This window comes from Eriocheir sinensis, chromosome 35 (genome assembly GCF_024679095.1).
Source record: "Eriocheir sinensis breed Jianghai 21 chromosome 35, ASM2467909v1, whole genome shotgun sequence".
Lineage (NCBI taxonomy): Eukaryota > Metazoa > Arthropoda > Malacostraca > Decapoda > Varunidae > Eriocheir > Eriocheir sinensis.
In genome coordinates, this window is record NC_066543.1 from 16,802,401 (window position 1) to 16,874,489 (window position 72,089).

Sequence of the window (72,089 nt, forward strand, 5' to 3'; positions counted from 1 at the left end):
TAATTAACTGAAAAATAATAAAACACATTGCTTGTACAGTATTTCTAAACATATAAATACATGTAACAAGTATACATTATCTAGGGTCTCAATCCCCACTCATCCATCAGCCTCCAGTATGCAGCTCAGCGCCACAATGGCAAAACATGATCAGCGTTCGGGGTGATAGCTTAGCACCAATACATAAAGCTGTCATGCTCGGGTAGCGCGGCGGGAATGGCAAGCCGGCCGGAAGTCGTGAAGCACCTGCCTGCCTGCCTCCTGCTGCTCGCGGGTCGACCTCAAAGTGGCGCAAAATGTGTTTCCTGAAGCAGCAGCTCATCGGCGGGATCTTGTGTCGCTATAAATTGTGTCCAGGGAAAGGCGAGCCACCGACGTGATAAAACGCTAATTTAACCCCCACTGCTCTCCGCCCGCAGCTAATTACTTACTTGAGCTTCCAAACGTGTGGCTATTTACGTGGGAACACCAAGGATGCTTCCTCCCCTCTGCCTCCCCTCCCTCCTCACCATTAGTGGGCTTCTTATGGCCATGGGAACTGTGTGTGTGTGTGTGTGTGTGTGTGTGTGTGTGTGTGTGTGTGTGTGTGTGTGTGTGTGTGTGTGTGTGCGTGCGTACATGCAGGAGAAATATGAAATATGACTGGAAGTTCAGATAAGTCATGAAAACAGGCCATGTGTGTGTAATAACAAGGGAAGCACGTACACACACACACACACACACACACACACACACACACACACACACACACACACACACACACACAGGCCCTCCAATACAAGTGAACATGAAAAAAAAAAGGCGCCCTACTGCTCCCTATACCTTGTTCCTCCCGGTCCCATCCTTCAGTCACCACTCAGGCATGGAGTCCTTTATGTATACCATCGTTCAGTACTCAGGTATCCTTCCCAACCGAGTCCTTTATGCCTCTCATCCTTTAATCCTCATCCATTTGTTCTCTCTACAGTCTCCCGAGTATCCATCCTTCAGGTATCATTTCTACCGAGTCCTTTGAATCCTTTCCATGACAACAGGACTCCAGTACCCCGCCCCCACGGACACCCGCTGGCGCTCTTTGTCCTCAGTGGTGGTGGCGGTAACGGCGGCGGCGGCGAGTCACCTCAAAAAAGATATTTAAATTATACGCAGCGTTAACGTCAAGGGAGTCCGCGCGGCCGCCCCCTCCCTCGGCGCCGCGATGGCAAAAAAAAGAAGTAAAAAGTCTTGTTCCGGTAAAAGCTGACGAAGAAATCCGCGCCGTTGTATTAAAGAGAATCAGACCGAATTACTTGTTTAACTTAATTGAATTCAGTGCCGCCGTAACCAACTGTGACGCTTCAAGGCAAGATGAAAGGAATGACAGTGTGAGAAAAGGTGAGGGATTGAAGGAGCAAGGGAACGTTTGAAGGCAAGAATAAGGAAGGAAGAGTGGGAGCAGTGGCGTGTGAGGCGAGGGAGAGAGGAAAGAAGGAAGGGAAAGAGGTTGGAAAGGGAGGGAGGAAGAGAAGAAGGTAGGTGTGGGGAGAGGATGGAGGGATGGAGGCAGGGAGAGAGGGAGGAAAAGGGGAGAAGGTAGCTAAGGAGAGAGACACGAAGGGAAGGGAGAGGGGCAGAAAGAAAAGGAAGGGAAGAAGGTAGACAGGGAGAGGGCAATGAAAGGAGGGCTGGAAGTAGGGAGAAAGGAAGGAAAAGGGAGGAAGGTAGGTGTAAGGTAAGGAGGAAGTGATGATAAAGGAAAGGAGGGAGGGAAGGGAGGGAGAAAGGGAGTAAGAGGGAAGGGACGTGTGAGGAAATAGACGAATGGAGGAAAAGAAGAGAAGATAGGCAGGGAGGATGAGGGAAAACGAAGGGAGAGATGAAGGCTGGGAGTAAGGGGGGAAAATGGAAGAAGGTCGGTGTGAGTAAAGGAGAAAGGGCTGTTGGAAAAGAAGGGGAAAAGGTAGACGGGGAGGGTGAAGGTGAAAGGAAGGGAGCGAGGGAGTTACGGAGGCTAGGCAGGACAGGGTGAGACAGCGACGCAAGGCAAGGCCACACTCCACTTTTCATGAGACACGGGTGGCTGCTACAGTTTTGAGCGACCCATGAATTAGTGAGCGGCAAAAACAAGCACTGGAGGCGGCGCAGGCGGTGCCCCCCGAGGCGCTGAACCGTTCCTAAAGGAGAGGGCGAGGGTGGGCGCCGAGGAGGCCGAGGTGATGTACAAGAGGTTTTTAAAGGCTGTCCCTATTGATCGGCGGGCGCCCTGGAAGCTGAGGCCACGTCTTCGCCGCCTCTCATTACGTATAATCCACGAGGCGAGGGACGCGAGGGAGAGAAAGAAGGAGAGGCAGGTGGGGCGACGGCGTGAGGAACGGAGAGGGAGGGGCGAGTCTGCAGAAGGAAGACAAGCGGGAAGACAGGGAGAGGGAAGGAGGAAGGAGGGTAGGGCGAGGGACGGCAAGGGAGAGGGAAGGAGGAAGGCAGATAGGGCGAGGGACGGAAAGAGAGAGAGAGATGGAGACGCAGGTGGGGCGACGCAGGGCAGAGCAGGGAAGGGGGGGAGGGGGGAGGGCAAGACTGCAGAAGGGAGACAAGCGAGAAAACGGGGAGAGGGAAGGGGGAGGGAAGACAGGTAAGGCGAGGGAGAGAGAAGGAGAGAAAATGGAGACGCAGGTGGGGCGACGCTGTGCACGGTAGGAATGGAGGGATGAGGCTGCAGAAGAGGGAAGACAAGCAGGAAGACGGAGAGAAGGAAAGAAGGAAGGTAGGGCGAGGATGAGCAGCAAGGTGGGAAGACGGCGAGAGCTAAGAAAAGAAGACGGGTGGGAGTAGCTGAGGCGGGGCGGGCAGTGTAGGCAGGTCGGGCAAGATAGGCGGGGCGGGCAGGGTAGGCAGGTCGGGCAGGATAGGCAGGTCGGGCAGGGTAGGCGGGGCGGGCAGGGTAGGCAGGTCGGAAAACGTTTTAGCCAGCAATAATACGCCTCCTTGGTGCTGGATCGTCTCCTTTGGCACCTGACGAAGAAAACAGATCACCGGTTTTTAATCTTTTATTTTTAGGTGACATAGAGGAAGACAGATAACAACTGAAAACAGAACCAACGACGAACCACAACGATTTAGATAACTACGATAAAAAAAACAAATCAGACCGCCATACCAAGGACAGTAACAATAAGACCTGCTGCTTATTTGCTTTCCGTCAATGTAAAAGAGAGAGAGAGAGAGAGAGAGAGAGAGAGAGAGAGAGAGTGTATGTGTGTGTGTGTGTGTGTGTGTATGTGTGTGTTTCAGCAATGCAAAAGTCAGTAATCTAGTCTTTGACGTATCCTAATGCACTGTCTGAACTTCCTCTGAGGCCCCGTGCCACTCCCCAGGGTCACGTTATCGCCCCATTTACGCTGCCGCCGCCGCCGCCGCTGGCACTGGGTACGGCCTGGCACTGTACCGCAGTGACCCTTATGAACTCAGAAAAGAATATCCATCAGTAGGAACGTCTCTAAAACCCGCCACAATAGCCTTAAACGGAACTACTTGACTGACCCGCTTAGGTTTACTTATATTTTTTTTTCTTTCTTAACGATCTGGTGCAATCTTTCCTTTTTTTCTTTTTCTTTTTCTTTCTCGGCAGTATTTAGGGACTCCTATTCAGGTTTATTGCCATGGGAAGTTTGGCCACCTACCCCTACAGCCCCATAATGTACAAAAATAAATCTGTTTCCTGAAGTTCTTTGACACAAACGTAATTCCTTGTGGCATCAACCACAGTCCTCATTTTCCTGTTGCCTCCGACTCTGATTTCGCCCCTCCCCTGAGCCATGTCCTTCTCTTCCCTTCGCCGCCCCTTCACCCCGTCTTTACTTTTCTCTCCTTCCCTTTTCCACCTCCGCTTTGTGCTTACCCTTCCCTCCGCGTCCTCTCCGGACCCTACTAATTCCTCCCCAGATTGAGTTCCTTTTTATTTCCCTTTTATAAATGATTTTGCACGAACGCAGCAGGTAATTAATTCGTGAAAATTGCCAAATCAGTGGAGGGACTTTTATATACACGTCGTGTGTGTAAATTAGGGACCGGGTAAAAAAAAATATTGACGCCCGGAGATAGTTAATTGTAAGTACGATATAGTTACTCTGTGTGTGTGTGTGTGTGTGTGTGTGTGTGTGTGTGTGTGTGTGTGTGTGTGTGTGTGTGTGTGTGTGTGTGTGTGTGACGTGGTCCGTGGTGTCGCGCTGAGGGGGGCTGAGGATGGCTGAGGGCAGGCTGGCGGTAGGGACTGGGGACTAATAGGAGCAGCGGTGGGATCTGTCGGGAACACCCACGCTCGGAGACTGTCATGTTCCGGCGCGGCGACAAGGCGGCGCGTCGTGGCGTCTTTACGTTTATTGACTGGGCGCGGGAAGCTCACCTTTACGGCGCATTGTTGTGGGCTACTGAGGCGCCCCAGAAGGGAAAACGGCATACTTGCGGCTCACGGAAATTAAGTTGTTGAAAACGGTACTTGTGGATGATAAATATTTACCGTTATTAACTTTCAAACAAATGGCAAAGTAGGTACTACAAATATTTAGGGTAAAGTGTGTGTGTGTGTGTGTGTGTGTGTGTGTCACCCACGCAAGCATAGTCATAGATTCAACACTTCATGGCACTCACAAGATTGGAATGAGTGGAAGGCAAGTGGATAAATTGATTGATATAGATAATGCAATAGTCACACGCCACCCCCCTTGCTCCCCCTTTCATCCCCACCATCTCGACCCTTTTACCGTGCCCCCCCCCCCACCCTCAGTGTCGCAAAGGGCACCCCCCCACCCCAGGCCCCAGAACGGCCCCTCCTGCGGTGAGCCACTTTCCCTTCACCCTCGCCCGTGCTTCGTAGGCTCCGCAGTCGTTAGGGCCAGAAAATGACGAGTTTTTGTCAATGGTCAGCATTTAGGAGCCACTGCCCGAGTTGTGAAACCTTGATGAGCTTCTGTTCCCCCTTCAGGAGGTGGGCGCGGCTCCGGCTTGTACGTGCGGCCTCTACAGGTGAAAGGGAGTGGATTGGAGGCTCCCCACCCCCGCGACGGTAATGCTGCTACAGGCAGCTACAGGTACTGCGGCGGCGGCAGGCGAAAGTTTATGGCGGAGGCGAATGAGCAGCGGCTACGGAAGGCAAAGACGTGGCAGACTAATCTATTTCCACAGCATTAACTTCATTAACTTGAACTGCATTATACACTGCTGTAGGTAAGACAGCAGCGGCGAGACACGGGGCGAAGGAGAGTATTTAAAGGTAGTGGACAGTTAAACCATATTCCATTAACATGCAGAACCAACTTCGGGCGCTCTGAAAACTATCAAACTATGTCGATGCAGTCGGTGCTAACACGCCTGGTTAAACTTTAATACTCGATCATGTTGGCAAGAAGACTAACACAATGCCACCTACAATCTTTACACATCACGGGTACGTAACCGGGGATTAGCATTGATTTCTTGGAATCTTCTTTGAGTGAGATTTCATCAATCGACTTACAGTATTTCGTGGGTGGAGGGCACTGGACAACATGTATTTTATTGACTTGTATCGCAGTTATAATATTTGGTGATAAAAATGGTGTCTTTGTAGAGGACCTATGCCATTTTTGGCGTATATACTTTTTTTCTTTTTTTTTTAACATTTTCGCCTGTGGCGCCGGGAGGCTTTATTGATTGGGCCTGATGGCCATCACCAGCCTGTTGTGGCGCAGGCAAGTGTTTACAGTAGCTCCATTTTGCATTGGCTCATGCTGCCCCCCGAAACTCATCTTTGATCCTAGAATCTAGAGTCCGGGTTGATAGTTGGTCTTCAAGACAGCCGCTCGGCGGTGGCTGAAAAATCCCAGCTTGTGGCACCGGGCGGGGCGCGAACCCGCGTCGTCCTGAACGCGGCGCCGTCACGCTATCCACTCAGCCTCCGCCTCCCCCTGAAATATATTATTAATTCATGGCTTTCTAAAGTGGTTTTAATGCCTCGAGCTAAAGTGAGCCAAAAAGCGTCTGTCTCGAAACTGCCGCGGAAACACCTACCGCAATATTTTGTTTTGTTTTTAATTGTTATTGTTTTGCCTTGTTTACGTGTTTGTTGGTGATATGCTCCAAATGGAGAAGGAGAGTGCATGCGTCAACAACTTTTCGTGGCAATTTATTCACGGTAAAGGAGCCCAGTGCGTGCCAGTGATAACGGGAAGCACAAACAATCCTAACTTCTTCAGTCTCCTGAGCGAGTGTGCTGCGGCGACTAGGCTAAGCTCATGCACCTTGTGGTCGGCTGGCGCGCCGCTGGTAGAGGCTGGCGGGTGTGGGGTGTGCGGGTGTGTGGTGGTTACGCGGGGTGACAGTGTCAGGGGAGTTCGAGGATTGTCACTAACCCAGGAAATTGTCTTCTAACCTCAAAGTTCACCTCCATTTTCAGCTGGTAACCTCTTCAGCTACCGTACATTGGTCACACGCGAATATTTTTTTTTTTTACAATTTTCCCTTATGACATAGAATATCTTTCATTTCGATATGGTAATTAATATGCGTGTTTTTCATGGAGCCTTTGATAAGACAGATAACAGCACTAAATCAAATATCACACAGTCCATAAGTGAGTGGCAGGCAAATTTTGCAAGACGATGACAATCGCGAGAAAGTTTCCTTTAAATAATGCAAAGGACTCTCCATGTGCTGTAGAGAAAGAAACTCCGGAACAAAGGAGGAAGTTTATTTTTTTCGTCAAGCCGTTCAAACAATCAAGTGTCACCACCGCTAAGTCTTTATTCATCCCTCCCGCCCCGCCGCCGCCGCGCAGAGCGAGGCCACGCGGCCGCTCTTACCTGCGCCTTCCCTTTGGTGCACAGAAACAAAGAAAACAAAACAAAAAAAAAAAAAATCCTTTCCGCACGAAGCATGCGGCACATCAGGGAGTGTGCCGCCCCCTCCTCCCGCCTGCAACCCCCCGCGGCGGGCATGACGCACGCCCCGCACCGCCCAGGGGGGCCGCGTCGCCCACACCCACGGCCGTCCAGCGCGGCGTAAAAACCTCGGTGTGGAAAATGAAGCGGTTGAAAGCCAAATTAATTATTCATGCACGTAAAGAAGTGTGAGGCGCGCGAAGTGTAGAAAACGAGGAGAGGCTCGCGTCCAGGAGGCGCGGACCCCCGCCAGGCCCGCGCCTGATAAAAGACGCCGGGGGACGTAGGCTGCAGGATGTGTGTGTGAATATGTATGTGTGTGTATGCATGCATGTACGTATATATGTGTACGAGTGTGTATGTATGTATGTATATATGTATGTATGTATGTATGGATGGATGGATGGACGGATGTGTATATGTGTGTATGTGTGTGTTGCTGTAATTAACTTTGAACAACAGAAGAAAATGTCTCTCTCTCTCTCTCTCTCTCTCTCTCTCTCTCTCTCTCTCTCTCTCTCTCTCTCTCTCTCTCTCTCTCTCTCTCTCACGTATCAAGCACCTGCGCGACGGTCAGGTGCCGCCATTCACGTAATCACTTTATAACACCTGGAAGGTCGCCGCCACCAACCCGCCGCCGCCGCCAGGAGGAGGAGGAGAAAGAGGAAAAGAAGCATCCACACACAGCAGTGGTTTTATGACCACACAAACATCGTTTTGAGAGAGAGAGAGAGAGAGAGAGAGAGAGAGAGAGAGAGAGAGAGAGAGAGAGAGAGAGAGAGAGAGAGAGAGAGAGAGAGAGAGAGAGAGAGTGTTTGCGATTTGAGTATGATTTGCTATTGCTGTATTTTGTGGCTAATAAACCAATCTATTTATCAATCTATCACTTTATCTAAAGCTCTGGTAAACACTGTCACAAGGGACTCTATGGCTGTCTTTTTCTCTTTTATTTCATGCTCAGTGGTCCACTTCTTCTTCTTCTTCTTTCCTTTAAATCCCACTGTTTTTTCCCTTTCTTCCTCTCACATATTCTCCCAACTACCTTCCCTTCGTGAACGTCTCCCACCCTATAACTCACTCCACACACACACACACACACACACAAACACACATATATTCACATAAAAATGCAGACAAGTACACATATAGATAGACAAAAAGGATAAGTGCAAACAACCAAACATGAAGGACGGTGTGACAAACAGACAAACACAGACGAAACAGATCCAGTAGGCATCCAGGATACTAGCCAGACAAAGGCGAGACAGGCGTCAGGGTAGTCAATCATTCCATGACCTTCTTATTTACCGTCGTCTCTATAGCTTACCACTTGCATGAATTTAAGCTTACACAACAGACAGGCAAACACGAGGCAGTCATCTGCGTAAGGAAGCCAGGATACGGGTAAATACAGGCAGGAGAGGTAGCAGATTTGTAAATGATTCCGTGGTGAATTATCTTCCCTTTGGTGTTAAGTGTAAGAACGACAACACTGAGCAGACATATGAACAAAGAGACAGCAGCGCATGTGATACAGCCCCGAAGGTAGACAGAGGAGGAACAGCAGAGTGTTTTAAAAATGGTTAGTCGGCCTGGAAAGTAGTCTATATAGTAAACCATTATGGTAAACAAAATCAAACGAGCAAAAGAGAGAGAACCATCCACGTGAGACGGCTAGGAAACCAGAGGGATAAAAGGCAGGTAGTTGGTTTGTCAGTAATTACATTATGAGGCCAATTACATCTCCATTTAGTGTTAAGTGGCAGAATAAACAAAACTTGGCAGAGCAGACAGGCAGAAACAGAGACGCCCGTCCAGCCCAGCCAGTCCGGGAGCCAGACAGAGGAGGTGGCAGCGGTAGCAGGTTTGGGATGATTCAGGAGCCGGGTGGACCGCCTCTTCTAATTACGTCAGGGTGTGCGGCGCGAAGGGTTACATCACACGAGAACCATTACGGCGCCAAGGCCATCAGACAGACGCACGTAACCATTTCCTCAACAACAACGCGGCTCTCCACGGCTCTCCCCTTCCCTCCGCCTCTCCCTCTCGCCGCACTACGCTCCATACATCACCGCCATTACGTCCGGTGTACAATTTTTCATCGTCAACTTCGGGGTTAAGGAACGCTCAGCCTCCTGACGGCCCGGCCTGCAACAGATGCTATAATTTTGCAACCGCAGTCAGCGCAGGTGCCGCCCCCTCCACTCCCTGGCAATCATTTACTACTTTTGTGGCGCTGATACGCGACAAATGTCAATACACTCTTGGCGCGGGAGACGGATGGAGGAAAACTCGGGGAGACAGATGGGCAGACTTACCACGAGAGATATTTCCTACAATCATAGGGAAGGTGTCAATTTTCTGGACCGGAGGCAGCGACGGGTGGAGCGTGTACAGGCCCCGAAGGACTGCATTATTGACGGACACAAGGATGTAATGCCTGAAACACGACTTTTCCCGAGCGTCCGCCGCGAACACCACCAAACGTCAGGGTCGCGGGTCCCGGGGGGCGCCGCGCTCCCGCTATGATTGCATAAAACACGAGCCGTCTGAAGCCCGGTACTGTTATTACGTGTGGCGCCAGGCTGCCCCAACTCTGTGTGCCTCCTCCTCCCCCTCTCCTTCACTAACATGGCCCTGACGCGGACTAAAAACAAAGAATTAGATAGAAGTTAACAGGGTCCCCTTTGTCTCTCAGTCTTTATCTTTGCTTCGCCCCTGTGTGCCTCCCTCCCCCTCCCCACCCGTCACTCCCTCGCCTGGCCCTGAAGTGAGCTAAAAACAAATAAGTAGACAAAAGTTAACATGCTTTCCCTCGCCTCTGCCTTTATTTTTCCTTCGTCCCTGTGTCCTTTGCTCCCGACCCTCATCTACCTGGCCCTGATGGAGACTGGAACCAAAGAACGCATAACAAAGGTAGCGCGTTAACACTCGGTTCGCTACATTTTTTAACAGGCAGCGTTGTACTGCGCCAACGTGGTTTGTGATTAACAGAAAACACCGCTCCCCAGCACACAATTTTCCTAGAGGCGGCGTTAATGGATCAAACTTGCCGCGCTGAAACAAGAAAACGGAGTGTGAGGGAGAGTCATTTGTTTCGAGAAGTGTTGGGAGTGTGTTCTTAACAAATGATGGAAAGGACTCTATCTATTTATCTTCATTGATCTAGCTTTATCAATCTGTCTCCATCTCCGTGTCTGGTAATAACGCGGTACATGAAAACTTTTATTTGAGAACATTAAATCAATGTTATGTTGTAAGAGAAGTGGACTGGTTACCCTTCATACCTTTACGAGAAAAATATGATCAAACTCAAGCGTTATAAGTAGTAGTAGTAGTAGTAGTAGTAGTTAGAAGTAATAGTAATGCAATGATGGTAAGTGTAACAAAGGTAAATGAAAATAATTGGCATATAACTCATAATAATAACAATAATAACAATAATAATAATAATAATAATAATAATAATAATAATAATAATAATAATAATAATAATAATAATAATAATAATAATAATAATAATAATAGCAGTAACAATAATAATAATGATAACAATAATAACAAAATACTAATACTAATAATCAGTCATTTAATTAACAAAAACACGAGCCCCTAACCAAAGGAAACCACCGCGGGGAGAGTAACGAGGCGGCCTGGGAATCAATCAACGTCTGCCTAACGAGTCCTGCGTTATCCGCAAACACCACAAACAGGGCGTGACCGGACAACGGGGCGGCAGGATGTTGTGGTTCAAGAGGCTGCGAAAAACATGCTGCCCAAAAGTCTTCGTGAGCCCCCTTTTTTATATATACTTTTATAGACAGGAGGGGAGGGAGGGAGGTAGATATAGACTGATATAGACAGATAGATAGCTAAATAGGTAGACAGATAGATAGGTATAGATAGGTAGACAGGTAGGTGGATAGGTAGGTAGGCAAGTAGGTAGATAGGTAGGTAGTCAGGTTAATAGATAGGTAAATACGTTGGTAGGTAGGTAGGGAGATAGATAGATATTGGTAGGTAGGTAGGTAGATAGGTAAGTAGTTAGTAGTAGTTAGTAGTAGTAGTAGTAGCAGTAGTAGAAGTAACCATAAGTAATATTAGTAATAATAGTAGAAGTAACAGCAGTAGTAATCGTAGTAACATATAATACAACACAGAAACTCCCGGCCGACAGTTAACATTACAAAAGAAATAAAAAGTAACACACCCCGAAATAAGTAAATGTATTAATTGACGAAACCGTTAGTGAAAGTAGCGTAAACGGCCATCAATCTTCTAGTAACAAGTTAGCCATCCACGACCCTCCCACAAAGAGTGCGTAACAAGAATACGAAGGCGGGGCAGACAGGATGTTGTGGTCCGCGGCGGGGCAAGAAGCGTGGTGATGCCCAGGACTACTGAGTGACTGACACCTCCGCCTTGGGCCCGAATACTTACAGGCGCTTGTGGCTCTTGCAACATATTATTATTATTATTATTATCATTATTATAATTATTAATATTGCGATCCATGAGACGGAGGCGGTGGCTGGGTGGTCAGCGTACCTCCAGGAGGACGCGGGTCGCCTCCCGCAGTCGCCACAAGCTGGGATTTTTCATTCCCCGCCGAGTGGCTAAATTAAGACTACCCTCATGCTGTCCATACTTAAGACAACCAATCAACCCGAACTCAAGATTCTCTCTCTAAAGAGAGGCTCAGAGATGAGCCCCGGGGGGCAGCATGAGCCAAGCAAGATGACGCCCCTATAAACACTTCCCTGTGCCATAACGGGCTGGGGCCGACCATCAAGCCCCACCAAGAAAGCCTGCCGGTGCCATAGGCCGAAACGTAAAGAAATGAAAGGGCATCAAGGGAAAATAATAATAAATTGATAATGACCTACCGTTCGATGAAGAGACATGAATATGAAAAATAAGACAGTAACAGTAAAGTAAGAATACTGAATAAAGGGACAGAAACAGTGCCTAATGAGTCAACAGGTGAGCGTTAACTTGTACTTAAATATATCAATGTCAAAAATAAATAAATAAATAAATAAATAAATCGCATTTGGGAATACATATTTCCGAAGGGCAAAAAAAATCAGTCGGATTCTCATGAGTGCTTTTCACGTTCATAGTCCAGAGCCCTTATCAAACTACGCTCATAAATCTGCCCATGAAAATACCTACAACAACCTATACGAAGGCCTTATTAAATCTGAGTGTGTAAACCTCAAACAAAATGTTTGAGTGGCTGCCGGCTCTTTTAAGGTTTATCATTCCGCTTCCTCCTGCTCATCGCCTTACCTTTCCACGCCTCTCACACAGTGGTCTTAGTTATTCCCTTCTCGTCCTCCCGATTGACATTCCTACATGCATTCATTGGGTACATTCTTCTGTCCTTCCTTTCTTTTCTTTTCTTTCCTTTCTACTTTTATTACTTACTTTAATTATTCTTTCCTTTTATTCACAGAAAGCTCTAAACACAAAAGTAAACGTCATATTTTCAAGTAAAGAAGCATGATAAATTTTCTTTTGTAAAGCGAAACGATTTTTTCTCTCTCTCTCTCTCTCTCTCTCTCTCTCTCTCTCTCTCTCTCTCTCTCTCTCTCTCTCTCTCTCTCTCTCTCTCTTGATGATCAAATAATCTCTAATATAATAATAAACGGCTGAACACAATCCTACTTTTTCTTAGTGTTACGCATCGCTGGGGACGACGGAGACGGCGCTCGTTATCGCTCCAAGATTATCATTACGCCTTCGTGGCCGCGCTTCCCTTAACATGTGTTCGAACGTTCGGTGTTGTGACGAAAATAGATTATCGCGCGGCTATTAGCGTTCGGGTCTGCCTCCGATCGTTTATCATTCGTGCGATCGGTTGGCTAATGAATGGCCAGCAGTGTCGAGCCTGCCAGACAGCATCACTTTGCCTGTCCATTCCTACGTAACCTGTGTAATGAATCTACAGAAGAGCATGTTTGCAAAATATTTATCGGTCTAGCCTGTTCAATGACTATCATTGACGAATTCGCCGCATCAAACATAAACAAAATGTTTTAAAAAATAATTATACCTTGTCTACCCCAAAACGAATCAACAATAGAAAATGTTTGATGCTCTTCATCTAGAAAACAAATGATACCTTAGAGTTCACCTTCAATCGAATATAAGGAACGACACACTACGACCTGCTGTATTACTACTGATACGGAAATAAAACGAGCACCTTCACGTTGATCCATTGTCTCATAAATGTCTTTTCCTAGGAATGTTTTTTATATTACGAATTTTCTGTCCAGTTACTGATCAAATAATGACAATATAATATTATTCTTTTTTTCATATTGACACTTGAAACTGTTAAAAGTGAAGCCTCCAGGCATCAAGAGTAAGGCTTCATCACTGAGACTCCCTCAACGACAGTGGCGTCGGGTGTTCGTGACCAAATGAGAAAGTCAATGCGTTTAGAGGGTGAGACAGAGAGGCTCCAGCTGCGCCTTTTTTTCTCTCTTTTATTCTGTGTGTGTGTGTTCAGGGGCGCCGCATGTTATACTTTTGCTACACTGCATAATTTAACCATCAATCATTTTCATTTGTGACATAGCTATCTATCTATGTTGTCCTGTTGAGTAATTACCTGTGAGTGTATGTGTATGTATGTATGTATGTATGTGTGTGTGTGTGTGTGTGTGTGTGTGTGTGTGTGTGTGTATTTACCTAGTTTACCTAGTTGTAGTTTTACAGGGCCTGGGCTTACGCTCGTGTGGTCCCGTCTCTCTCTCTCTCTCTCTCTCTCTCTCTCTCTCTCTCTCTCTCTCTCTCTCTCTCTCTCTCTCTCTCTCTCTCTCTCTGTGTGTGTGTGTGTGTGTGTGTGTGTGTGTGTGTGTGTGTGTGTGTGTGTGTGTGTTGTGCAGGGACGTGGGTGAGCGAGTGGGTGGGAGGTGGGTGGGCGTGTGGGTGCTGATTGCAGGGTCTGGCCTGTCTCATCTGTGCGTCAACCCCACTTCCGGCGCGTCCCGGGTGCAGGTGGACTCACGTGAGGGTGGAGGCGAGGTGGATGGGGTGCGGGGTGAAGGAGGCGAGGGTGGATGGGGTGCATGGATGAGTGGAGGGTATGGGGGAGGAAGAAGTCTCGATGGGGACAACATAAGTGAAGAGGTTGCGGGAAAAAAAAACGAAAAGCGTCTTAAAAGGAAATACGAGCAAAGAACTGAAGGAGCGAAAGAAGTGAGAAATAAGATATAAGATTAATATGTGGGTCAATAAGTGTGAGTCAAAAAAAAAGAAGAAAAAAAAGACGCTTGGGAAGAGGAAGAAACAAGTCTATGAAAACGACGCATTATGAAAAGGAAAAGGAAGGAAAAGAATTCAAACGTCTTTAGACATTGCAATAATTATATGGGAGTGATTGCGAGAGAAGAGACGTGTTAGAGGGAGCTCGTTGGGTTTATAGAAGGGCAATGTTATGAAACAGAAGGGGAAGTTAAAAGGATTACTGGGAAAGAAAGGGGATTTAAATGTCCTTAAAACACTAGTAGAGGAGCTAAGAAATGTGAAAGGGGAGACATGTTAGAGGGAGCCCCTGAGGTATATAAGGGAAGAAATAGTAAGGTTGTGAAAGAGAAGGGGAGCTAAAAGTTATTGGGGAGGAAGGGAGTTATCGGAAGGGGAGGTAATAGGGATGGGGACTCGGGGAGGGGGCACTGGAAGAGAACGTGAGGGGAATTCTACTGACTCAGGGGGTTGGAGGTGAGAGTAGGGGATGGAAGGGGATGGGGAGGGGAAATGGGGTGGTTGATGAGTGTGGCAATGGCACGTCCAGGGCAAAGGTGCGATTTTTAATAAGATTGTTATCGCGTTTCTTAGTGTGATTATTTTTATTATTATTATATTACTTGTGGTTGATGCGGACGTGACGATCGCGCCTTAAGAAAAAAATAGATTGTAGGGTGTAGACATTTGCGTGTGTGTGTTTTTTTTTTTTTTTGGGGGGGGGAGGTTGCTGATGGACTTGGGAAAGTATGTAGTAGTAGTAGTGAGGTAGTAGTGGTAGTAGTAGTAGTAGTAGTAGTAGTAGTAGTAGTAGTAGTGCAGAAGTAGTGGTAGTAATATTATTACTAGTAGTAGTAGCAGTAGTAGGAGTAGAAGAGGTAGGAGTAGAAGTAGTAGTAGTAGTAGCAGTAGTAGTAGTAGTAGTAGTAGTAGTAGTAGTAGTAGTAGTAGCAGCAGTAGGAGTAGAAGTAGCAGTAGTAGTAGCAGCAGTAGTAGTAGCAGCAGTAGCAGTAGTAGTAGTAGTAGTAGTAGTAGTAGTAGTAGTAGTAGTAGTAGTAGTAGTAGTAGTAGTAGTAGTAGTAGTAGTAGTAGTAGTAGTAGTAGTAGTAGTAGTAGTAGTAGTAGTAGTAGTAGTAGTAGGTATTGGTTGTAGTGATGGGGGTTGTGGTGGTGGTGGTAACGCCAGTAGCTGCAGGAGCTATCGCACTGACACTGGCGGCACAAGTAGAGACATGACAACAGTGTGGGAGCGGCAAACACTTAAGCAGAAGCAACAGCAAGCAGAAAGGACAAGGCGATGTAGCGGCGGTGGCAGCAGCAGTAGCAGAAAGAGGAGGAGGAGGGAGAGGAGGAAGAGAGGTGATAATGACGGAGATTGAAGATAACAGCAAACCGTACAGGAGCCACAATTAAGATGGCGGTGGTGGAGGAGGAAGAGGTAGTACAGGTGGTGGTGGTGGTGGTGGTTTTGGTGTTGGTGGTGGAGGTGAGAGGTAGTACTGGTTGTGGTGGTGGGGGGGGAGGGGAGGTAATAATGGCGGTGGTGGTGGTGGAAGAGGTAGTACTGGTGGTGGGGGGGTAGGATGGGTAATACAGGTGGTGGTGGTGATGAGAGGGGTAGTACTGGTGATGGTGGTGGTGGTGGTAGGACAGGTAGTACAGGTGGTGGTGGTGGTGGTGGTGGTGATGAAAGGGGTAGTACTGGTGATGGTGGTGGTGGTGGTAGGACAGGTAGTACAGGTGGTGGTGGTGGTGGTGGTGATGAGAGCGGTAGTTACATGAGGTTGTGGTGGGAGATGTAATACAGGTGGTGGTGGTGGTGGTGGTGGTGGTCATGACTCGCATTCTCCCACGGCCTTTCCACCTTCATTAAGCACTTTTTCTCTGTTTCCAAATTATCACCTTTGAAGTCCCGGCCTGGCAGACTAATAGGGCGGATTAGCCTCGCTCGGCGACCGGGGGCAGGATAACCACTTGCTCTGGCGTTCAAGTCTCCCTTTTACCTTGCCTTGATTTTTTTTTCTTTTCTTTTCTCCCCTTAACGCAGCAATAATAGTCTCATAAACACGGAAAATACAAACTCCATGGCAAGGCTCGTCAGCGGGGAGACAGACACTAATGATACGATTAAAGAGAAAGGCGCCCGATTCTCCACCTATTAGGATTCGCTTAGACTTCTTTATTTGCTGTTTCCTTATTCCGCCCTTGGTGTATCAATGAAATATACACTCCCTACCATCCTCGTCAGCGGGGACACAGACACTAATGGTAAGAACAACGAGCAAGGCGCCGATTGTCCACCTCATAAGATTCGTTGAGTTTTCTTTATTTGTTGTTGTTACCTTTTCCCACCCTTGATGTACCACTAAAAGTCTCAAGAAGGGAGGGGATACTAAGGGTCGTCTTATAAGACATTTCATCGTTCAAGAACACATATTTGATAAGGCTTTCGTAGGAGTTTTGGCCATTTCCAGGAGTAGTTTTATGGCCCGGTGGTAGTTTGACCCTTCTTCTGTACAATGAACCTAATGATACACTCATTAAAACCCGAATGACTCCCTCTTTGACCTTTAGAAATAGCTGATGTGAGAACTGAACGTGTCTTCTAATACCGACTTAACTCTCTGGCAAGGGGCGTCTAGAAGATTATACACTGAGCGAGTGACAAAAAAAAGGTGGACGAAGGCGGGCGACTCTGTACTTTATATTATTTCTTGTATTATCCTTCGTTTTCCAATACTGCTGCAACATTAACCACAACAACAGAAATAACACGAACTCTCTGTAGCAAGGAGCGTCTACAATACATATATACATCGAGCGGGAAGGCTATATAAGACAATAATAAAACAGAAGGGAGAAAGGGGGACGGATCTGCAATTTTATATATTTTTGTTTCTCTTCTTCCTTTTCCAATCTTGATGCAACACTAACAGCCGAAATCAACACAAACAACACTAACTCACAGCAAAGGACTCCACGAGGTGATCAACGTTGTGCATCTTGTCTTTTCTATTCACACGGACGGACGGACGGACGGACGGACGGACGAACAATCAGATCCTAATTATGATAAAAATGAGAATGTGAGAAAATGAGTAGTTCTAAGTAGCGGGTAATGAGGACCGCGAGGGAGGGGGGAGGCTTAGAAAAAAAAGGCACCGCGAGGAGGGGGAGTAAAGGGGCCGTACGGGGAGGGTGATGGAGGCCGCTAGGGGGGGGTAATGAGAGGCCGCGAGAGGGGGAAGAACCGAGGCGGGGATAACATCTTCCTAAGTGAATCGAGGCAGACCCACAGGTAACCTACAACGCCGGTGATGAACTGGAAAGGTGGTGGTGGTGGTGGTGGTTGGAAAGTTTCGTTTAGTCGGCGCAACATCTGTGGTCATATGCCGGAGAGAGACAGAAGGGGAAGGAATTATAGGAGAAGTGAACAGATCCCAGGAGACGGGACACAACCCCCGATTAATACCTGGTACCCATACACTGCTGGGTGGACAGGGACGTAGGATATCGGAAAAGCCGCCCAAATTTTTCCACTCCGCCCGGGAATCGAACCCGGGCTCTCTCGGTTGTAAGCCGAGTGTGCTAACCACTGCGCCACGAAGCCCCCTGGGTGGTGGTGGTGGTGGTGGCAAACCTACAACGCCGGTGAGGAACTGGAAAGGTGGTGGTGGTAGGTCATACAAATCAGAATACTTAAATTTCTCTCTCTCTCTCTCTCTCTCTCTCTCTCTCTCTCTCTCTCTCTCTCTCTCTCTCTCTCTCTCTCTCTCTCTCTCTCTCTCTCTCTCTCTCTCTCTCCATTGATTTCCATGTCCTCGTCTTTATTCTTTTCTACTAGTTGTCATCATTGTGTTGCTCCTCCTCCTCTGTCCCTCACCCCCCTCCCTTCTTCCCTCCCTCCGAACCCATTACCAGCACCCGATAAAACTGACTGGAATCTTTTATCGCCATTTATCCCCCGAACTCAGCATCAGCATCCTTTACATGGGCGATGAGCGGTCGCCGTCCCCTTCCCCTCCACTCTTCTTCCACTCACCCCAGTCACCCTCCTCCCCATCACTAGCAAGCTCCCCTACCTACCAGTGAGGTTACTTTCCATTCTTCCTCACAACTTATAAGCATCCATGATCACTTTCTAAAACAAAAACAAAAAAACAGAAGCTTACTCTTTTCTTCCTCCATCACTAAGCTCTTTCACCCTCCTCTCATTCTTTTTCTCCTTTCTTTCCCTATCACTAAGTTTTCATTGTCCCCTTCCTACTAAATATAAGCTTACTATGTATTGTTTTCTCCCTCAACACTAGCTCTTAAACACTCCCCTCCCCCTAAAACGAAGCTTATCATGCGTTTTTCCTTTCACATCAATAAATAGTTTTCTACTCCAAAACCATTCATCTATCCACGCCCCCTCCGCATACTTCATCTTGAACCCTACGTGAGTCTCCCTCCACTGCTTTTCCTCCTCTACTTTTCCTTCTTTTTCTCACTATTTCCTTCTCTCTTTCACCTCTCTTTACCGCCTCCATTACATCTTCTGAGGAGGTTGCTATGCTCGCCGCCTCCATCATTCCTAACTACTACAGTATATTGATGTTTCCATTGCAGTTTTTTTCCTCTAATCCACTACTGGCTGTCGCTCTATAATTACTCTTCCAGTATTACCTCCTCTCCCTCTCAATCTCTCTCCCCGTCACACCCATCATAATCATCATACCTGCAACTCCATCGACACACCTCCACCACCACCATAACCACACCTTTTCCTGATCAGCACCGCCGTACTACCACACCACCGCCACCCTAACTTAACTAACGCCATCACAGCAAAAAACACCTTCAGCTTCGTGGCGCGGACCACACCACACCACCACAACCACCACCACCTCCTCCTCCTCCTCCTCCTCAGTGGGACCGCGACAAAGAGGTAACATTTATCCCATACATAAATAGCGCAAGATTATCAGGAAGCAAAACCTCCGCCGGGCAACAATCGGCGGCAGAAGGAGAAGGAGGAGGAGGAGGAGAAGGAGGAGGAGAGCTATAAACAACACATATGCCGTCGCCCCCCTCTCCCCCCAACACCAACACCACGTGCATGGCCCTCCTCCTCCTCCTCCTCCTCCTCCTCCCCCGTAATGCCTCGCTGGCCACACTGGATTGGAGGGTAATTTTGGCAGCCTCCATCTATCATTTGGTGCCGTTTCGATGCCACACAAACACACCAACGCCGGCAGCTCCCTTTTTTTACCCTCCTCTTCCAATTCTCTCTCTCTCTCTCTCTCTCTCTCTCTCTCTCTCTCTCTCTCTCTCTCTCTCTCTCTCTCTCTCTCTCTCGTCAGTCGTCGAACACATTAGACGTTTTACGACGTTTTATTACTACTTTTTCCTTTAACTTTTTTTTTTTTAGATTCGGACGTGGCGAGTCATATCTCAGTTGCGAAGAGGAGGAGGAGGAGGAGGAGGAGGAGGAGGAGGAGGAGGAGTAGGCGGAGGAGGACGCGGAGTAGGAGGAAGAGGGAGAAGAGGAGGAGGAAGAGGACACTGATGGCGGGACACAACCATGATAACAAAAAATATATATATTATAAGAGAATGAGAAACAGAAAATGAGAGAGACAGCGATCACAGACACCAACCCCCCTCTCCCCCCCCCACACACAAACACACACACAACCCAATGAGCAGTCAGCCATCGACAGCAAATGAAGTCCTCAGCTGCTAAGAACACGGAGGCATGAAGGCAGTCGAAAGCAATTTAGGGATTACGATGCGCCACTTGCTTCTGTTTAGCGATGCAGGACTCGACGAGAGCCATCAGGCCGCACGATCATTAGGGGTCATGAAGAATTTATCGACACGACAGACATCGAATACAAACAGCTTAATATATCTGACAGGCAATCAGAGCAGGTTGGACAGGTACCGCTGGAGGGGGAAGGGGGAAAGGAGAGGGATAGGTGATGGAGGAGGAGGAAGAGGAGGAAGTGAAGGAGGTGAGGAGGAGGTGGTGGTGGTGGTGATAGAAAACCGAGTGAGGACAGGAGAAGAGTTAGCTGGCGGAATGGGTGATGAGTTGAAGAAATAGACACTGAAAGGGTGGAGAAAGAGTAGATATATACATCTGACGGATAGGAATACATAGGTGGATGAGATAACTGTATGAGCTGAGTGGAAGGACATGGAACAGACTTAAGGATGGACACGTCTTTTTAGTGGATGGACGTTCGTGAACAAAGACGAATATAAAGAAGGAAAAAGGAAGCTGTGGAATGTTGATTATGGTGACTGAAGTAAGAACAGACTGGAAGAAAAAGGTTAAGCGGATCGTCGGTGAAGAGACTCGATGTCATAAGAGTAGTGGCGGGTGGTAAGGGTGGAAAAAATATGAAGTGGGGGATGAAGGAAGAGGTTGGAAGTGGAGGTAATACAAGTGGATGTCGAAAAAATGTGAAGTGGAAGAGATAATGAAAATGGTAGTGAATAGATTAGCTTAGTAGTGGAAAATGTGAAAGGAATGGAGAGGCAAATTACGTTAGATAAAGTGGTGATGATGAAAGTGGTTTTGGTTGCAGACGAGAGGAAGGAGGTGGGGATGGTGGTGTGGAGTTACGCCATTCTGTCCAACCACTACCAACAACCACCACCACCACCAGACTCCGAGACCTTCCACTTACAGGCCGACGGGACACTAATGGCTTTTGTCTTACCTGCCTACTCTTACCTGTTCCTCGCGACGCCCTTCTTCACCCCTTCTCCCCCCACCCCCAGCCAGTACCCACTACCCCGTTCCCTTATCCCTCCCTCCCAGCATACTCGTTAGCACCACACCGCACAAAACACAACACACACACACACACACACACACACACACACACACACACACACACACACACACACACACACAAGGTTATAGAGAGAGAAGAGAGGAGAGGAGAGGAGGAAGAGGAGGAGGGTGGATCTGCAGTGGACCGTAACAAAACTCAGCTCACTAAAACAACAAAACCGACGCGGCGACTTTGGCACCTGACGGGAGTGTAGAGGAGGAAGAGGAGGACGAGGTGGAGGTGGAGGAGGAGGAGGAAGAGGAGGACAATCAGTGAGAAACGTCTTTGGGTAAACATAACACGCACATCGTCCATCACAAAATAACTCATTAACTTAATTAAAAAAGAATACCTCTCTCTCTCTCTCTCTCTCTCTCTCTCTCTCTCTCTCTCTCTCTCTCTCTCTCTCTCTCTCTCTCTCTCTCTCTCTCTCTCTCTCTCTCTCTCTCTCTCTCAAAAACAACAACATTCCTTTACTTCCTTTTGCCCTGCATCCTTATTTTTTCTCTTTTTCTCTTCTTCATTTCTTTTCCTCAACGCTTCGGGGCATCACCACAACCGCCGGAGGAGAGGGGAAGAGAAGGAGGTAGGGAGGGATTGAAGAGTTGGAGGAAAGAGAAAAATGGAGGGAAGGAGGGAGGGAGGAATTGGAAGGAGAGATGGAGGGTTTCCGAGTGTGTGCAGAAATGATATAATTGGACAGACCCTTGAAATACGATCAATTATGTCTCCCGAAGTCTCTTATTATCGAAGAGACTCACAGACTCCCGACGACGGTTCAAGTCTCTCTCTCTCTCTCTCTCTCTCTCTCTCTCTCTCTCTCTCTCTCTCTCTCTCTCTCTCTCTCTCTCTCTCTCTCTCTCTCTCTCTCTCTCTCTCTCTCTCTCTCTCTCCAGACACACACGCACACACACCTTTTTACATGTCTACCTTTCTTTCTATATTTCTATCTTTCTAGATTTTTATCTTTCAAGATTTCAATCTTCCTCTCTAGATTTCTGTCCTTCTATAGCTCTGTCATTCTTTCTGTTGTTCTCATTCTTTCCATAGTTCTATCTTTCTATAGTTCCATCTTTCTATAGTTCTATCTTTTTCTCCACTTATATCTTTCTATAGTTCCATTTTTCTATACGAGTAGTTCTATCTTTTTCTGTAGTTCTATCTTTCTATAGTTCTAAATTTCTTTTCTATCTTTTCCTTACAGCAAGGGAGGCAGCTCAAATGCTAACAAAAAAAAGCCCTCTAGGTCTAGGCAATGCTACAATACAAGAAAAAAGAATGAGAACCCAGAAATGGTCAATTTCGGGAGAAGAGGTGTTTGATACTCTCCTCTTGAATGAGTTCAGGTCGTAGGCCGGAGGAAATACAGGCTGAGGTAGGCTGTTTCAGAATTTACTAGCGGAAGGGATAAATGAATGGAGATGCTGGTTAACTCTTGCATAAGGGATTTGGATAGAATAGGGATGAGCAAGAGAGGAGAGTCGTGTGCGGCGGGGCCGCGGAAGAGAGGGGAGGCATGTAGTTGACAAGGTCAAAGGAGCAGTCAGCATAAAAATATCGAGAGTAGAAAGAGCTGCAACACTGCGACGGAAGACCGCTAGCCAGAAGAGGGGAGTTGATGAGACGAACCTGTGACTCTACTCTGCCCAATATTTTACAATATTTCTTCGGAAATCAAATGGATGGTTGATGTCGAAGTATACAGTAAAGAGATGAGCACGATGGATACGTAAAATAACACAGGAACGTAAGGAGGTTAAGCAAGGCATAGGCCGTATAGAGGAGGGAAAAGCAGAACTATGGCGCTGTAACGAGGCAGTAATATATATATATATATATATATATATATATATATATATATATATATATATATATATATATATATATATATATATATATATATATATATATATATATATATATATATATATATATATATATATATATATATATATATATATATATATATATATATATATATATATATATATATATATATATATATATATATATATATATATATATATATATATATATATATATATATATATATATATATATATATATATATATATATATATATATATATATATATATATATATATATATATATATATATATGTAAACATCATTTACAGGACAAAAGGTGGGGGTAAATATTAGGTCTGACAGAGTGAGTCCAATATACATAAAAAAACGATAATATAAAAATGAAAAAAGTAAAAAGTAAAGAAACACACAAAACCCAGCGCCTCACATTTCACTAAAGCAATGATTTATATAAAGCTAAACAAAGGAGGCAGTGAGAAATGTTGCTGTTGTTGTTGTTTTTGGTGTTGGTGGTGACAGCAGAAATAAAAACACCAATTCATACCACGCTAAGGCATCGCAATCACGAAGTAAAGGAAGATAGAAGTGGTGGTGGTGGTGGTGGTGCTTGATGCGGTGAGTGATGTACATACGATAAACAAACAGCAAAAGAAAAAAAAAATCACACATCAACACAATCACAATAAGCTAAACGAAGACGGTGATGATGGTTATGGTGGTGGCGGTGATGCTTAATGCGGTGACGGATGAACAAACAACAAACAATAAAAAAAAACACCACCTAAATTTTCACACCCCCACCCCCACCAACCCCACCACTATAATGCACTAAACGAAAGTGGTAATGAAAGTTATGGTGTTGGTGGAGGCGGCGGCGGCGGATGTGGAGGCGGCGGCGGCGATGATGGAGGTGGAGACGGTGAAGACGGCGGCGGGTGTATGTACGCAGGCGAGACAAATACCCAGCGGTGGCCGGCACGTCGCGGGGTCGTCGGCTTGCGGCCACAGACAACCGCAGGCAGTGTACGGAGGGCCGGGTGAAGAATCTACGCGGGAAAAGTGTCAAAAGAAAATAATGTGGTAATGCATTTTTATTTATCCTCCGCCCGTCCGTTGCTGTGATACCGTGGGAGTGTAAAGGTGGAGATTTTAGCCGTTCAATTACATTATATTTGTTCTCTCTCTCTCTCTCTCTCTCTCTCTCTCTCTCTCTCTCTCTCCGCTGATGCATGAGACTAAGCGGCTTCATCTTTCTGCCGTGATTGTGATTAATACCAAAACTAGACTCCTTATTAAAGATGTCCGTCACCTCAAGTGTTAAAACTTACACAAAAATTATTTACTATTCTTCCTATATGTTGTTTTCCGGTGAAGGGAGCGGAACCTCTTCTCTGTTATGGCGGAGTTGTGGGTGCGCGAACAGGGTTAGAAAAGTGTCCGTTGCTTCTATAGTAACCAGCGGGAAACTGAACTGTATCTACTAAGTCATATATTCCTGTTTATACCTATTCCATAGCACTATATCAGAGGCACCTACAAATAACGGCGGATACTTTTTGATATCTTGGTATAAATATAACTCTTTGCAAACTGTGGAATATAAAAGGGAAAAATATTATTGACTTATTTTTTTTTTTTTTTAATTACGCAAAGCTTGTGAGAAGCGAACAGTTCGGCGAGGCAAGAAAAGAAAAGGATGATGGATGCTGTAACGAGACAGGAGACATCGCATTTGTCCTTGTTACCAACTCCTGCAAACCGCCTCAAGCGCCTCTGGTGTGATGGATACCTTAATGACACCCTGGAAATAAAATAAAATAAAAAACATCCTCACTACCTGCAAACAAAAATAAGTGGTTCTGAATCTTTTAATTTAGGGTTTCTGGCGTATTTTTAATCCGGCCCCGTGATAAGCCCAGACGCCCGTAGTGTGATGGATATCTTAAGGAGGCTCCATAAAGTGCTTGCTGCAGCCGCAAACTGCCGAGAACAGCGAACGGCCTTCATGATTAGCGTCGGGGGTGAATGATCGTCTAGAGGGGCGCGCCAACACACACACACACACACACACACACACACACACACACACACACACACACACACACACCAAGGGAACGATAGGCGGTGGTGACGCTAAATGTTCCTAAGAATCAATACTGCGGGAAAGACGGAGTGACGGTGACGGAGAGCGCGCCGCCACCACAGGCATGCAGGCCCCGCTTCCTTCCTCCCCGCCACAACCTCCTCCATCTTCCCCATCATCACTACTCACGGCTCCTCCATCACGCCTGCTCTCCTACTCCTCCCCTTCTCTGTCACAACCTCGGCCACCAGCGCTGTTTACACCTTTTTTCTTTGTCACTAACATCGCCGCCGTCGCTGCTCCTCCTCCCCCTTCGCCTTCTTCTCCTTCTCCTTCTCCTCCTCCTCCTCCCCATTCCTTCCTTGTTTTATCACCCCCTCCACCTTCATCACCAAAACCACCTCCACCTTCATCACCAAAACCACCTCCACCACTACCACCCTACTTCTTCGTCACTAACACGACCATAGATCTACTCCGCCTTGCTTGTCACTACTTTCCGTCCTTAATAACAAACATTCTTTCTTCCTTCATAAAGAAAAAAAACACGATCACTCATGCTTTTCCTTCTGTCATCATTTTCCTTTCTACTTTCCTTCCTTCATCACAAACACAATCACTCCTGCTTTTCATTCCCTGTCACCACCTTCATCACCGTTTTCATCAACATCACCTTCATCAATACACCTCTCTCTTCTCTCTGTTATCACCTTTGCAATCTTTTATTCATTCTTTTATTTTATTTTTTATCTCCAACATTACTATTTCTGCTTCCTCCTCCTCACTCACCACCATCAATACAAAAAAGAAAAAAATGCACCACACTCTCATCATATTAATTCAACGTCCCACTCCCGTCACTCCGCCTCTTCCGTGTTAACACAATCACCACCTCCATCACTCCCTAACTCCTTCCGTCATCACTATCACCACCATCATTTTCAATCCGTTATCTCCCCAGTCACTCTCTCCACCAAATCTGCATCACCTTCAACATCACCATGATCACCACCACCATCGTCATCACTTTCACCATCACCACCACTATCAATCCATCACCTCTTCCATCACTATCTCACCACGTCATCCGCTTCCACCACTCCTGCATCAATGCCACATCAGCATACCCATTCCTATCACCATCAACACCTCCTACCCCCACCCTCACATCCACCTCACTTCACACACACACACACACACACACACACACACACACACACACACACACACCTTCTCACTAAATACTGTCATCAACTTCAGCGATATCATGTCAAGGTAAGCGTAGTGATCCTGCCGCGGGTATCGTCACCGGTCCAAAATCACCAAGCCAGGAACTGAGCTCTTAGCGTTAACACTCACGACACGAGGGCGGAAAAGGGTGTTTCGGTGGGGAGGTTATACGTATTGAAATGTTATTAAAAGAGAGAGAGGGAAGGTAAAGAGGAGGAGGAGGAGGAGGAGGAGGAAACATCTAAAATATTTGAGGGAATAAAGGATGAATGTAAAAAAAAAAAGAAGGCAGGAGTAGGAAAGAAGTACAATGGAAGGAAGGAAGGAAGGAAGGAAGGAAAGAAAAAAGAAAGGAAGAAAAGCATAAAGGAATGGTGGAAGGAGAGAGGGAAGAAAAGGAGGCAAGTTAGGGTGGAGGGAAAGAACGAATGAACAACCGAAATAAGGAAAAGAAAGAGGATAGAAAATGAAAAAAAAAAATAATTAAATGAGAAAAAAATAAGAAAAAAATAGAGAACAAAATGTAAACAATGACAAAAAATAAGGACAAAATGAGCAGCAAGAGTGAAGTAACAGAAACGACGACGTCGTCAACGTAGTAGTAGCAGTAGTCTAAGTAGTAGAAGTTTTAGTATAAGAAGTAGAAGCATTAGTAGAAGTATTAGTAAAAATAGCAGTATTATCAAAATATCTCCCTCCGCCCGCAGCAGCTTCGTCGCCGCCGCCTCCTCCTCTTCCTCTCCGCGCCCGCTGTTTTAAGGGAATTATGAGGCCTCGCAAAAAGCTCCGAGCGGCCGGAATACTAATAGCGGGTCCTGCTCCTGGCGCCAGGGAGTGGCGGAATCAAATAATATAGAGAGGAGGCGGCGAGGAAGGCAGTCAGCCGCTCAGGCACTTAATCAGCCAATGAAACAGCTAGCTTGCCGACCTGTCATCACTCAGTAAATCAGTCAGTCAGTCAGTCAGTCAGTCATCCAGCCACTCAATCAACCAGTCAGCCAGCCAGCCACTCTGTCAGCCAGGTTGCTAACCAGTCATCAGTCAGTCAGTCCCTCAGTCATTCAGTTAGTCAGCAGTCTTACCTACCAGTCATCAGTCACTAAGTCAGTCTATCAGTCAGCATGGCAGTCAATCAGCCAGTTAACCAGTCATCCTGCCAGTCAACCAAGAAAGATATACCAACCAGTCTATCAGCCAGTCACTCAGTCACTCAGTCAGTCAGTAGGGCGGGCAGGCAGCCTCATTCACCCTTCTCTGTCTCCCTTTCATTTTAATTTTCTCGTCCCTCGCCTGCTCATATATACTCTCTCCCTCTCCCTCCTTCCTTCGTGCAATATTCCTGTATTTTCTGATGAATATCCTCACTAATTTACTTCCAGCCGGTCCCATTTACAAATTCCTGAACGCAGTAATTAAGATAGTCTCCCCTCTCCAAAGTTATACGCGCTTGGTCCTGTACAGAGGCAAGTAATTCTGCATTCTTAATTTGTAATGATAGAGGCTAAGCCAACAGTGTATTAGGTAGAGTGAACTATACAGAGCGTGCTTCAAGTTATCAAGTCCCCACTATATGATTGAGTCGGTCTTATTAGGTGATATTTTGGGGAGATGGAATGTCTCTTGAGTGACATAGGTGTGATCATTGGTGGACAGAGAATACCTGACAAAGGAGAGACTGCGGCAAAGACAGAAGAGACGTGCAGCTTAAACAGGAGAGACGAGAGATAGGAGGAGATAGGAGAGAACAGGTATAGGTGAAGGAAGGAGGAATAGAAAGAGATAAAAGAAAAAGAAAAAAAGAGAAAGAAAGATGAAAGAAGGGAAGGAAGAAAGGAAAGAAAGAAGGGAACTTTGGAAATAGAAAAATGTCTTGTATGTGAAAAGAAAGATGCAAGATGAGAGGGAGGAAAAAGAAAAAGAAAGGAAGCAAGGAAGGAAGGAAGGAAGGAAGGAAAGAAAAATAGAAGTAAGAAAGGAAAGAAGGAAGGAAGGGAAGATAGGAAATAGTAAAATAGCATGTATGTGAAGAGAGATGCCAGACGAATCAAAAAAGTAAATTAATGATGAATCAAGTTATCAGGAAACAATAAGCGAAAAAACAGTGGACGATCAGGAAAAGAAACGAGAGAGGAAGAGGAAGAACACCAGTAGACAGTAGACAGACGGACCCAATCAAGCTCATCCCTATACTGTCCAAACCCCATATGCAAGAGTTAACCAGCATCTTCATTCTTTCATCCCCCACACTGGTAAACTCTGGAACAGCTTTCCTTCGTCTGTATTTACTCTTGCCAATGACTTGACCTCTTTCAAGAAGTGTATCGAGACACCTCTCCACCCGAAATTGGCCTCTCTTTTGGCAACTCTTTACTTTAGTCTATGTAGCGGGCTTTTTTTCTACACTCTTTTTGTTGCCCTTGAGCTGTCTCCTTTGTTGTTAAAAAAAGGGGGGGTGGGGGGAAGGAGGAGGAAGGGGGGTGGGGGGGAGAAGAATAGGAAAAAGACCAGGAAGAAAAAGAAAGGAGATTAAGAAAAGATGAGGGAAAGGATGACGGCGGACATCAGTAGACAGGCAGACTCACTCAAAAGGAGGAGGAGGAGGAGGAGGAGGACAGGAGGGATCGGCGAAGCGTGTAGGGACGCCTCACTGGCCCCGGTAATCAGGCAAGAACACACACACACACAAACAGCGGAAGGACGCCGCGAGATGAACGCCGTCAACATCTAGGGCCAATAAATAATCGATGTGATAATACGATAAGGAAATGTCTCCGCCGTTCCATGTCAAGAGCGCTTCAACCCTAACCTCCCTCTACATCCCATTCTTTCCTTTCTTCTGTCGGTCTTGTAGCTGTCTATTTTTCTTCTTCCCATTTTACTTGTTTTGTCTGTTCACCATAACTTACCTCTCACATATACTCCTCTCTCCTCCCCTCCTTCTCTTCCCCTTCTTTTCTTTCTTCTGTCGGTCTTGTAGCTGTTTATTTTTTTTCTTCCCATTTTACTTGTTTTGTCTGTTCACCATAACTTACCTCCTCACATATACTCCTCTCTCCTCCCCTCCCCTCCTCTTCCTTTTTCTATTTCTTGTCTCCTTTCCTTTTATTTCTACTTGTCAAACTATCGCATCACTTTCATACTTTTACCTTCGTTTTCTTTTATTATATTTGCACGTAGGCAGAGGTATTTCCCCACCCTCTTACGTCCATGCTTCACTTCCTCTTCCTCCTCCTCCTTCTATTCCTCTTCAATTTCCTCCTATTCCCCTTATTAACTTCCACGAAAATTCAATAACCAATTCTTCCTTACATAAACGCCATTCCCTTTACTTTCCCTCCTTCCCTTCCCAATACACATATATGTCCACAAGTTGTTGTTGTCCTCCTCCACCTCCTCCTCCTCCCCCACTCAGCACCGCATGGCTTTTTTTTCCGCTACGCTTCTGTTAATTGCAAAATGAGGAAAGTCGTGAGTCTTGTTATCTCAGTGTGTGTGTGTATGTATGTATGTGTGTGTGTGTGTGTGTGTGTGTGTGTGTGTGTGTGTGTGTGTGTGTGTGTGTGTGTGTGTGTGTGTGTGTGTGTGTTATTTGTTCATATCTCTCTCGTGTAATAAAACAAGATAAAAAAATATATAGGGATAATAAAACCAGCAGTCGCTCACACAAACATCTCAAAATTACTCCTCACACACACACACACACAAAAAAAAAAAAAAAAAAAAAATACATTTACACACGCAAAAACACACAAATTTGCACACATATAAACGCGATGAAGACATATCACTGGAAACATTTTGGGGTTGGAAAACATAAAGAATATTAAAAAGAATTAACTATTGTAATAACTAAACGAGTCCCTTCCTGGTTGCTCGCCCTCGTAGAAAATATGTTCTCTTTTTTGGTAACGTTAAGGTGCGTGACGAAGCGGAGGAGGAAGAGGAGGAGGAGGGATCAGGACAGACAGGAAATAGAGTCGGAAGGTGATTGAGACCGTGAGAAAGTGTGTGTGTGTGTGAGAGAGAGAGAGAGAGAGAGAGAGAGAGAGAGAGAGAGAGAGAGAGAGAGAGAGAGAGAGAGAGAGAGAGAGAGAGAGAGAGAGAGAGAGAGAGAGAGAGAGAGAATGTGAAAAAAACAGCAGGTAAAAAAAATAAATACATACAGAGAAGGACGGCAATGAGACAAAGCATCACCCAAACACGACAGAAAAAAAAAGAAAAAAACACTAACAACAGCATCCCCATCCCTACAGGTGGACAGCAATCATCGTCATCATCATCATCAGTAGCAGCAGCGGTCAAAAGTACTCCATTCACTACATTATTCATGTTCATACAAATTAAGATATCTTGGCTTTTCCGAGCGCGCCAGGTTAAACACACACACACACACACACACACACACACACACACACACACACACACACACACACACACACACACACACACACTCCAAGCTCATCATCCTATTCATGCTTCTCATTCTGTTTATTCTCCTCCTGATCTTCCTTTTCTTCTTCTTTTTACTCTTCCTTTTCCTTTTCCTTTTCCGCATTAGCTTTCTTTCCGTTTCTTTCTCCTTCTTCCTCTTCCTCCGGCATCTCCTCGTCCTCCTCCTCTACTTCGCTCTCCCACACGTGTTCTTCGAGGCTTAATCTCCCCAAGAGCGCTGAGTGGGCAGGGAGGAATCAGGCGTTCCAGGCGTCTCAAGATCGGATCCGTTCAGCATCACCTTCGTCAGCAGAGTCTTCATCAAAAAGTCTCCTCGCCGCCTTCATAATTACATCGCCCAAGTGACGCTTCAAACGGTTTATCTCTGGTTTGATGTCTTATGTCCTCCTTCGTCCCCCCTTTCCCTCAACCATTTTCTTCCCCTTCCTTACTACACCAGTTGTTCAGCTTTCCTTTTCTCACTTTATCCCCATCGTAGTCCCCTTCCCTTGCTCTATGTATAAGTCCTCCTTTATTCTTTCCCCTCTCTAGCGCAACGCATCCCCTCCGTCCATCCACACCCACACACCTAGCTAAGTAAATGAATAAACAATAAACTACAAATAGAATAACAAGAGGAAATAAACAGAAAAATAGCGTGCAGCCATAACAATAATAATAATAATAACAATAATAATAATAATAATAATAATAATAATAATAATAATAATAATAATAATAATAATAATAATAATACCAGACAAGAGACAAAGTTACTGACACCCCATACAATCAATCCCATCACATTTATCAAACACCATTTAGTTCCACGCCATCACACCTCATGCCCTTCCATACAGCCGATGCAACTAAACCCAACCGATATCGTACCCAACGTCAGGTCACGCCCCACACAAACAACACCAACCACAACAACCTCCCACACCACCCCCTTCCCAGCCCAGCATTCCGCACCCATTCCCCGTCGTTGCCAGATAAACATGCCACCTATCACTCATCCGCGCAACCCGCCACTTTTCTCCCTCGCGCCATAATCTTCGCGTCCCCTTGCTCGCTCCTCTCATTGTGTCCTCGGCGGTCCTCCAAATTATCTTAGGCACAGAAGACGAATTACGTGAGGCTATTCGTGTACCTGAAGACGGCAATATTCACAATGACTCAATTACCTGCGAGGGGAAGGTAAGGTAGGTAGTCGTCAGTCCAGGAGCGTCGCTACGAGGGAGGAAGGAAGGAGGGGATGAAGGAGGGAGGGATAGGACAAGGTGGGCATGGGCAAGGAAAGGAGAGGAAGGAAGGGGAGGGAAGGGTTGGGAAGGGAGGAGGTGCGGAGAGGGGTGGGAGGGAAGGAAAGGGATGGGAAAGGTTTGTTTGATTTACAAGGGGTGTAGGGAGGTGGCAGGGTGGAATGGTGGAGTGGGGAGGAGGATAGAGATTAGGACTGGAAGAACTGAATGTGGATAAAGGGTACGAAGAAATTGAAGGTGGAGTGGGAGAGAGTTTAGGGAAAAGGATAGGGTGAGGAAGAGGAGGAAGAGACAAGGAGTGAGGGTTAAAAGGGCGGTGGAGATAAACAGCTTAGGATTGAAAGAAAAGTGAAAGGAATCACCTGAGAGGGAAAAAAGAGGGTGCGTATACAGTGAGGAAAAGAAGAGTGAAAGTGGAAGCGGTGCTGAGGATATTAACGTGGAAGCAGTGTGTGGATATCAGATGTGGAGAACCTGAAGAGAAAAGGGAACAGAAAAAAGACGAGGGAAAAAGGGTGAGGAAGAGAGGGCGACTCAAATCCTTTGTCAGCAGGTAAACCATCTCAAGCGGGAGAATGTTTTAGGCGGTGCTTATGAAGGGCTTTTGAGACGATTTTATTAGATACTTTAGAATTTTTTTTCCACCGCTACACTCAAGAAATTCGTCACATTTAGCTAATAGCATCAACATCATATGAAAATCAATTTCGTTGAAAATACAGCAAGACAATTACGTAACATACATATGTTGTTTTGAAATTCCCACGTTAATCAAATTTCGTTTTGAAGAGCTGCTTGATGAAAAATAATTGTATATTTACCACTCGGTAATTCCGGTCGATGGACGCACGGCGCGCTGACAAACAATGAGCGGTGCGGAGGAGGAGGAGGAGGAGGAGGAGGAGGAGGGCGATGCAGTCCAGAGCAGGTATATATAAGGCAGATGCGGCCCAGTCATACCTTTACTGTTAATTGGCAGCCCACCACCACTACCACATAATAGCACAACGAAGCACTCCGCGCCCGGCCGACAGCTGCCCCACAACACCCAGCATGGCGTCGTTAGTGTTTCCCGCGGCCTGGCAAACGGTGGCATTAATGCAGTCGCCGGGTCCCCGCACCTGCAGCGTCGCCACTCATCACCGGCACGGTGCTCATCAGTGGCGCGGTAATGAGCGTGAGCAGCGCGGCGTCGCCACGCGGCCATCCGTCACTGCCAGGTTGGACGTCACTTTTGTGGCGGCGGTGGTCACTAGGTACTTCACAGCCTCCCGGAAGACGTATTAGTAGGGCCGGGGCGTCAATAATTCGTCACTCACACACACTGACAGCTGCAGGACTAGACGACCTTATGCGCCGAAGATTTACATATAAATAATGTAAATATGTGAGGGTATTTGACATATATTGCATGTATATGTGCGTGTACTTGTTGGGGGAGCGGTTACGAATGTATGTGTGTGTGTGTGTGTGTGTTATCCATATGGTGCCCATGGACCTGTTAGGTCGACGTACTGCTTTCCCATGATTGCAACAAATTCCTTGGGCGGGTGCCAGCGAGGCTCTGGACACATACAAGCAGTGGAGGGGGGGGCAGGGGGGGGGGCGTCCCCCCCTTCTCACTTAGCCGGGGCCTTCCGCCACTCAGGGCCGCGCCATCACCGTCCCGGCTAAACACACACACACAACAAGCACAACAAAATATAACGACGGTATTATCCCATTCTCGGCGCGTAAATCAGAGTACAACATGATCCTGCGCGGGCAACGATCACCACACCGCCGGTAATAACAGCCTGCGAGGGAGTTGTGCAGCTGCTGCCGGAGGGAGAGCTCGTAAAAAATCATCTCCAGAGATAATGGGTGATATGAAAGGCAGCGCAGGTGTGAGGGGTATAATTCCAGGCCAGGGGGCGCAGACGCAGGAGGGCCTCGGCTTTAAATGGACAGGCGGCCCTCTGTCAGCCGCGGCGCCCCCGTCACGGGTCGTCTGGCGGGGGCGTAGTCGGTGTGCGGGCGGAGATTGCCTCCTCACTTGAAGGCGACAGGAAAATAAGGCGAGCGAGTCACTTGTCTGCTGTGAAGGACGTGATGGCCGTAGCGGCGGCGGCGGAGGAATACTCCCGGCGGAACCCTGAGAAAAAGGGGCACCGCGCCTCACGCCGCAATAACACGGGGCCTCGCTGTGAGGACGGCAGGAGAAGAGTGGGACGAGGAGCTCAGGTCCTGAGGAAGAACCATTCTTAGCGAGGACTCACGCGATAACCCGCCCAAAGAGCAGCGTGATGGCCGGGGACGGTCTGCCGTGGGTGGCGGCTGCACAGGTGTCACCATAAACAACAATTACCTGGGATTCCGATTCTGGCGGCTGCGAGGCTCCAGGGCGCGGCGGGGCGGGCGGGGGAGGCGCGCGGCCGCAAGTGACGGGGTGAGCCGCCGAGCATGGCTGATGGCGGCAAATGAAGGACTAGCGAGTGCATGAAGGCGTAATTGTGATGGAGTCTGACTGCCCGAGGGTAATGGACAAGGTAATGACTTCAGGAACTATGTATTATGCTGGGAGTCACGCGGTTATATAAATAAACAAGGAATAAATATAAAAAAACAAGCAACTGAAAAAAAGTTGCGATAAAGTTGACTGCAACGAGTAATTATCGGCTAGAAAATGGTCATGCCTTCAACGAGGAGAGGAAGCACAGCAGCCGAGGTTACGACTGTCATCAGAGGGAGGACAGCTGCTCCTGGTAACGAAGGCGACCGTGAAGATTGTCACTTCCTTCTTCGTTACGGAATAATCAAAGCTGCCAATTAGCAAGACCATGAGCACATACATCATCAGGATCCATCTGTTTCCAAGTCCATAAATAAAACACCGTGTCGAGTGGACGTGTATATCAGGAGAGCGGTAAAGGGAAGTAGTGAATTAAGGGGAGAATATTAACACAAATCCTTTTGGGAGAGAAAAGAACAGACAAGAGGATGACACGGGCGCAAGGACAGCGTCAGAAATGTGCCAGACTAGAAAAAAAGGTTGAAATAGAGCAGTGAGTGTTTATGTGGCACGTGACAAACGGCTAACGGGGAAGGTACTTATAAGGAAAACGTGACACCCCTTTCGAATACTATCACCTCCCCGTCACTCCGTCACATGGCGTCACGCGCACTTATAAAAACACGCCTATTATCAGGGTGACTCATTACTGGTCGAACCTTGATTATAATTTTTTTTTTCCGCACGCCTACCACTGTGCTTCACCTATACACCTCACGCTACACACACACACACACACATTACACTACACTAACACGGATTTACTTGCTGAAACGTGACAAAAATAGACTCGTATGAAATGAGGGAACTTTTAACAAACCTACACAATTTTTCGGACTCGCAGAAAAAAAAAAATTCTACAAAAATATCTAGGGACCTCGACAAACATATAACATTAGCATAAAAAAAGGTGAAAAGACGTGCGATATTACTCATTAACTTGCTTATTTCCTTACACCATTTCCTTTGTCATATTTCACAGAGAGGAGAGGAAAAGTCGAGGAGGAAGAGAAGGAAAATAACAACGGCGAGGAGGAAGGAGGAAGGAGGAGAAGGAGGAGGAGGAGGAAGAAGAGGAGGAGGAGGAGGAGGAGGAGGGTGTCAGACTATTTACACTAAGATTAAGACAAATGCAAGGTTTCGTCGCGTCAACTGACACCTCCCGCGGCGCCCTGATGTACGACTGCTTACCCCCGCTCACCGAGTGCTCATTCCCACTCTTGTTTGGCCTCCGTGAAATTATCGGAAATTGTTGTTATTTTCTCATGTAGACGACGGCGAGTGACAGGCGAGGATGATGATACAGATGACTATGTATTTACCGGACAATAAACCTGCTCCCCTCACACCTGCATCAAAGCTAATGTGTTCTCCGGGCAGGTGTGAGTGACTTTTAGTACGGTGTCGTTAGAGGAAGAATGAAGGTGAGGGTAGATAAGGAGGAGGATGAGGAGGAGGAGGAGGATGAGGAGGAGGAGGAGGAGGAGAATGAGGAGGAGGAGGAGGAGGAGGAACGTCTTATGCAGGTCGTCTAACTAGAAGGATCTGAAGCGATGTATTCCAACGGTGAGAAGGATAAGGAGGAGGAGGAGGAGGAGGATTAGGAACGTCTTATGCAGGTCGTTTAACTAGAATGATCTGAAGCGATGTATTCCAACGGTGAGAAGGATAAGGAGGAGGAGGAGGAGGAGGATTAGGAACGTCTAATGCAGGTCGTTTAACTAGAAGGATCTGAAGCGATGTATTCCAACGGTGAGAAGGATAAGGAGGAGGAGGAGGAGGAGGATTAGGAACGTCTAATGCAGGTCGTTTAACTAGAAGGATCTGAAGCGATGTATTCCAACGGTGAGCAGGATAAAGAACGATTTTTTAATATACCGAAAAAAGAAGAATGAGAAATAAATCGAATAAATAAACACCAGGAATGAAGGAAAAATAAAATAAAAACATGAAAACAATGGATGAAACTTGTAACCTACAGTTGAAATATTGGGCCAGGAAGGAAAAGGGACCGCGACCCCCCCCCACCCCCACCCCCAAAAAAAAGTGGGGGGAGGGGGGGTGAGCGACATGGAAAACGACAGATAAAAAGGGTGAGCAAAATGAGGTTAAAAAAAGTTCAAGAAAAAGAAAACGGCAAAAGCGAGGTAAAAGTAGAGCAGCTCATTGTAGAAAAGGTGAATAAGAACAACAACAACAACCGCAACAACAAAGGAAAGAGAAAGAGAAAGCAACGAAATATGCAATACATTAAGAAAGTGAAGATAATCAGAACATGGGAAAACAAAACGCAAAAAATGATCAAGGTGGCAGAGCAAAGGAAACAAAGCTTAGATCTCAAACCAAACTAATTGCTAATTCTTCGTCTAATTCTTCTTTTAATTCTTCTTCTAATCTTCGTCTAATTCTTCTTTTAATTCTTCTTCTAATCTTCGTCTAATTCTTCTTCTAATTCTTTTCTTTTCTTCGTCTAATTCTTCGTCTAATTCTTCTTCTATTGTTTTTCTTTTCTTCGTCTAATTCTTCTTCTATTGTTTTTCTTTTCTTCGTCTAATTCTTCGTCTAATTCTTCTTCTATTGTTTTTCTTTTCTTCGTCTAATTCTTCTTCTATTGTTTTTCTTTTCTTCGTCTAATTCTTCTTCTATTGTTTTTCTTTTCTTCGTCTAATTCTTCGTCTAATTCTTCTTCTATTGTTTTTCTTTTCTTCGTCTAATTCTTCTTCTATTGTTTTTCTTTTCTTCGTCTAATTCTTCGACTAATTCTTCTTCTATTGTTTTTCTTTTCTTCGTCTAATTCTTCTTCTATTGTTTTTCTTTTCTTCGTCTAATTCTTCGACTAATTCTTCTTCTATTGTTTTTCTTTTCTTCGTCTAATTCTTCTTCTATTGTTTTTCTTTTCTTCGTCTAATTCTTCGTCTAATTCTTCTTCTAATTTTTTTCTTTTCTTCGTCTAATTCTTCTTCTATTGTTTTTATTTTCTTCGTCTAATTCTTTGTCTAATTCTTCTTCTAATTCTTTTCTTTTCTTCGTCTAATTCTTCGTCTAATTCTTCTTCTAATTTTTTTCTTTTCTTCGTCTAATTCTTCTTCTATTGTTTTTATTTTCTTCGTCTAATTCTTTGTCTAATTCTTCTTCTAATTCTTTTCTTTTCTTCGTCTAATTCTTCGTCTAATTCTTCTTCTAATTCTTTTCTTTTCTTCGTCTAATTCTTCGTCTAATTCTTCTTCTAATTCTTTTCTTTTCTTCGTCTAATTCTTCGTCTAATTCTTCGTCTAATTCTTCTTCTAATTCTTTTCTTTTCTTCGTCTAATTCTTCGTCTAATTCTTCTTCTAATTTTTTTCTTTTCTTCGTTTAATTCTTCGTCTAATTTTTCTTCCAATTCTTTTCTTTTCTTCTTCTAATTCTTTTCTTTCCTTCTTTTAATTCATTTCTTTTCTTCTTCTAATTTTTTTCTCTCCTTTTTTTTCTATTCTTTTTTTTCTTATTCTTATTATTATTCGTATTCTTATTATTATTCGTATTCTTCTTATTATTATTATTATTATTATTATTATTATTATTATTATTATTATTATTCCTCCTCCTCCTCCTCCTCCTCTTCATTCGGCCATAAAGTGCACGTATTAACAATGTTCAAGGCGGAAAAGAGAGGGAGGAGAGGAGAAATGAAAGACCATCCTCAGTTCACGAAGGTAATCATAACATATACGACAAAAGTAAAGAGGATGAATGTGTGGCTACGTCAGGCAACCCCACATTTCCCCCTCCTCCCCCTGACCCCCTGCCTCCCACCGTACCCTCTTCCACCCTTACTGCCTCCCCTTGGTCCCTCCCTTGTGTTGTGTTCTCCCCATTCCCCTCCTCCACCGTTCCACACTCTGCTCTTCTCATCTCAATCCCCTTCTGTCCTCTTCTCCATTCCCCACTATGCTTTCCTCATCTCAATCCCCTTCTGTCCTCCTCCCTATATCCCTTCTTCAACCCTCCCCAATATCATCCCCCCATCACAATCCCCTTTCGTGCATACTCCTCCCCATTCCACTCTAGCCTTCCCCACTAGTCTCTCCATCTCACTCCACTTATTTTTGTTAGGCTTCCTTCCTTCCATCTACCGGACTCGGCTTTCAGTTACTTTGCCCCCTTGCCTCCTTTCTCTCCTTGTCTACTTTCCCTATTCCGGCTCTCCTGGATTCCAAGCCCATATCTCGCTCTATCACTCCTCCTGCTTTCCATACCTCTCCTGCATGTCTTCTTCCTTCCACCCCATAACTGACAAATAAAATTAAGGGGAATGAGGAATCTGTGAGAAATACTACTTGGAGACTTCGTTGACCGAGATGACTTTTTTTTCTTTAGTGTTGCAAATAGACACACTTTTAAGGCATCTATGTTTGTATCTATCTATCTATCTAATCTCTCAATTCTGGCCTCGTAAAGGATCCTTCCCTGGCCTTGTTAGTCTATTGTCAGGCACAATAAAGTAACCCGTAACGCAAACCACGGCGCGATGGTTTAATTTAGCGTTTACGTGTTTATCGTTACCGAGGCAAGGCGCAGCGCGGAGGCTTCAAAGCGGCAAAAACCTTATAACTCACGCCGTGAGAACACGCTTTCCCCACGCCACCTGCCGCTTCTGTTGTGTCGGCGCCGCAGTCGCTAACTTTATCAAAGCACCTTCCTTCGGTTTCCTGTATAATAAACTTCGTCGAATGATTGTATCGTGACCCATTTCCCTTCCCCCCCTCCTGCTCCTGTTCAACCTTCACCGGTTAAATTTGTTAATTCCCAGCAGCGACCCGTACAAGCAGGCGGCGTTATCTTGAAGAAATCTTGCAGTCTGTGTTTCTCATTTGCGGTAAACATGCCGTCGCCGCCCTAATGCTGCCCCTTGTATAAACACATCCTGCTTAGAATTGTAGCTTCGCCGCCCTAATTATTACCTACGCGGCTAATTACCCATATTAATAAACCTGCGGCCACCTGGCGAGCGCTGATAACGGGCCAGGGTAAACTACAGGCCAGTCTTGTCTAGCCCAGTGTGGCGGCAGGTCACTCACTGCCCTCACCAGCTGGTCCTCGTTCACAACGCCGCCCTTGAGGCATGAAGGAATCCTGACACGCAGCATTGGCCGAATAATACTTTTCACCATCGACGTTCTGCTTTTCTAATTTACTTAAAGAATAAACACACCAGAGAAGGCACACATCGCCAGCGCGTCGCCCCGCAGACCTCAACCAACAACACGTCAATGTCAGTCTAGTGCGTATTGCTGTTCTCTCCGCCGACTTTCTGCGTTTCTTGTTTATTTACAAAATCTTGGGAATAATATGTTCCAGTCTCTCGAAGGGTACAGAGTGCTATAGTTAGCTCGGCAACATGAGTCCGCTGTATCAGAGTAATACAAAAGGAAAACCTACACACACACACACACACACACACACACACACACACACACAAACAAATACACGAGCGCGCGCGCGCGCGCACACACACACACACACACACACACACACACACACACACACACACACAGCCAGTCGCTGCCTCTGAAGTCTTGTCAATTACCTGCCCGATATTGGATTCATGGTTTGCAAAGAGAGCGTTTAAGAGGCGCGGAGAGCAGGGCGGCGGCGAAAATTAGCCTGGCAGTACAGGGTGACACCCACCCACGCACGCACACACCCACACACGCGCAGTTATAGATGCACAGATTAATATATTGGGAGGAGGCGGCGATCAGTGTGCCGGCGGTCCGGCGCCGCGTCCAGGAGGACGTGGGTTCGCGTCCCACCCGCCGCCACAAGTTGAGATTTTTTCGGTCACCACCGAGTGGCACAAGACTACCCACATGCTGTCGTGAAGACCACCCATCAACCTGGAGTCTAGATTCCCTCTCTAAAAGAGAGGATCAAAGATAAGCTCCGGGGGTCAGCATGAGGCAACCAAGATGGCGCAACTATAAACACTTCCCTGGACCATAACGGACTGGGCTGACCATCAGGGCTCACCAAGTTAGCCTACCGGCGCAAAAGGCCGAAACGTAAATATATATATATATATATATATATATATATATATATATATATATATATATATATATATATATATATATATATATATAATAATTTATTGGCCACAGGACATGTAGCACCTCCTAATCCGAACAAACAATAGCATATGAATGGCCCTCCGTAGGAACTACTATTGGAAATGGTGAATAATTGCACAACAGAAAAAAAAAATAGCTGAATTTACGCGCATTCTTAAGGAAAAAATAAGTTAAGTCTGACACACACACACACACACACACACACACCACCACCACCACCTAGGCTTATGTGACGTCACGCCCAGACACACCTACAGCGACGACGCCAATTATCACAGCTGGTGGAGACATGACCTCGTCTGGCCACCCCGCCGCGCAGACGTAGCGGGGCGGCCTGTGGGGTGCCACGGGGAACACATATATACCTACATACACACACACACACACACACACACACACACACACACACACACACACACACACACACACACACAGTTATGTCACCTTGAAGTCTCGTAACGTAATTAACTATTCACAACATTTCTCTGACGCCTCAACACAGACGTAAGCAAGAAAACGAAGGGAAGCGCGACGAGACACTCCTTCGCTTTAAGCCGTATAAAGAATCTCCAGCCACATGAAAACCGAATGAACGAGCCACTTGCGTCGCTCGTATCCGATGGCCGGGGCTTGGAGGCGGTATTTACACTCCACTCAGTGCTCACCAAAACCTCCCAGCCCTTCACCTTCTCCATCGCATCGTTACACAGCCCCAAGACGCCATCTACAGGCCACACAATACACTAGACTTACCTACACACCCCATCCCAAAACACACAGTGCAACACTACGCAACACACCTAGACTATACCCAACCCCACACAATACACCACTACACAACACCCCACACCGTACAACACAGGCCTTATTACACTACACAACACACCCTCATCCTATCCTCACAAATAAGGCAAAACTACAAATCACCAAAGAACGTAAATTCCACTTTCCCACACCTCACAACACCATGCAACACTACACAATACACCCACACCATTAAACACATCCACATCCTCACCTACAGCTCAAACAAAACTACAAATCACAGCAAAACACATCACGCTCACGCCCTCACAACACCTCACGCCAACGTCCTCACACCACATCATAGCACAACGCCCCACACCGTGCCACACCAGAGAACACTACACACACAAAGATTTTCCTCACGCCAAGAGTCTCCCACAAAGGCTGACCCCAACGCCGAGGTCACCCCACCCAGGAACTTTGATATAATTTTCTCCGTAATTATGATTTCAGGAGGTTGGAGCGCCTGGAGGTGGTCTTAACCCTGGGAAGGTATGTACAAGCTTCCCCAATTAAGGTCGCCGTCCCCTGCTGCATAATTCTGACCGGGAGAGGCCGACTCGCGCGTCCTAAGTGACCGAAGCTGCAGTTGATCATTTATGGAGGTTTGGTTCTCCAGGGGCGGCCCGCTGCCTTTAATTCTTAGTAGTGCTGGAGTGACGCTTGCTCCCACCTTTCTTCCTTCTACACACACACACACACACACACACCACACACACACACACACACACACACACACACACACACTCGCTCCCCACCACCACACCTGCTCCAGTTTCTTCTTATTGTTTTCATTCCCTTTCTCTTTCCCCTCCTGATCCTCCTATTCCGTCCTGCCCACATTCCCTCTCCTCCTCCGTCTTCCCCACACTTTTTCTGCATTCACAATCGCCTCCTTTGTTCAGTCCCACACACAACTCTCTGCCCTTCCTCCTCTCCTTCTGTCTTCCCCACACCTTCCTCCACCCTTTGCTACATTCACAATCGCCTTCTTCCCTCAGCCCCCCCACACACAACAGCCTGCCCATTCCTCCTCCTCCTCCTCCTCCGCCGAACACTTGGCTGGCGCGGGGCTGGAAGGAGTTTCTTCGTGTTATAAAACTTTCACTTGGCATTATTTTCGCGAGTTGAGAGCGCTGCATCCCGTCCCCGCGTCTAGACCAGAGGAGGAGGAAAGTCTACCCTCAAGACACCAGCAACCAACCAGCCTCCTAGAAAGCCTAGAAAGCCCGATCCTCTGCGGCGGATATGAGGCGTCTCTCGCACTTCCACAGCTCCACTATTAACTAACCTTACGACCAAATTAAGGAAAGAAACGCGAGGTTACGGACGACAGGAATTTTTCATCGTCACTACAACACACGGAGCCGGGAAGAAATACTGACGTGCCTTGTTTATTGACAGGGGCCGGCGCCTCCTGGGGTCCGCGTGGCTCCTGTCCTGATCTTTTTTTTAAAAGAGGCGCGCGTCCTAAGGGGGAGACGCCTCCACCTTCGGAGATTACAAGGGAAATCATCACTACAAGGTTGCTGCTGTGTGTTGGAGGCCAGAGCATTGTTTCCTGAAGCCTAAAACAACGCCTCGCCGCCCTGTCGGACACATGTTGAGGCTTTCCTGTGTAACACTTGGGTTTGAAGGAGAACAGCCGCGGTGACTCGACGCTGACCGGCGGGGCGGGACGGGTGCTGAGTGGGCGGCGGGATGCAGGTATTACGAAGGGCAGATTCCAAATTCATATAATTCCACGAAAGACCAGTCCTCAACCCAACCCACGTAGTGAAAAAGAAACCGAGTGCTGGTTGGCGGCAAGATGCATGTTATGATTGATACGCATACTTCCACATTATGCCATCAGCACACTGCACTTCCATGCTATGCCACTATTAAAATAACTTTTATTTTCATTAAGCATCAACAAAAATGCCATGTGATGTGTCAAAGTAATCATCAGTGGTTACTACATTATTATTAATATAATTTTTTTTTTTTACGTGTTCGCCTATAGCGCCGGTAGGCTATCTTCAGGGGCCTGGTGGTCGGCCCAAGCCCATCATGGCGCAGGCAATTTTTATAGTGGCGCCCTTTATTCTTGGCTCATGCTGCCCCCCGGAACTCATTCTTGATTCACTTGGACGGTTTCCTCTAGAGTCCGGGTTGATGGGTGGTCTTCAGGACAGCATGTGGGTCGTCTTAGGCCACTCGGCGGTGATTGAAAAATCCCAAATGGTAGCGTGGGGATTCGAACCAGCGTCGTCCAGCACGCGGTGAATGCAGGGCCCGCACGCTAATGTAGTAACCGCAGCGGTTACAACATTAAAAATTAACTCCAAAACTGAGTGTTAAGCGAGCAAACTCAGTAAGGAAGCAGCGGGAGCGACAAATGGATTTTCTTTATTCTAAAAGTAATAACAAAAGGAGATTAAGCTTTCTGGAAATAAATAGCAAAAGAGTCAAGCTTGACGCCGATTCCGTATGCATATTCCCCGCAAAGCAGCGAGTCCACCTCCCTCACACTCGAACGCCGTCGATAATGCGTCCACCCAAGAGAAAACCAATCGCATGTTAGTCTAGCGAAGGACAACGACACACCAAAGTCGACATGAAACAGCCTACTAACACAATACAATACAAAAACCTGACTACTTTTCTGGCAAATGAATAATTCTCATCGTGTTATTGAAGATGATGCTGAGTAAATCCACGTCATGTCACAGGAGTGTAGAGATCAGCGAGGCAGCACAGAGCGTCCAGCCCCGCCCCGCCAAGCCCCTGACCTCCCTCACCTGCTCAGGGACTCCGGGTGCAACTGACTAATTGATCATCGATGCATTAAGACTCGGCTACACATCGACGCCGCGGAAAAAAGGACGCTGTAGTAAATATATCATTGTGTGAATTATGAACTGTTACATATGTCTCTCTCTCTCTCTCTCTCTCTCTCTCTCTCTCTCTCTCTCTCTCTCTCTCTCTCTCTCTCTCTCTCTCTCTCTCTCTCTCTCTCTCTCTCTCTCTCTCTCTCTCTCTCTCTCTCTCTCTCTCTCTCTCAACAAACGCTAATATTCGGTCCATAGTTCATCCCTCGATCGTAGATTCAATAAAGCTTCTTCAGCCTCTGGAACATACATTTCCCTTTGGACGTATAGAGGATCAGTCGGTGGAGGAGGAAGAGAAAGAGAAGGAGGAGGAGGAAGAGGAGGAGGAAAAAGCGGAGTAGGAGAAGGCAGCGGCAATGGAGGCTGAACCACCTGATGGTAAATTGCTCCGCCTCGGAGGTTGAGACACAAGTTTTAGACGCACATGAAGTGTCACAGTACCAAGAAAATTCGGCGCTAAGAAATGTGAGCCTTCCTCCCTCACGGTGATAACAGCTGCTCCTCCCGGCCTCCCGCCTCATCTCACCGGCTTGCCCCGACTCTCCACCACTTAAATCCCCGCATATGCTCTGCCTCTTCGCCAGTCAGACCGTTTTCAAGTCGCCGCCGCCGCCGTCTTTGGCTCCGCAGTGCAGTTCCCACCTTCGCCGCCTCCGGTCTATTACATCTGGTTTACTCGTTTGTCAGGCCCGTGATTCCACCCTCCCCTGCTCGATGCACCTGTTCCTTCAGCCCGCGGTACTCTCCATCACAGCACACCGCCACGCCTTCAGCTGGGGGCTCGGGGATACCACACCACCCCATCCCTCCTTCCACCCTGCGGCACCACTCTCTATGCCGAGCTACGCCACGCCACACCATGCCAAGTCAAGCAACACCACCCCATTCCAAAGCATGTCAGCATGGACGCCACACTAAGCCATGTCATACGCCTTCAGATGGGGGTTGGGGGATACCACACTACCCCACCGTTCCACACTACACCAAACCAAGTCATGCCAACCTACCCCATTCCACATCACGCCGCTCACCCTACACGAGCCATACCATGCTGTTAATAAGAAGTTCACCAGGACGGTAGTGATGCTGTACCATCTTTTACTATCCACAGAGTTAAAAGCTTCTCCCCGTCCCCCTCACCTCCATCCCCACTGAAGAATGCAGGACGTAAATAAAGAAAATCATCTACTTCGTCAGGCACACGTCTTCTGTTCCTGCCTCATCCAGTCGGTTTCTACACCACACAAGCTCTTCGGTCTTCCCTTTTATCCCCGTGTTCCGCCTTGCAATATGCAGTTCCCGGTTCTTGTTCTGAACAATATCTCAGAATATATTCTCCTCTAATTCCTGATTCCAACTATTTTTTCACTCTTATTCCGACCCACCTCCCAGTCTTTCCTCTTTACCTTCTTTTCTACATCCTCAATTTACATCTCCCATTCATCTTTTCATTCCTATATCAACCCACCTTAGACAGTCTTAATTCTTTACCCTTTTCTGCATTCACAAACTACGCACATCTTCCTTCCATCCCTATTCCACACCACCACCCATCCCTTCCTGTTCCAACCACTCCTCTTTTTCCTCTTTAGTTAGACAGTCTTTCCCCTCATCCCTTCCTTCATTCCCTAACACACTTCATTTTGAGCGGATTTTTTTTAATGCGATTTTTTTCTGGCTATGCTCACTTCAGTCCTCCCCTACACACCTAACATCTTTTTTCTCCTAATGTGTCACTCCTCCTTGTCATTTCCGCCTCGTGCACGCCGCCCGTTACTTCATTAGTGCCGCGGGTCGGGCGCTGTTCACACGACACGGAATTAAACACAAGAGCGGCTCTGCACGCGTCCAGGCGGCATAAACTCGGCTAATGTGAGCTGTCCACCTGCCACGGCCCGGGCCAGGGTGTAGGGGAAGGACAGGTAAATACATAAACAAGGTGAAGCAAGCAGGTGAAGGGTACTAAGGACGGGCGAGGCAGGGCGGCAACACTTTAAAACACACGCTGCTGCTAATGATGATGATGATTATCACGGTGACTATTGAGCTGTAGCACTGATGGAACGTCCACATCTTGACAGAACAAAAAATAATGATCGGAAGGGATATTATTTATAGGATAGAAATGCACATATCTTTGACAGACAAGTAATGGATGCCCAGCCCATGAACGAGATCAGAAAGAGAATAGGAAGAATATGGAGCACTTTTGGCAACATAGGTACTAATATCGTGAATAGGTACTTGCCACTCTCCTGAAAAGAACGACGTACACTATGTGCATCCTACCAGTCCTAACATACTGTTATTTAGAAGGTTAAGACCCGCTGGAGAGAAAAATGCTGGCTATAACAAATAGAGAAAGGTAGCGAGATACAACATTAGGGCATACACAAAGATTGAAGATGTAAACGATTAAGAATAAGAAATCGACTTCGGCAGGTTATATCATGCGTAAAATTAATAAATGATGGCCAACCAAAGTAACAGTGAAAACCCAGGAATCTTAGAGGTCAGGGCAGACAGGAGACCAGGTGGAGAGATGAAATTGAAGTATTTGCTGGAGCAGCATGAAGTATACTGACATCAGAACGTTGGGAAAGTCCTTTGGCCTGCAATAAATAAAATTATGAATGTGGTGATTTCTGAATACAGATTTTTTCCGAATTTAGATTTCAGTAAAGAGAAGAAAAAAACGAGCAAAATTTCTACCATAAAAAATTTCAAGTGCTCGAGACCACTAGGCAGGAACAGTCGCCGCTTCAATACGAGACAAACAAGCACGTCAGCCCTCCGACAGGACTGTGGCATCGCATGTTCTGAGCCCCGTTGCTTCAACACTGGCTTGAGCAACGAGGGCTTGAGAGCATCCAGCAGCCTGTGGCGCCAAGCGACGCACTGATGGAGGGGAGAAAAGCGACACGTCGCCACACTGCAGCGAAACACATGTGCGAGAGAAAACCGAATCTCCATATCCAACGCGGACAAAACCAAACGTCGCGGTCCCCAGGCGGCGGCGGCCCGTCTCGCGGCAAGTGTTGGGGAGCGGCGGCCCCGCAGAACACCGGCTCTTGAGGGAGCGAGGAAGTGTTGTTCAGGAAGATTGTTTAAAATAGAAGCAACGATGCCTTCCGGCGCCCACGCGTCGTTGCTACAAGAAAACTTGAAAAAGTGACTTTAACGACGAAATAATTTATAAATATTGCTGCAAAACACAGGTTGAGGAACAAATCAATTTACCGAAAATTCAGAGACAAAAGAAGCAAGAAATCGCTGTTCGCTTGCCACTCGACGCGGAAGAGGAAATGAAAGCATTAACTAAGGATTTAAAACTAGTCAGGAAACAGGAAGCGCAACGCATCTAAAATAGAAGAGATAAATTTTCCTGACTTTACCGTGATAGCCAGCTAAGTCAAGGGTTCAATCCCTGACTATGTTTTCTTTTCTTTAATCTTTTCTTATACTTTCAAAGAACGTAAAAGTAAATGATAAATAATGAAAAACACAGAATTGAAGTTGAGTACGACCTCTTAGGATAATGTCCAATAGTCAAAATACTAAACGGAAAAATCTTATCCTGACCTGAGGAGTGGGTTCTGTTTCCAATGTCCAATACGAAAGGAGGAAAACTGGAAATACACAACAATTACTCAAGACATGCGGAGAGGAGCAGAATGTATCAACCTGTCGCTGCGTGTGTGAGAATGTTGCAACGATATGATGAGAACGGCACACGACACAACTAACAGCAGAGACGACCGTGACGATGGCAAATCAGGACTCGTGCTTTCCATCAACACATTATTATTATATCTCACTGCTGGACTGCCCGCCCCTCGGCCGTCAGCCAGACAGACAGCCACTTGAACAGTTAGTTAACTGCTCTCTCAGTTAGACTCTTGCATACTCAGACACCCAAACGGCCAGCTAAACAATGTGTATATCTGTTCAACCACCCAACATGGTAATCAGTATATTTAGCAAGCGTCCATCCATCTATTCATTCAAATATCTATCAAGTCGGCCAGCCAACTAGCCCCGAGTCTCGCGGCGCCAACCCTTGACTGACCAGAACTCTCCTGCACACGTCCTCGCGGGAGGCTTACACACATGTCCTCGCACCGCCTCGCCGTGCACGCATCCAGCAGTTCGCCGCACCAAAGAAGCACAGCTACACATTCTCGCGGCAGTTAACACACCGCTCATTTCCTGTACATAATAGCACGACCACCACTTGCCGACCCGGTCCCTCACTCGTCCCTACCCTACACGTGCTGGCCACCTCACCCCTTTCCTCCCCCTCCCTCCCTGCTCCACGTCCACCTGTCTTGCCAGGAGTATATCACACAATTTTACCCCGGCAATCAGCCTCGCCCATCCTTTATGACTGCATCAACCAGTTAGTATAATTTCAGTAGTAAAAGTTTATTTTCTCCCACAGCAGCGCGGCGGTACACAAATGTCTGGTTTTATTCTAGGTTAGCGTGATTTCACTCCCCGCTTTTTCTTCCTCGCTTTCCTTCTCGTCGCTGCAGTGCGTGTCCATCACAAGCACCGCCACGCCCAGAAACTTAGTAGTTTCTCTCCGGCTCGACATTTCTTCCCACGACACACGTGACGCACCTCGCTGCACAGCGGCCCGTTGCTGCTGCTCCTGAAGGGCCGTCACGCCACCTGTCTCACGGCGCGAAGCTCTAATTCCGCGCCGTCCAACGCACGGCGATGAAGTGGCTGCTGCTGGTCGCCAACTTAGTTAAGATACTCGAGATTCAGCTGAACTTTGTGAGGTTCTAAAAGCAGTCACAATAATAATGACAAGCCTTTTCAAAGGTTCATAGGAATAAAAACTTGAACAATTGCATGTTGTTATTTCATCTTCAACAATACAAGTGATGAGCGAGGGTCCGTGATGTGCTCCGGGCCGAGGACACAATGAGGCGCGGCCGATGTGCCGCGTGACCCCGGGCTGGCCCGCGGCGGCCCGGCACGGCGGGGCTGCCACGCGGGAGCCCCGTCCTCTCAGTCTCCTCACAGCGTGGGCAGCACCGCGACACATTACTTGCAGCCTTTCCCAAGCAGCCTCCAGGCGCAGCAAATCTTACGAGTAACAGCAATAAATATCGTACGTATATATTTGAAGCGTCACAATAAAAACATGTTTCATTTATACTTTTTTTCTCTTTCTTTGTTAATATTCCCTTGTCGAAAACTAAAACATAGAGAGAACAGGTCAAATAATCAGCATGAAAGAAAGTTCATACCTTTGTGTGGCGCCTGCACCCCGCCTTCTCTCCCCGCTGCCTCCCTCTGTTCCAGCCTCCGCCCTTCCCCTCCGTGGCCCTGCCCCCCTCTGCGCCTTCATCCGGCCCCCAGCAGCGACGGCCCGCCCGGCACCCGGGGAGCAAGACGCCCCGGTGACCCGAAGCGCCCCGGGGTTATCTTGAGGGAGCGGCGGTCATGATGAACTGCAAGCCGGCACTCGAGCAGCTGCGGGAGCCAGGCGCCCTCGCGGTGTGTGGCGGCGTGACCCGTCAGCCCTGTGCCCCGGCCAAGCCTCTCATGCTGATGGACGGCGACCCTCCTAAAGCTGCCGCTGCTTCGGGAGGTTTCTCAGTGCCCATATACTTGAGATTAACAAAATCGGTGTTCAAATATAATCGTTTCCACTTTTCTTGTTAGACGCAAAAGTAATGACCACCCTTAACGCACTGCTGGTAAGAGTTATGAGGGCGCGTCCAGGACAAGCCAGGCGGCGTGTTGGCCTCCTCGCCCCGCCGCCACCCTGACATCCTCGGCCTCACACCTACCGCACCCCCCGACAAGTCTTCAGACCACAACTCTTGCCTCACATAGCCACCAGCGTCCCCGTCAACCATGGTGACGCGGCAGCCACGTTTTCCCCAACGCAAGCACCGGCTCTTTCAGCACCAGCACCGCCTCCCGAGCCACTAGCAACAGCAGCGGGAGGGCGGCGGGGAGGAGTGGTGAAAATGGTCACTGCTACTGCCAGCATGGCACCGAGGCCGCCCGCTGCGAGCTGGGATGAGGCTGGCCCCGGGGAGTCGCCTGCAGCCGTCAGGGGGCGGGGTGGGGGGGGCAAGGGGAAGGAACTTGGAAGGGCGTGGTGCTTCTAAGGGTCACCAGTCCTCCGCACATGAAGTCAGTCTGTGAATCGAAGTGCCTCAGCCTCTTTGATCCTTGCCCCATGCTGAGCACCGTCAGCTGAACACTGAACACGCAAGCACACCACCACCACCAAAAGGGCAACGCGACGTGCGAGTCAATGATTAGACGTCAACACCTGACCGAAGATATATTTCCAGAATAATAAATAAAGTCAAGTAAAAATTGAACTCGTTTTAAAATTTATGTGCGTAGTAGAACTTTAAGCAAGGTCAAACACAGAAACAATTCACTAGATGGGAAAAAATAACACAGCGAGAGTAAATCCCTGAAACGTGAAGCCTAATCATACACGTCAATACCCCCAGCCTCCCCACCCGCCCATACACCCTTCCCTTCAGCCCATCGAGCGCCTAAACTCTTTTCCAAGATAGGCAAGAAAAATGAGAAATGATTTTTTCATTCTATTTCTCATCAAAGGTTGTGGAATGACAAAAACAAAAGATATAAAAAGGATACACAAAAAAAAATTAAACAAAAATTAAAGATGAAAAAGATTGAATATGGTTCGGCACACGATAAAATAAGGATGGCTGGTTCCCTAGACTAAAGTATCTTATCATCTTATACTCTTCGCGTGGCTGCCTAGTCTGGTGGTGGCAAGCTAAGAGACCTTCCATATACAACCTTTTCTGTTTCGGCGAGGAGATGGAATATAAGGTGAGGGTGGAATATAAGGTGGAGGAGGCAATGAGCAACGGTGGGGCTGGGCACAGTACATTGAAATGGTGAGGATGAAGGGTTAAGGGACGGAGGGAAGCAAATAAAAAAAGTCGGAGGGAGATATTTGAGGAGTGAGAGAGGCTAAAGGAAGAAATGGCGAGGGATGTGTAAGAGGATGGGACAGGTGGAGGTGGATGAGGTGAGAGAGGGGTGTGAAGGGGGTGGAAGAGACTAAGTGGAGAAAGTGTGGGTGGAGGTGGGACATAGGTGGCCGAGAGGAGGTGGTGTGGGTGACGGGGAGGGTAGACGTTGTGTGGGAAGAGAGAAAGGGTAGTGTGAATGAGAGATGGTGTGGGTAGGGGGTGGTAGTAGGGAAGGGTGTTGTGTGGGTGAAAGGGGGGCGGTGGAGTCTGGGTCGGAGGGGATAGGGGAGTGACGGGGGTTGGGGCGGGGTGGGCTGGAGGAGGGAGAGTCAGGTGGGTGGGGGGTCGTCCCAGGCGTGGGCGGACCCCCGCCGTGGGTGGTTCCCATGGGCGTGCCGGGGAGCAAATGAAGTCATTCAGGCGTGTTACTCCCCGGTGTGTGTGTGTGTGTGTGTGTGTGTGTGTGTGTGTGTGTGTGTGTGTGTGTGTGGCGGTGTGTGTGTGTGTGTGTGTGTGTGTGTGTGTGTGTGTGTGTGTGTGTGGCGGGATGCAGGTGTGTATGGGTGAAATTGTGGGTGTGATGGGGCAACGGGAACACACACACACACACACACACACACACACACACACACACACACACACACATACACACACAAACCTCATTCTATCGCTTAAAAAGCATCATTTAAACTGTTAGCGTCTCCACCCAAACCTGGCATTTATCATCGGCACAAAACAGGCCTACAAAACGAGAAGGGAAACAGGATTGAGTCACCCCTTAACTTAGTCCTCGGCATCCAGGTGGGCGGAGGAGAGTAGGCAGGTATTTTGGAGTCTCAGGTAATCTCTTGTAATATAAACGTCGCTCCCACAAAGAAGGAGTCGTCGTTCTGTTCCCGTAAGGTGTCAAGACAACAAAGGGATGTGTCTCGGCGGCGGTAAGGGCCCAGCCCCACCTTTACTCCTTCCTTCCTTTCGTTTATGATTCCCTGAGTGGCGTAAAATCACCATTGTCTCGTCTATTGCCGCGCATCCTTCACTGTGGCTGCGGGTCAGGAGGAGACAGTAGGAAACCCAGATATGTTTATGTGTCTTCCTTATGAGTCAACGGCCGCCTGCGTATGACAATGCGATGATAACGAACTGGGAACACACACACACACACACACACAAACACACACAAAGGAGGAGCTGATATAAAATAATATATATGATGAAGTGGATGTGAGCGAGGGCGCGTCCTAAGTCTAGGGTGTATTGCAAGCTATATCCAGCACTATTCATCATCTTGTCGTCACGATTTATATAATTGCAGCTACTCACTCGGTTACGAGGCTTAGAGCCAATTAAGGAAAATTTATATCGCAGTATTTCAGCTGCGTTTCCTGCCCCCGCCACGGCGAGGCCGGCGAGGCGAGGGCCGCGCCGGGGAGCCGCGCGGGGCTAAGCAGGCTGAGTCATTAGCTTAGTCGAGGGTCCCGCCGGCGCCCACAGCCCGTGACGAACAGGTGACCAAATGGCGGGGAAAATACAGGCGATGGGCGCCCCTTCCTTAATCCCGACGCTTTTACTCCTCCTCCTCCTCCTCCTCCTCCTCGCACTATTCCTCCTCTTCCTCGCACTCCTCGCCCAGGTCTTCGTCTTCGTCCTTGCCCTAATCCTCGTCGTCTTTCTAGTCCTCGTCTCTTCTTCTTCTTCTTCTTCTTCTTCTTCTTCTTCTTCTTCTTCTTCTTCTTCTTCTTCCTCCTCCTCGTCCTCCTCACTCTCTCCCTACACCCACCCTCACCTTCACACCCACCCACACACACTTCACCGCCCCGCCGCCACCCTCGCCGCACACACCGGACACACTATAATAACACTCCTACAGCTCTAAGTGTCCCCGAGGTGCGTGCGAGGCGACACTTTCACGCCTCCATACATCATCGCGGGGAATCATCGCCCATTACACGGCAGATCTTTGTTTCAGGACGGCGGTGATGAATGTCCTCGATCAGCTGTGTTAAAGGGAGGTAATGGCCGAGGCGGAAGTCCATAATCGCCTTCCTCTTCTCTTCTTCTCTCTCATGTCGTTGTTCTTGCTTGAGCTTCGCCCTCCTGCTGTCCCGTCTTGCGTTCTCACCCCTGCCGTTCTGTTTCTTCCCCAAGCATGAATTCACTCTTCCCTTCTTCCCTCCTTACCTGCCTTCCCCTACTCCCCTCTTCCATGCCTTCTCCTAGTCTCTCAACACACTATCTTTCACACACAAGTTCACCCTCCCTTTCCACCCCTTCGATGTCACCCCCTCCTCTCTCTTTCCCTCTCATATATAAGCACAACCTCTCTTCCTCGCTCATCCTCCCATCTCCCTCGTCCTCCTCCTCCCCCTTTACTCCTCAACACACACACTCTTCCCTACTAACACAACACACCCCTCCACCGTTTACCATCACTCTCCCATACGGCTCCTCCTTCTCCCTCCCTCCCTACCTACCTCCATCTAACAATAAGTAAAAGGAATAAGAATACGAGCTAAAATATGCTTCGTTTACGACTTCATTTTTGTTCTGCTTCCGAATTCCAATGAGAATGACAATGTAAATTATAGTTCATTATCGCTGATTAAAAAAATACACTTGTTTCCATTTATACTTAGTAAAATGAAGAGTGTTTAATGACAGAAAATGTAGTAAAAATAAATGAAGAAAAATTAAACGTACGCATTCTTTATTTATAACATGAACTAAATGATTAAGTATCTCATTGAAAAGGGAAACGGTGCTGTTTTTTTTGTGTGTAATTTTGTTAAGTTGTCGCGCTCATCTCAATGCCGTATACATACAGCAACGTGGAATATGCAGACATGGTGTTCATTATACGAGCTCTGTTACGGGTAACGGGAGTGCCATGGCTGCTTTATAATACTAAAGAGAATATCTAAACAGTAAGTCCTTCCTTCACACACACACAAAACATTCCTCACGGGACACCCTGTATATAAATATAAATAGAACCACAAATCCACAACCATTCTGCAGTCAAATTTCCCCCTATTTTTGTACTTATTTTCATCCCGGGATTTCCCGGGATTTGCAAAAATATCCCTGGATTATTAAATCTTGAAAATTGTCCGGGATCCCGGGAAACAAACCTTACATATCACCCTCCCCCCTGCACTCCTTCACCTGCCTCTACTTCCTCTCTACCCCAACCTAACACTTCACCCTGCATTCATTTATCACGTTGCTTCGCCGCCGCCTCCTCCAGCCACCTCGCTCGCCACCCCTCAGAACAGCTGGGCGTAAAGTGCATAACGTGGCCACCACCCGCCTCCTCACCCTCACGGAAACCATAATTGCTGCCGCCCAAACTATCTCGCGAACCCGCCATTGTAGTCACTGAAGGCAAGAAGTGTGTGCATTATTCTCGGTCACTTTCATAACGGCAAAGTATTCTTCTTCTTTTTTACTCCTCTAACTCCTCCTCCTTCTCCTCCTCCTCCTCCTCCTCCTCCTCCTCCTTCCTCTTGTTCTTTCTTCTTTTTGTTCTTGTCCTTTTTGATGTTCCTCTTCCGCTGCTACGTCTTGGGGCGCTTTCTCACTACGTTTCAGGCGTTTTTTTCTTCTTCCTCTTTCATATATTTTCATTTTCCTCTTCCTCTCATTCCCAAAACAAACATATTCAACCGAGGAATTAAATAGCTTCTTCGTAAGGTCTTAATCTTCTGTAAATCTAAATTGAGGGAGATTATCTTTACTACCGTGTCCCGTCTACGTGTTTATTACAACCTCATGTGAGTGGTAAAAAAGAATTGCTTGCTCCTTCCGCCTTCAAACTGCTCGATTCAGGATCATTTCGTGCAACAATTTGGCTTAATTTCATAATTCAAACGAACCTCACGTGAAAAAGCGTTCTCTCTCTCTCTCTCTCTCTCTCTCTCTCTCTCTCTCTCTCTCTCTCTCTCTCTCTCTCTCTCTCTCTCTCTCTCTCTCTCTCTCATACAATGCAGCCCCCACTTGCCTAAAACTGTGTAGTCCCCCCAAAACAAGGACCGCCACCCCATCTCTCTCTCTCTCTCTCTCTCTCTCTCTCTCTCTCTCTCTCTCTCTCTCTCTCTCTCTCTCTCTCTCTCTCTCTCTCTCTCTCTCTCTCTCTCTCTCTCTCTCTCTCTCTCTCTCTCTCATACAATGCAGCCCCCACTTGCCTAAAACTGTGTAGTCTCCTCAAAACAAGGACCGCCGCCCCCTCCCTGGCCCCCCCTCCCCCTCGCGGCCGTAAGCAGGAATTGTGTAGTGCATGCATATTCACGATGGGCAGGAATACTTCATCCACGCACGACACGGCACAACACAGCCAGGCGGCCTTCCCTTACCCTGCCCGGACTCTCATCCTGACCTCTCTCTCTCTCAACTCTTTCCCCTCAATCTGTCCTGCATCCTTCTTTCTATTCTTCCCTTCCCTTATCTTGCTCCTGACCTCTCGTTGCCCTCTTTCCCCTCAATCTCATCCTGCATCCTTCTGTCTCTTCTTCCCTTCCCTTATCTTGCTCCTGACCTCTCGTTGCCCTCTTTCCCCTCAATCTCATCCTGCATCCTTCTGTCTCTTCTTCCCTTCCCTTATCTTCCTCCCGACCTCTCGTTCCCCTCTTTCCCAGCCTGGATTTCACTGTCTTTCTTTGCTTCCCTTTCCTTACCTTGCCTTCTTTCTCCTCTTTCCCTTCTTCATCGCCTTTCTGCTGCCTTTCTCCCTTTCTCATCCTACTTTCTATTTCCTGCCTCTTCTTCGCTGCCCTTGCCTATCCTTCCTATTTTCTCCTTTTCCCCTGCATCCTTCCTTTATGATTCCCTTTCCTATAATCTTATCTATGGCCTTCTTTCCTTTCTCATCCTGCATTCTATTTCCTGCCTCTTCTTCCCTGCCCTTGCCTACCCTCCCTTGCTTCCCTCTTTCCCTGCGTCCTTCCTTTACGATTCCCTTTCCTAATCTTATCTATGGCCTTCTTTCCTCTCTCTCGTCCTGCACCCGACCGCCTCTTTATTCCTCACTTCTCCCGCCTTAACTTCTTCCTCTGCTCACCTTCCCTGCTTCCTCCCTTCCTAAGCTTACCTATGAACATTTTCCCCTTTTTCTCATCCCGCATTTTATTCCATTCTTTTCCCCTTGCCTCTTTTTAGCTTCTCTCATCTCTTTTCCTACGTTCTTCCTCTGCTCACCTTCCCTGCTTTCTTCTTTCCCTGCTTCCTCCATCCCTAAGCTTACCTATGAACTTTTTCCTCTTTTTCTCATCCCGCTTTTTATTCCCTTCTCTTCCCCTTGCCTCTTTTTAGCTTCTCTCATCTCTTTCCTTACGTTCTTCCTCTCTGTTTCCTCTTCCTGAACTTACCTATGACCTTATTTTCCTTCCCTTCTTTCCCATCCTGCATCCTATACCGCCACTGTCTTCTCCGCCTCCCTTGCCTAACCTTACCTTTTTTTTCTCTCCCTTCTCTCCCTGCGTCCTCTCTTTCTGTTTTCTCTCTTTAGCCTTACATATGACCTTCCTTACCCCTTTCTCAACCTGTACTCTGCCCTCCCTTCCCCTACTGCTCTCTGCTCCCCTTACATCGCCTTACCTTCTTTCGCCTCTTTTCCAACCCTGCTCCCTGACTCCCTTTTTCCCTTTTATTTTCTGCACTCTGAAGCCCTTGATTTCTCTGTGCCTATTCCCCTTCTTTCCCCATCCTGTACCCTTATCGCCTTTTCTTCCCCCTTCCTATCTCAATCTTCTCGCGTCGTCATATTTGCTTTTCTTCCTTCCTCTCACCCTCTCCTCCTCCTTTTCCCTCTCCTCACCCTTCTCACCTTCCTTTATCCTCTCTTTCTCCTCCCTCTCATCGCATTTCTTGTCTCCATTCTCTCCCATTTCTTCTCCTCGCCCTCTCTCTCTTCCCCATTCCTCACCCTTATCGCCTCCCTGTATCCCCTCCTCCTTGTCGCCCTTTCATCCTCTTTTCTCTCCTCACCCTTCTCGTCTCATTTAACATTTACTCACTCCCTCTTCTCGCACTCTCTTCCTCCTCCCTCTCCTCGCCCTCTCTTCCTTCTTCTCTCCTCTCCTCTCCTCTCCTCTCCTCTCCCTTCCTTTCCCGCCTCGCCTCACGTCTCACCTTTTCTCCTCGTGAAGCAATTAACCTCATGCCTCGTGCAACGGTGTATAATTAAGAGTATAATTAAATCATAATAGACGGCATTATTAGATAAACATTAACATGGTTTATGCATCATGTAAATGTGGTAACTGTGTTATGCAGAGCAGGGTGGTCTGTTTCAAGCATAACTATGTTGTTACTACTGTTATCATCATTATTATTATTACTGTTATTATTAGCGTTGCTGGTGGACCTGTTGTTGTTATGTTAGTAGTAGTTGTTCCTATCGCTATTATTTATTTTCTTCTTGTATTGATTTCTCTCCTCACTTCTATCGTTATATTTCTATTTGTGTATCATTCATCCTCCTTTAGTTTAACGTTTAGCTCCTATTTACAGTATCACCATCATCATCTTCATAGTAACTTCATCACCATCACCTCAACACAACACACCACCCTCACCCCGATCACCAAAGCCACCACCTTCATCACAATCGCTGACATCATGCCCACCACCGCATCACCACCCCCTCCCTTCCCTCCCAGCATCCCCCTCGTAACCTCTTATTCCTCCTCCAGTCTTCCCCACGCGACCACTTACCCCCTTCCCCCTACCTGTACGAGGTGGCAGGTCGCTAATTACTCGAGGCAGCAAGTACGGTCTAGGTGGGCGGGCGGGCGGCCGAGCGGTGGCCCTCGCAGTAAAGTTGTAGTGGTCAGTGTTCCCACCCTCCCTCCCCACCCATAAACTGTCCTTCGCCGTCCACTGCTGCACCCTCCTCACCCTCCCATCCCTTAATACACCCGCCCACCTCCCACCACTTAACTAAGTTTCGTCACCTACTGTTCCACCCATCAATGCACCTGCCCACCGCACACCGCCCACCCACAAACAGCCCCTTCCCACCCATCCACCCTCCCCAACCACTTAGCCATCAATGAATCTTTCCATCACTGCCACCCACCCACGCATCCATTCCACGTCCTTTGCCCACTTATCTATCATGCATCCACCACCCACTACTCACCCAACCCACACTTTTTTTTTTTTTTACAGCAGAGGAGACAGCTCAAGGGAAAAAAATAAGGAAACAATAATGAAAAAGCAAAGAGCCGTTAGAAAAGTCATCGAGCTATAGCAAAAGACTACCTGCTTGAGTTAATCAAGCAAGGTGTGTTGACAAGGCAAGGGTTAAAAATCATGATACAACCCTAAAGTCTTTAACATTTTAAATCATTTATTTAAAAAACTTTTGCCGATGCATATTAGATCAAATAAGTTTTATCATAATTCTTGGATCAGTTACTACTATATTAATGAAAGAAATGCAGGATTGATGCGAAGGGGCTGACGAAGATGTGCCTCTCTCGACCCCTTGCCAGATTCCAACAGTTTCGCCCTCCAACACCTTCCCTTCCCCTCCAGAAAACCACTTCGAGTATTATGGTAGGAGAAAATGGCCGAAGAGGTTCTATGGTCGAAGAGGTTGCCTTATGGTACGGCTGTTAGACTCCACTCTGTCCTAGAGAGCTGTGTGAGTGGAGCTCCCCCACAAGTGAGATGCATACTCCATACGAGTGCGGACAAGGCCCCTGTGTATGGATAGCAACTGTGCGGGGGAGAAAAACTAGCGGAGACGATAAAGAACGTTCAACCTCGAGGAAGCTGATTTAGTGAGAAGAGATGTGAATTTTCCAGTTAAGATTTTGAGTTAAGGATAGACCGAGGATGTTTAGTGTTGAATAAGGTGATAGCTGAGTGTTGTTGAAGAATAGGGGATAGGTGTTTGGAAGCTTGTGTCGAGTTAATAGGTGGAGAAAATGGGTTTTTGAGGCATTGAAGGACACAAGGTTCCTTTTACCCCAATCGGAAATGATCGCAAGTTCTAAGGTTAAGCGTTCTGCAGCCGCCAGTCTGGAGTCTTGCAATTCCTGTTGAGAGGGTCTTCTGTTGAAAGAAGTTGAATAATGCAGAGTGGAGGCGTCAGCGTATGAGCGGATAGGAGAGTATGTTATGAAAAGAAGATCATTGATGAATAACAGGAAGAGAGTGGGCGATACGACAGAGCCATGTGGAACACCACTGTTGATAGGTTTTGGGGAAGAACAGTGACCGTCTACCACAGCAAAAATAGTACGGCCGGAAAGGAAACTGGAGATAAAGGAACAGAGAGAAGGACAGACTCCGAAAGTGGGCAGTTTAGAAAGCAAAGAGTTGTGCCAGACTTTATCAAAAGCTTTCGATATGTCTAGCGCAACTGAGAAAGCTTCACTGAAACGCCTAAGAGATAATTTTTTTTTTTTTTACAACAAAGGAGGCAGCTCAAGGGCACACAAAAAAAGGAAACAATAATAAAAAAAAGCCCGCTACTCGCTGCTCCTAAAAAAAGAATCATAAGAGGTGGCCGAAAGAAAGATCAATTTCGAAGGCTTTCGATATGTCTAGCGCAACAGAGAAAGAAAGAGTTATTTAAGAGAGCAAGAAGATCGCCAGTAGAACGCCCCTTGCGGAACTGGCAATCAGATAGAAGGTCAGCAGTGGAAAGGTGCTTTTAAATCTTCCGGTTTAGAATTGATTCAAAAGCTATAGGGCGGTAGTTTGAGGGTAGGCATAGGCTGTATGAAGGCATACTTCTAGCAGGAAGGAAAGGTAGATGTTGACAGGCAGAGGCGAAAGAGTTTGATTAGGCAGGGTGTCAGCACAGGTCCATAAGCCTTCTGAAGATTGAGGCCAGAGAGGGCATAGAAAATATCATTGTTAAGAATCTTAATAACAGGCATAAAGGAGTCAGAGGAGGGGATGAGAAGGAGGAATATGCCCAGAATCGTCTAGAGTGGAGTTGTCACAGAAAGTTTGAGTCAAGATTTCAGCCTTAGAGATAGATGAGACGGCGGTGCTGCCGTCAGGGTTAAGGAGAGGAAGGAAAGATGAAGTGAAGTTGGAGGAGATATTTTTGGCTAGGTGCCTTTTGTGAGCTGCCTCTCTACCTTTGATAGCACGAGAACAAGCGTGATTAAACCAAGGCTTTTTAGCACTAGGAGTAGAGAAAGTACGTGAAATGTATGCCTCCATTCCAGAGACAACCACCTCTGTGATGCGCTGGGTACAGACAGAGGGGTCTCTCCTGGAAGAAGTAATCATACCACGGGAAATCGGAAAAGTACATCCTCAGGTCGCCCCACCGAGCTGAAGCAAAATGCCAGAATCATTGCCTCTTCGGTGGGTCCAGAGGATGTACAGGAGCGATAGGAAAGGATACAGAAATAAGGTTGTGATCGGAGGAGTACGACGGAGAAAACAGTTTGACTGAGTAAGCAGAAGGATTAGAGGTAAAGAAGAGGTCTAGTATGTTGCGCATGTCTCCAAGACGGTCGGGAATACGTGTAGGGTGCTGGACCAATTGTTTTAGACCACTGAGGAGAGCAAAGTTGTAGGCTTATTCACATGACTGGTCAGTGAAAGAGAATGAAAGCCAAAGCTGGTGATGAACATTGAAATATCCTAGGATGGAGATTTCAGCGAAGAGAGAGTGGGTCAAAATGTGCTCCACTTTAGAGTTCAAGTAGTCAAAGAGTTTTACATAGTTAGTAGAGTTAGGTGAGAGATAAACAGCACATATGTATTTATTAATAGAATAACAATGAAGTCTTAACTAGATGGTGGAAAATTCAGAAGTCAAGGTCGTGGGCACGAGAGCAAGTGATGTCGTTGCGCACGTTGACGCAACGTCCAGCTTTGGATTGAAGTTTAGGATAGAGATAGCAGGAGGGAACAGAGCAGAGATTGCTGTCAGTAGCCGCCGAGACCTGTGTTTCGATGAGGAAGAGAATTTCAGGTTTAGAGGAGAGATGGTGCTCCACAGAATGGAAATCGGAACGAAGACCGCGAATGTTGCAGAAATTGACAAGAAAGAGGACTGAGGAGTTATCAAGACACCTCTCAAGTCGGCAGCCAGAAGGGAAGTCTTCCCTGGGGGAATTTGTGCCCCCCCACCCCCCAATGCGGGGACCCCGAGGCTATGTTTACGAACGCCATTTTGAATTTGTAAAAATTTTGGGGAAATCGTGTGTATGTTGTGTGAATGTAGTGTGGTGTGGAAAGAGAGAGAATCTATCTATAGAAAGCATGCTGAACTACTCTGGTGTTGATGAGACAATAGAGAAACGGAAAGTGAGGACATGGAAAGGGTCTTTGGAGGGCTTCAGCACCCTCCTCGCTTCCCATATATACCTCACCGGGAGTGGCTTACGCTCGTTTCGGTAGGTGTCTTCCTACCTTCTCCCTGGTACATACCAATACATAGCCTATCAACCCACCACCCACCCGCGAACTGTCCCTTACCACTCATCACTCCACGGATCCAACCTATCCCACCCACCCACCCACTCCCCCAGCCCCAGCCATTCATAATTTTCAGTCACTCCCTCGCCGCCCATTATCCCACCCATCTCTCACCGCACAATGCCTGTTCCTTCCCGCCCATTTACTCCCTCCCTCAACGCCAATCACCCCGCCAACATCACCTGCCCATATTGTCACCCTCTCACTCTTTATCCATCGATCTCGGCTCATCCCGCTCTCCCATACAGCCGCAGTTCCTATCGCTCTACGCATCATCCTGCTCTAGCCAGCCACAAGTCAGAAGGGAGTGATGGAGAGACGGGGCGAGGAAGGGGGAAGGGGGAAGGGGGAAGCACGTGCCAAGGGGGAGGGGAATGGAAGATTAGTGTATATATACAGAAACGGTGTAAAGAAAGATAAATAAAAATTGAGGTGGGCAATTAAATAAAGGTGCAGATACATGTAATGAGAAAACATGAGTCAGAGAAATAAAAATAAAAAAGTTGTCTGCACATTTTTGCTTATTTTCTGACTGACTGACTGACTGGCACTACTTCATCTTGTCAACTACCATAGCTTGTTGATATACAAGCTTTGGGATCAGATACTTAGCACTTAACTATTGTGTGGATTAGTTTGACCAATGTCTATTTAACGACAGGATCTGAAAAAAAGTAAAACAAAATAAATATCTTAAAGGACTGCAAAGGAAGAGGGTATCAGCCGAGAGAAGAGCAAAGAAAAGGAGGAGGAAACATAGAGAGAGGATGAAAAGAGAAGCAAAAAGGGCTGACAGAGAGAGGAGTGAGAAGGGTGAATATGGAAAATATGCAAAAAGGATAAAAATGGTGGATGGAGTGAGCAGGGAAAGGCAGGAATGAAAAAATGAGGAAGGGTAAGAGAGAAAAGATGTCAAGGTCACAATGCACACACACGTTGCTGCAAGGAGGAGGAGGAGTAGGAGGAGGAGGAGGAGAAGAAACAGACATTTATTACTCGAGTCCATATCATAGAGCCTTGAAGAACAAACAAACTAGAGCTTGCTGTCCCACTTTCTGATGCAAGAGTTCACCAGCATCTTCACTCTCACCAGTACCTTCACTCTTCCATTGCCTTCCTGTCCCACTTTCTGATGCAAGAGTTCACCAGCATCTTCACTCTCACCAGTACCTTCACTCTTCCATTGCCTTCCTGTCCCACTTTCTGATGCAAGAGTTCACCAGCCTCTTCACTCTCTCACCAGTTGCCTTCCTGTCCCACTTTCTTGGCAAGGAGGGGCAAAGGATGAGGAGGTCGGGACAGAGGAAGGGGGGGCAAGATAACATGGAGGGGGCGGGGCAGAGAAGTACGTCAGGGTGAGGTGGGGGAGAAAGTGGGGGTTAATGAGGGTTCAAGACCATACTAAAATCCTTAACCCTTACCCCTTCAAAAATGACCAGGAGCAAAATGTCGTGGAAACAGATGAAGCGATAGTTGAAACAGTCCACGAAACACTCCATCTGATAAGGGGAAACACATCCATGAACGTGATATCCGTGAGGGTCATCAGAGAGGGGAAGAGAGGGGAAGTAAGGGGAAGGCAGACCTGTTATTTGGGTGCGAGGGAAGGGAGAATGAGGGGAAAGGACGACCACATGGGGGGGTAGGAGGAGGAGGAGGAGCTGTCTGGCCAGTAAAAGGACGGAAGGACTGATGGAAGAAGGAACGGATAGGGTGAGGGGAAGAACGAGGGGAGACGAGGAACCCAAGGGAACAGAGAGAGAGAGAGAGAGAGAGAGAGTGTCAGTCAGTCGGGAGTATCGGGCGTGACATGTATGCGACGCGGATGAAGATGAAGAGAAGGTGAAGAGAGAAGGCAAAGTAATGAAAGGTGAGGAGATGGGCAGCATGTCGGCCATGTTGGAAGGGGAACGGGAAAAGGGGGAGCAGGCGAGGGCAGCGAGGGAGCGGGCGGGCAGGCTAGCGGGCGGCCCCATCTGGTGAGCGGGTGGGGCGGGGTGGGGTATGCTCTTGGCAATTACGGGGCCGCGGGGGAGCCGTTCCCTGTCATGCAACCCTTCCCCTTTAAGGTTCGCTCGGGGCCGCTCACCCTCACTCACCCACCGCTGCCGCGCCCTCACACCCGCACCCCATCTTTTGTTATTCATGTGTATGGCAGCGCTGGGTCGGCCTCCTCGGCGTGGCGTTACAGCGGTGCTGCAGGAGGCGTGACCTGGCGGAGGCGGCGGCGGCGGGGCGGGGGAGGCGCGGGCAGCGTCGGGCGAAACAAAACGGAACGAGGGGAGCGGCGAGGCGCGTTTCCCCTCGGTCTGGCCGCGCGGCTCACCTGGGATTGGGTTGAGTTGGTCCCGGTTTAGACGTGTGTGGAGTCCGGGCCTTTTATTATATTAGTAAATAACGGCAAAATTAGGAAATGGTTCCGGAATTACTACCATTGCATTCTGGGGAGACGGCGCCAGTGACCTCAACACCCCCTTCCTTCCCCCTCACCCCCAGCCACGCCCAAATTCCCCAGGCACAACCCCAGCGCGTCACCCTCGCACTTCAAGGCAGGGAAGAAAGCAGGCAGGCAACCAGGCAGGGAAGGGTGAGGGCGAGGGTGAGGGCGGGGACGGCGGGCGCGCACCTCCTGACTTCAGGGAAAACACCAAAATGAAAATGCTCCCGCAGAAACTCTTCCACGAGGATAACACGAAATGCATGTAAAATAATGCAATTCCCAGCAGGGCGGGCGTGAGGGAGGATGGGAGGCAGGGCGGGGCACGAGGAGGCAGGAGGGGTGGGAGGGTGGGTGGCTGGCCGTGCAGGGAAGGGGATAGGATGGCTGTGGACAGGGGGGGCTGTTTGGGCTGGGTTATGCTAGGCTAGATTGGGCTGGGCTGGGCTACACTGTGCGGGCCTGGACGGGTTGTGAGCTGGCAGTGAGTACACGGCATCACCTCGCCTTTAATAAGACTCAGATGGCCAATAAGAAACCCGGTTAAGAAAGCATCGCGCACGAGGCAAGCCGTTCCAATTACTCCCATAGGTGTCATGCGAGACGTTGCCGCCGCGTATGATAACTCGGGGCCGCGGATGCAAATTTCCGCAATAAGTGTCAAAAATGATCGTTCTCTCCTTCCTACCTTCCTATTTCCCTTTTAACCGTCTCTTTACCTTCTTTTTCCCCCTTTTTCTTAACCAATTTCCCCTCTTTCCCTCCCTTCCTTATCCTGGGACCGTCTTCCTCTCTTTCCTTTTACATTACCTTCCTTTCTTTCCCTTTTTCCTAAGTCGCTTCTCCTCTTCCTTTCCTTTTGTCTTAACCGTCTTCCCCTCTTTCCCTCCCGTTTTCTTCCTTGTTCCTCTGACCGTCTTCTTTTTCATTTCCCTTTTCCCCTCTTCCTTCCTTCTCCTTCTTAAACCCCGTGTCTGTCTTTTTGCCCCATTTCGTTTCCGCTCCCTTTCCTTCCCTTTACCCCCCTTTTTTTTCCCTCTCCCTCCTTCCCCATTGAATTATCCCATGAGTGCCTTCCCTTTCCCCTTCTTTTTTCTTCTCCTTCCCTTTCCTCCCATCCCCTCCATCCCATCCCTCTTCTCCCACTCACACCTTTTCCTTCCTTCTCTTCCCAGATCCCCTTTTCAAACCGTATCACACCTCTCCTTCTCCTTCCTTTCTCCATTATCCCATCTACACTATTACTTCCCTTTCCTCACCTATATTCCTTCCTTCCCATTGTTTACTCTATATACAACTCACTCCCATTTCCTCTTTCTATTCCTCCTTTCATTCATTCCCTTATCAGCTTCCACCATCCCTGACCGCACCTCTCCATCGCATCCCCCTCCCACTAACATTTATTCCCTTCCTTCCTTGTCCTCCTTCCATACCTTTCCTTCCTTACCAACAGCGACAAGGAGCCTTCAGGAGTGATCTATAATTAACTACATATATTAATGAGACATGGACGGAGCGGGATTGGTATGCTGCCCTCCTTCGTCTTAGAGGTTCCAAGAGGTTTTTGAAGTTGGTGGGGGGGAGGAATTAAGGTGTTGATGGTAAATGGCTGAGGAGGTGAAGGGGGTGCCTGTGAGGGTGAGGATGAAGGAGAATGAGGAATAAAACGAAGCAAGAGGGAATGAATAGTAACTAAATGAGGAAGAAAACGATGCCAAAGGAATGAAGAGTGACTATGATAAAAGGGAAGACAAGTGACGGCGTTAGGCAACTGCAGAAGGTATTTGGAAGAGCGACAGTAGAAATGAAAGGGCGAAAAAGGATGGAAGCGAGTTAAAAAAAAAGGGAGCATTGAAAAGGAGGGAGAGCACAAAGTCAACCGCAAAAATAAGTAAATAAGAAACAAAAAGGCGAATGAGGTGACGATGAAGGAAAGGGAAGCACAGAGTGAGTGACACTGGCGAAGAAATATGAGGGTAAGAAAGAGGAAGAGGAGGAGGAATAATGAGGTGAAGGAAGGAATGTGTGTGTGTGTGTGTGTGTGTGTGTGTGTGTGTGTGTGTGTGTGTGTAAGGATATGTACACACGTGAAGAGGTGAGAGTGAGAGGGAAAGATGATGAGATGCGACAGAGTGGAGAGGGAAGAAAGATGAGGAGGAGGAGGAGGAGGAGGAGGAGGAGGAGGAGGAGGAGGAGGAGGTGGAGGAGGAGGAGGAGGAGGAGAAGATAATGTAACAGGACAGGGAGGAGAGAATATACAAAGAAGGTTGAGGGAGGAAGGAGAGGAAGGTAAGTGAGGTTAAGGAAGTCAGGGAGGTGGCGGCAGGAAGGAAGGGAGAGGGAGAGACGATGAGGGGAAGGGGAGGTGAGGGGTGCAGGGAATGGGTAGGTGATGTAGGGGTCGACACAAGGGACCCATACACGACCTTTTCCATCCTCCACGTCTCCCTGCACACACACACACACACACACACACACACACACACACACACACACACACACACACACTCCGCTCCGGTAGCTCAGTCGGTTAGAGCGCCGCGCTGCAAGGCTTCACGGCCAAACAGGAGGAGGTTCGAGCCCCGCTTAGGCCGGATTCTTTCCGTTGACTAGGAGTGGTTACTATCCCCCCTTGAGCAAGAGGGATGGGGTGTGTGGTGTGAGGTCCTGGCAGTACCCAGAGATCGACAATAATGAGCACTTGCTCAAGTCGTGAGGATACCTGCTGGCGAAAGCGAGTCCAACTCGTGATCAGGCCGTGGTTAATTACACACACACACACACACACACACACACACACACACACACACACACACACACACAGCCCACAGAGTTCCTGGCTTGAGCGAGTCGATAGATTCTGCCAGTAGGTATTCAGGATGCATGAAGAAGCCCTGCATGGAGACTTGCCAGGAGGAACTCCCGTCGCAGGGGGGGCGAGGCCATGCGACCCCCGACGTAAGCACTCATTGATTGATTGATTAATTGATTGGTTAATTATTACTGTTATTATTATTATTATTATTATTATTATTATTATTATTATTATTATTATTATTATTATTATTATTATTATTATTATCATCAGTAGTAGTAGAAGTAGTAGTAGTATAATTATTATCATTATAGTGGCAGTATTAGTATTAGTATTAATAGTAGTTGTAGTAATACTAATATTATAAATATCGCCAACACCGATGCAATAAAACCGAAAAGTGCAGCGGATGACAAGAACAACAATAACATGATGTCTAGACAATAAGAAACGAAAAGATAAGATATACGATTGTAGATGTGCCACCAGAGGCTTCCCGCAGCTCAGAGGTCGCCTCGTCGGTAGCTTCAGTGTCTCCGTCAGGCGTCAGGTCATGAGCAGTGTTACGGAACCGTCTCAGGTGTCGGTAGGTCGCTTAGTGAGCGTCAGCGACCTCGCTCCTCCGACACTCAGCGATCTTTGCGCGCATGGAGTGGTGGCACTGCAGCACTGCGTCTCTGTGCCCCTTGACACCAAGGTGGGGGGAAAGGCCCTCACAAAGACCGACTGCAAAATCATTCAGAAAGACCTCAATCACATTATCGAATGGTCGGACATTGATTTACTGGAAAGGATTCAACGACGCGCCACGAAGATGATACCAACCTTAAGGGCTCAACCATACGAGGAACGACTCAAGCGACTCAATCTCTTTACATTGGAGAAAAGACGCCTACGAGGGGGATATGATTCAAGTCTTCAAGTATCTGAAAAAATTCAATAACGTCGATTACTTCAAATTCTTTGAACTGCAAACCAACCTAAGAACTAAAAATAACGGTTTACCCATTCACTCTAGTCGATGTAACACAGACATCGGAAGGAGTTTCTTTTCAAACCGAGTCATCCGTCACTGGAACAATCTTCCTTCAGAAGTAGTAAATGCGAATACTATCAACTCCTTCAAATATAGAATCGACCGTCACTTCGCTGCGTCGGGAGTAAACTGAATATTAAGGTGCTTTCATCTGCTCCTCAATATCGAGGTGCTTTCATCTGCTCCTCAATGTCGAGGTGCTTTCATCTGCTCCCCAGGCCCCAAGTGGCTGTCGAGCAGATTAAATCACCAAAGCGGGTAACCTCGTAATGAGCCAATAGGCTTTCTGTTGCCTGCATTTCCATGTTTCCATGTTTCTACCCCCCCCCAAGCTCCCTTTTATCTTCCTTCTCTCCTTTTCTTTTCCTTCCCTCCTCCTCCTCCTCCTCCTCCATCTTCCACCTTTGATTAGATAGTTAGTGTAGCTTGTCACAAACAGCCCCGTAAGGACCATCAGGTCTGCTGTTGTTTGTGCTTTCTTTGTGTTCATTTGTGTTCTTCCTTCTCCTCCTCCTCCTCTTCCTCCCGTGTTTACTCACTCGGCTCCTTTAGCAGACTTATCGCCTCACCTTTACCTGCGGGACACAACACCTCCAGACGGGGATGCCTGGCCGAGGATCACTCATGAATATTAACCAAGAGCACTTCAGCCAGGTGTTCTCAGGTGATATCGACCTGTAATAGGCGGCTTCTGAACATGCGAGGCTCCTCTCCTTCACCTCCGCCGCCGCCACCACCACCTCCACCACCACAACTTCAAAACCCACTACCTTGCCATTTCTCCAAGGCAAGAGTCGCTTGAAGATGATAAAAAGGGAATCATCGCATGTGTGAAGGTATGTCGAGAGAGAGAGAGAGAGAGAGAGAGAGAGAGAGAGAGAGAGAGAGAGAGAGAGAGAGAGAGAGAGAGAGAGAGAGAGAGAGAGAGAGGGAGAGAGAGAATGGGGGGGCAACAGACATGCAGATGGCCGGACAAAGACTGACAAATAGATATGGATCATGCATACACACACACACACACACACACACACACACACACACACACACACACACCGTACCTCATAAATATATACAAAAACACAACAACATTTTTTCAGTAGTTCAGCGGCATGAAGCAAACAAACTGTAAATTCATTAAACTATGCATGGAAAACCAGTTTATGATGTTAGTTGTTGTTGTTATTATTGTTTTAGAGTTAATGAAGCAATTTCCTCCAGTCCTGAGCCCTCCATAAGTCCTAGAGGCTGGAGAGGGAGGGAGGTAGGAGGAGGAGGAGGCGGAGGGGGAGGAACAAAGGAACACAAAGGAAGAACAAACAACAACAGACCTGATGGTCCTTACGAGGCTGTTTGTAACAAGCTACACTAACTACCTAACCAAAGTGGAAGATGAAGGACAGCAAAGGCGAAGGCTCCTCCTCCCTACTACCATCCATCCAGCCAAAGCTGGCAGGAAAGGAAAAAGAATCATGCAGCATGAAAAAAACTGCATGGAAATTATGTAGGAAAGAGGAAAGAACTACCATTAACTGCTACCACTAACCGGGCGATAAACAGGGACATGGACACCAGTATTCGAAAGAACTTAACGTTATTACGACAATGAGTAATATCTTAGTTGCTGGTTGGATTAAAAATACTTCTCTAATCTATTCTTGAAGGCCGTAACTGTTGTACTATCAACGATATCACAGGGTAGAGAATTCCAAACACTAACGACTCGTTTGAAGAAGTGTTTGACTTCGTGCGACGAGAATCTTTTACCATTTATCTTGAAATTGTTATTTCTTCTTGTTCTATTTGATCGATCAATTGTAAAGTGATCTTCCGCATTAATATCACTGAATCCTTTAAACATTTTAAATACTTCTATTAGATCGCCTCGCATTTTTCGTTTTGATAAGCTGAATAAATTTACTTCTTTAAGCCTTTGTTCATAAGATAAATTTATCAATCTAGGAATAATAATGTTATTCTCCGTTAAACCCGTTCTAACTTATCTATGTCTTTTCTGTAATAGGGGGACCAAAACTGTACACAGTACTCTAGATGGGGTCGAACCAACGAATTATAGTTTTAATATTACTTTTTCCGATTTGTTATTAAAGACTCGTCCGATGAAGCCAACCAATTTGTTTGCGGTTTCAACTACCACTGAACAATGCTGACTGGGCTTTAAATCGCTTGATATAGTGATTCCAAGATCCTTCCTTTAAGAGGAGGAGGAGGAGAAGGAGGAGGAGCATATTGACGGCGAAGGCGACAAGCATGACTAATGACAATGACGACAACGATGACAAGTGCGGCGCCACGACGACAACGGCAGATGACGGCGACGACGACGCAGACGAGGGCTACGACGCAGAAGGCAGCAGGACAAAGAAGTGGAAGAGTGCGTGTGAACCAAGTAAGGGGGAGAAGGAGAGTGCAGGACGATTGGGCAGAGGGGGGTAACTGCAAGGGAGGAAAGTAAGGGAAGTGAAGGAAAAGGGAAGGAAAGTAAGGGAAGTGAAGGAAAAGGGAAGGAAAGGAAGGGAAGGAAAGGGAAGGAAAGTAAGGGAAGAGAAGGGATAGGTAGGGAAGTTAAGAGAAGGGAAGGGAAGGGAAGGGAAGGGAAGGGAAGGGGAAAGGAAAAGAAAGTAAGGGAAGGAAAGTAAGGGAAGGGAAGGGAAAGGTATGGAAGGGAAGGGAAAGGGAGGGAAGGGAAGGGGAGAAGAATTACCGACGGACTGGAGTAAGGCAGGGAGCTGAGTAAGGGAGCTGAGTGAACCACGGGGGCGCCCTTGCTCTGGGAGTCGTGCAGGAGGGGAGGGAAAGGAAAGGAAGGGAAGAGAAAGGAGTGGAGGAAGCAAGGGAGGGAAGAGAGGCCCCACGCGACAGGGGGACGACGACCAAACGACCCCCTCGAGTATTTCTGGCCACGCACGCCGGCAGGAAAATGAAGGGTTTTGTGTAGCCTGTTTGTTGAGCTCGGCCGTAGCAGGACAATTATAGCAGGTCCTTGTTTATGCCCTTGTTATGATCCGGCTGTGTGTCTTATGCTGACTGGCTGGCTGGATGACTGGCTGGCTGGCTGGCTGACTGGCTGGACGACTAGACTGGTACTCGTCCGTCCCTTATATGTGGTTATCGCAAGTGTGTGTGTGTGTGTGTGTGTGTGTGTGTGTGTGTGTGCGCCACTGCCATCACTCTTCCCTTCACTCCCCCCTCCCTCCCTCCTCCACACTCACTCCACCCACTCTCGTGTCCGCCCACCCAACGCTTTGCCGGCTGCATGAGTGACTTCTGCCGCCCTCTTCCCGCTCCTGCCCCGTTGTTTTGCTAAAGCATCGGGAAGACAAAATAGCAACGGTCAAAGGGAAAAAATTAACTGAGAAAAAATTAAGGCAGCCTTGAACCATAATTCGATATATCATTGTAACAATTACTTGTATCTTCTTTGCAGGAAGGAGAAGTGTAGCTATTGCGAGCATTTTTTGTTTTTGTTTTCAGCTCGTCATCACTGACACCACTCATTGTAAAAATATTTAAAAATATACATCAATATTGCCGCTAACAAAACCGTGAACATCGTTTGCATTATTAGTATCGTCTTTCACCACCACTCACTACAACGAAAATACTACCATAACCACCATCATCAAAACATACACAAACACACGACAAAACACCGCGTATGATGTTTTGTTCGTTGGCCAACGTTAATTACAACGCAAATAAACAGCAAAGTACAACACGACCACCACGAGCCGGACGGATGCACGAAAAACAAAATAGTTTCAAAATACCAAAACTCCACACAAACAACATAGTATAACAAACTGTCAATAACATCAAAACACTTTAATCATGACCAACAATAACACACTCACCATTCTCTCTCTCTCTCTCTCTCTCTCTCTCTCTCTCTGAGACGCACGCAAACACACACACACACACACACACACACACACACACACACACACACACAAACCGGGTAGTACACAAACAAACACATACCAGGTAGTACACACACACACACACACACACACACACACACACACACACACACACACACACAGGGCACCTAAACGCCCCCAATATTAGTGCACAGGTCGCTCCCGGAGGACTCGCCTTGTATATCCTGCTGAGTGCTTGCCTCTAATTAAGTAAATATTGGACCCGAATTAATTAAGTGAATGGCAAAGCGAAATACATTT

The 72,089-nt window shown here is 47.3% G+C and overlaps 1 non-coding gene across 1 annotated transcript; it reads right to left on the reverse strand.

The window, feature by feature from the left end:
• Window positions 1-17,686: 17,686 nt before the first annotated feature.
• On the reverse strand, window positions 17,687-17,760 carry Trnav-uac (transfer RNA valine (anticodon UAC)). The gene has a single exon. It is a non-coding gene; the product is annotated as a tRNA-Val (tRNA).
• Window positions 17,761-72,089: the final 54,329 nt, after the last annotated feature.